This window comes from Xiphophorus maculatus, chromosome 8, assembly GCF_002775205.1.
Source record: "Xiphophorus maculatus strain JP 163 A chromosome 8, X_maculatus-5.0-male, whole genome shotgun sequence".
NCBI classification, from domain to species: domain Eukaryota; kingdom Metazoa; phylum Chordata; class Actinopteri; order Cyprinodontiformes; family Poeciliidae; genus Xiphophorus; species Xiphophorus maculatus.
Window position 1 is genome coordinate 21,812,518 of NC_036450.1, and position 71,783 is coordinate 21,884,300.

The 71,783-nt window shown below is 40.8% G+C and overlaps 2 protein-coding genes and 1 pseudogene across 4 annotated transcripts; 2 read left to right on the plus strand and 1 right to left on the minus strand.

Moving 5' to 3' along the window:
• The first annotated feature begins 720 nt into the window (after nt 1-720).
• bdp1 (B double prime 1, subunit of RNA polymerase III transcription initiation factor IIIB) lies at nt 721-16,720 on the plus strand. Of its 3 annotated transcripts, none has more exons than XM_023338151.1 (26): nt 721-834; nt 2,482-2,547; nt 2,751-2,950; nt 3,043-3,694; nt 3,818-3,921; nt 4,024-4,089; nt 4,967-5,146; nt 5,254-5,387; nt 5,487-5,581; nt 5,678-5,732; nt 5,804-5,938; nt 6,016-6,231; nt 6,526-6,583; nt 6,666-6,834; nt 6,916-7,025; nt 7,136-7,451; nt 7,621-7,755; nt 9,293-9,329; nt 9,434-9,547; nt 9,638-12,526; nt 12,614-12,789; nt 14,758-14,809; nt 14,939-15,092; nt 15,185-15,322; nt 15,404-15,611; nt 15,698-16,720. In XM_023338151.1, the coding sequence occupies exons 3-26, from the start codon at nt 2,757-2,759 to the stop codon at nt 15,800-15,802; spliced, it is 6,492 nt and encodes a 2,163-aa protein (XP_023193919.1). In that variant the 5' UTR covers nt 721-834; nt 2,482-2,547; nt 2,751-2,756; the 3' UTR covers nt 15,803-16,720. The 3 variants fall into 3 exon arrangements, with proteins under 3 accessions (XP_023193919.1, XP_023193918.1, XP_023193920.1); XM_023338150.1 differs by having other exon boundaries at nt 721-830; XM_023338152.1 differs by lacking the exon at nt 7,621-7,755 and having other exon boundaries at nt 721-830.
• Nucleotides 16,721-18,279: 1,559 nt separating this feature from the next.
• LOC102221938 lies at nt 18,280-47,670 on the plus strand (annotated as a pseudogene).
• A 2,252-nt stretch (nt 47,671-49,922) lies between these two features.
• On the minus strand, nt 49,923-53,989 carry LOC102229648. Its single transcript, XM_005816229.2, has 6 exons — nt 53,827-53,989; nt 53,095-53,252; nt 52,491-52,543; nt 52,047-52,144; nt 51,835-51,958; nt 49,923-51,666 (listed from the first exon to the last, which is right to left on the minus strand). The coding sequence occupies exons 2-6, from the start codon at nt 53,237-53,239 to the stop codon at nt 50,323-50,325; spliced, it is 1,764 nt and encodes a 587-aa protein (XP_005816286.1). The 5' UTR covers nt 53,240-53,252; nt 53,827-53,989; the 3' UTR covers nt 49,923-50,322.
• Nucleotides 53,990-71,783: the final 17,794 nt, after the last annotated feature.

The window sequence follows — 71,783 nt, forward strand, 5'->3', positions numbered from 1 at the left end:
GAACAATATATTGGGAACCTATGGTGAGAATAGGTAGCTAAGAACATGTTAATAGCTTTAATTATATTCTGTTTATTTGTTTGGGTACAAACAAATGCTTGACTAGTTTGTTTTGATAAGCTTTTTTAATAGAGCTGCAATGTAAGATAGGAATATACTGTAAGTGCAAGGTTTAAACATCTGCCCCACTAATTTTTCTTTCCAAACTGACTTTTGAAGCTATTTGAGATGATTTCCCTACGATTAAGTTTGGTTTAGCTCATTTCAGACAAAATATTATAAAAGAAAACATCGGAATCACAGTTTTTTTTTATTGGCAATGAAACAATCAAGAATTATATTATGAAATAGTAATGGCCAAACCTCATATTTTACAGTGATGTATATTGCTACAACAAACTTAGCATAATGTATACATCTCAAATCTTTATAATATCCCCCTCCTCCCTATATTCACTATATGAATTAGCAGAACGTTCTTATTGTCCACACATTGATTATTATTTTTTAATCATTATTCCTTTTTGTCATATTTTACTCAGGAAACGCTTAGAACTCCTAAAACAGCTTTAAAGACGTGTTCAAAACACTTCAGAAAAACAAGCTCGTGGTTTCTCTCATATTGCTTCAGCCAAACGGTTGTATCGCGAGACTACGTTTCCCACAAATCTTTTCACTGAGAGAATTTACGTCATAAAAAAAAAAAAAAAAAAAAAAACATGGCGGACAAGTAACCGCACGGGATCCGCTAACCGTTTCTTTTCTTCGATACATTGCGGCTAGCTTATTCAAGAAAACGGGATACTGTGGAACAACGTTGCTACGAAAATGTCGGTGAGATTATTACGGTCGTAATAATAATAATAATAATAATTATCACACTACTGTGATAGCATGAAGCTATATCCCAGACAGGCTGCCACACTGAAGCATTGTTATGGGGTGTTAACGCTGCCTTGTGCACTTTTCTACTTGCCATGAAAAAGTGCGCTTTATTTGGCGCGTTAAAGAAGAGTCGTTTTTGCACAAAGGTGTGGTCGCTCAATTATTTAGCGGACTTATGTTGACATTAACCCTAAACGCTGTCCAATGTGGCCGCGACAGTTAACAGAACAGCTGAGACTTAGCCGGGAAGAGCAGTAGATTATAGTCAAAACATTCTTAGTTTTGGTGCGGAAGTTGGACAAGTTTTGATTATTTGTTGCAATAAAAATAGTGTTTTATTGCCGTAAGCTGACTGTACAAAATATGTCTTACGAAGCTCTGCTCTTCCTGTTTTAACTGTTTCTTGGTTTCCGGGCAACAGATGTAGCGAAACTTTTAAATAATCAAACTAAATTGCGCTCACTTTTCAAAACAAATAAATCTTTTACACATAACCTTGCAAACGTATTCATAGCCGTTTGATTTCACCTTTTATTTAATTACAGCCATAGCCTTTTATTAGTAGTAGATCAACAATAAAAAAAAAGTTGTGCATAAATGTTAAGTCAAAGGAAAAACAATTAATTGCTATGAAAATTGATTGCTTTTAGACTGTAATTTTTGCCAATTCCTTTCTGCAAAATTACATAGCATTTCAGTGTAAGTGGGTAGTCTGCCTATGTGAAATAGATTTTGGTCATGCTTTAGAATTTCAGTGGGATTCAAATCCAGACTTTGAGTAGGACACTAGCATGACAAATAACTGAACGAACAGTTTTGTTGATCTGGCTGTATGTTTATTCACCCCCATATTCTCACCAACTCTCAGTAAAGCAGTGAAGAAAATCGTCTCCATAGCATGATGCTCCCACCACCATCTTTCACTCAAGGCATGGCCTGTTAAGGAAGATGTGCAATGTTAGTTTACATGGCGTTTATAGACCACAAAGCTCAGTTTTGTTGTCATCTGATCAGAACAGCACATCTTGCATATTTATTGGTTCCCCAATAAATATTCCACATGTGTTGTGGAAACTGCAGCACTCTTTCGTAAATTAAACTAATATTTAATTGATTTATGCAAAGATGTGCTGTGAATTGAAACGGTTGCTTTAAGGTTTGATTTATCAGTATCAAATGAAAGCAGTTTTTCTTTAGATTTTTATTTCTTAAATATTTTTGAAAACCGTATAAGCTGTTCTTTCCACTTCACAATTATGTGCTACATTGTGTTGACTCCATTGCATAAATTCCCAATAAAATGCACTGAAGGTTTGTGATGTAATATGACAGAATGGGGGAAAATGTTCAAGGGGATATGAATATTTTTTCAAGGCAATCTATGTACTTATGAATCCCTTCTTTATGTTACTTGATGATTATTATAGCTAGTCAATAATAAAAGTGTATGATCTTGTGGATGTTTGATTGAAATTACAATGATAAAAGGGTGAAAAGACAAAGAATAGCACGATAAACTACTTTATCACAGCTGTAGCTGAGAGTATGTGAGGATGTAGTGCTTATTAACTGATCCCGATTTTATTTTGTCATCAGGTTGGGAGAACTGATGAACATGTAACTCTGGACTTGGAATTTCCTAGCTAAGGATGTCGCTTTGTGGTAGGATATACATGTGATTCATTAAATATAAAATTGTAAATTGTGGTTGAGTGAATATATTTGAAATATGTAATCTAAGCAAATTCCTCTTTAAATGTCTGTCTTAAAGACGTTCAAAGTAGTTGTTAAATAATGACTTGCTATCTCTGGATAAGTTGGTCTTGCACGTTTAACTGCGCTGCTTCTTAATCTCTGGTCTTCAGGTTAAAATGTTTCGTCGGTCGAGATTCAGTGTTCGCCCCAATGTCGGCACGGTCGGGAGAACAGCAGCAGGAACACTTCAAGAACCCCCGGCAGCAAGCCAGGAGACAAGTCAGACCCAAAAGGAACCAAACGAGAGCAATAATGCATCTCTAGCAAGCAACTCTGACGTGACCCCATCAGAAAATGCTCCCAGTACAGGGTGAGTGGGATAGTCGACTGAAGCTACTTGAGTAGCCTTAGCTCTTTCTTTTACGTTGAACAGCCAAACTAACTCTTCAAATATTTGTTTAGCGATGGCAATGACCAGAACGGGGACGGCGCCAGCTCCTCGGCATCAGTCCAGAGACGGAAGCGCTTCTCCATCAAGCCCAAGGTGGCTCCTGGACGGCCTCTGGCCATCTCCCGGACACCAAAATCCCCCGTCAAAGCAGTCACCGCGCCTTCAGGCGACGGCGTGTGTGGGTCAGACCTAGAAAAGCCGTTGACATCTAGTCAACCGGCGAAAACGGCAGCCCCTCGAGGACTCCAGTCCCCGAGGCGAAGAAGACTCTCTGAAGATGCAAAGCAGCACAAAATACAACCAAAAGTCGGCCCCGTCTCCTCTGAGAAACCAGGACCTTCGTCTGATTCTCCGTCTGAGGACTCGCCAAAGCCAACCCATCTGCCGGCAGACCGCAGCAAACAACTGGAAAACACTTCAACCAGTCAGGCCAAGGAAGTTCATTCAAGAGCACACGACAGAGTGCCGCCTTCTATACCAGATAAGGAAGCTACAGAAATATCAGAGAAAGCAAAGACTCTCATATCATCAAAACATGTAACTTCAATGACCCCATCAGCGATGTCCCTGAGCAGACTCCTGAATGACCCGTCAGACGTACAGAGGATGTTAAAGGCTCGGAGGCTGAGAGAGCTGCTGAGACAGGAGCGCTGCAAAGAAACGGTTAGCTCAGGATTATTCATATTCTCAGCATACAAGACATTTACCTTCAGTAAATTTTTCTTATTGCTATCAACACCGGCATTACTGGATATAAATAAAATACGGCATAATTTTGTGTTGCAGAATCTCAAAAGAGCTAAAGCACGTCAAAAGGAGTACATTTTAGACCCAACAAAAATGACCATGAGAGACCTCATCCATTACCTCCCTGAGTCCAATCCCATGAGGTACGTTTCTTGACATTTTCTCCAGGTCAGCATCTCTGAGATGATATTTCGCGATTGTGAATGAAGCTGCGTTTTTAAAAACTGATTTGTCAATCTTTTCAGATCCAGTTTGGAAGAACACCATGAGGAGAACGAGACGATGATCCCACCTTCACCAAGAAGAGAAGAGTGCGTTTGTCTCATTTATACTTGATGGCCTTACCGTGGTTTTATAGATGGAGAACATTCAGCAAAAACGCTGCTTAAGATGACTCCATAAATGAGAGCTGCTTACTTAATCTTAATTTGATGTAACTTAGAATACCAATGGCAATATCAGATGTTTGCTTGACTCCTTCAGTCTAGCAAACGTCTTAGAGTTTAATTACACTTCTCGTGAAAAATTGAAATGTTAACAAGTGTTAGCTCTTTTGAGATTCAGCTTAATAAAACAATTTAAGTGTTAATTTATATTAAAAAAGAGTAAACCATTTAGAGATTTAGAATAGTCCTTTTTGAAGACTAAAATACTTGCTCTTTAGGTTGCTATGGCTTTAGCTGGCCACCAGGTGTCAGTGTGGTCTGCTAGAATTTGGCTGTATTGTTTTACACTTCAGGCTAACTGCACCTTGATGCCAACAGCAGCGAGACTTTATAGAATTATCAACACAAATTTATCTGAAGATGAGCTCTATAGGAAATGACTTTAGGTACAAAATGAATATAACTTGCGTCTAATATCATATTTTTTATGCAAAGCTAGCATGGAAATGAAAATGTGAAAGAAATGACTTGTGAGCATACTCTGGTGGTGCTTATTGTGCATGAAATCTGGTAAGTTTGAACTTTGACCGCCTGTAATACCCTTCATCCAGAAATGCTCTGAGCGCACCGTCTCAAGTTTGCTTTTCACTTCAAGCTAAATGACACTAAATGAAGGAATATTTTGGATAAGGTTGCACATTTCTGCCTGAAATCCACATCTGCAGGTCATAGCAGTGGGCTGCACACTGTCTCTTAAATGTTGTTTTATTCCAACGCACATTATGTTTCCCAACTCCTAAAGACCAACGGAGCGACCTCCGGTACCTGAGGTCACCCCTGCCAAAGTGAATACCAGAGAAGAAGAGGAGGAGGAGGAGGAGGAGGAAGAAGACGCTGCGGCAGAGGAAGACCAAGAAGAATCTCTCATGGTTCCTCAGCTCAAAGTAGCAGAAGACGGCTCGCTGATCATTGATGAAGAGAGGTAAGCCGAATTCCTCACAGTGCGTTATGATCCCTCTTTATTTTGCAATCAAGTGATGTTTGATTGTTTGTTTTTTTTCTTTTGTGATTTATCAAACCTCCTCTCAGCTTAACGGTGGAAGTCCAGCGAGCCAAAGGGCCGAACCCAGCGTCCGACAGAGACCCCATCTTTGAAAGAGGCTCCACGACAACTTATGCAAGCTTCAGGAAGTCAAATTACTCCAAACCCTGGTCGATTGAAGGTTCAACCGACACAGATTGTTGTCTAAATTCTTTTTGCATGGCTGTAATGTGCTTTCCTTCATTTTTGACATATCTCTGTTGTGTTTGGTTTTCCTCAGAAACTGACATGTTCTACCTGGCAGTCAGCATGGTGGGGACAGACTTCTCCATGATTTGCCAACTGTTTCCACACAGAACTCGATCAGAAATAAAAGTGGGATTATTGACTACTTGTAATATGTGTATTTACAAGACATAAAGAGGCAATTCACAGGTGATCTAAATGTACAAACATATATATATTTTTCAGAACAAGTTCAAAAAAGAAGAGCGACAAAACTCCTGGAGGATCGACAAAGCTTTTAGTAAGTGCTTATAGTGACAGTAGGTAAGTCATGATTGGTGAATGTAATTTAATGGGATGTTTGCTTCTTAGGAGAGAGGCGAAAACTGGATATAGAATACTTTTCTAAGCTGCTGGAGAAAATTATGGAGTTTCAGAGAGAGAAGAAGAAACTCAAGTCACTCGTTGGGAAGAACAACAAAAGGAAAGCCAGAACGAGGCCAAGGGGTAATATACTCCTCAGACTTTTTAAAGAAGTGTTTCATAGGTTTGTCTCATTTCTAAATCTTTGCTTTTATTTGCAGGCAAGAAATCGGCAAAGAGTCTGAGTGACATGGAGGAAGAGGAGCAGGAGGAGAAGGAGGAGGACGACGAAATTCCCGACTTGGAGAAAGAGGAGAAAGAGAACGAGGACCAGTGTAACGAAGGGGAAACTCCTGCTTCTGAGCCGAAGAAAAAACGCAAAAGGAAAAACGGGGAGGCCTCGCCTGAGGAAACGAATGAGAAGAAAAACAAAACAGGTCTTAAAAGGAAAAATCTGACTCTTGTTTTTCTATGTTTGTTCCATTATGACCAATTAATATTAGAGATGGACCAGTCGGAGATTTTGTAGTTGAAAAAGGATTTCACTTCAGAATTAAGAGTATTATAAAAAAGATAATATTGTACACTGTTTTTCAAAAGTAAAACCAGCTGGTTTTGGATAACCAGCTGATTTCTTTTTGTTTTTTGCCTGTTCTCTTGTACTCAAAAGGTGTATTTAAATGTTCGAAATGTCCCTTTAATGTTTTGATTCTTCTTTTATGTTTTTTCAGGTGACGTACCCGAAGACTCGGAGCCAGCACTTCCTGAGAGCCACACCGATTCAGAAATGTAATGCTGCGCAATAGGTTTGAATGTAACACTGTTTGAAAGAAATTGAAATTGAAACTTTTTTGTTTGCTCTAACATTTAGGACTCCAAACGTAAACACAACGAAGGATCCGGTTATCCATCCAGCCAAGCTCTCACGAGCCAGAGCACCAAAACCACTCCTGCCTTTGGGCCTGACGCGAGGCAAAAAGGGGAAAAGTGAAGAAACCCAGTCAGATAAAGGGGATAAGAATGCGAGTGAAGAAGAACAGGTTATTAATTTTTATTTTGAGCCATCAAAATGTTCTTTATGTTGTAATTGTTTTCTTATTTAAAGCCTGTTTATATTTTAGGTGAATAAAAATGAATCAAATGCACGCAAAACCAGTAGGGAAAAGTTTTCTGGAGATGACATTTCTTCTGAAGAGGAAGAGGAAACGGTAAAGCATCAAGGACCCACGAGGTAAAGTAATCCATCTTTTGCCAAAATAAATGACAGAGGACCCCAACTGATTAATTTCTAATCCCCAAGTTATTTAGAGTACAACTTACTTTTGTCCATTTGATTTGTAGATATGGAAGAATCCCCAAACCCAATCTGGCCTTTGCTTATCCTAGCAAAGATGAATTACATTCCTCTGAAGCTGAAACTTCTTCAGCCTCAAAGTCCAAAGCCAAAGGTGCTCTGAAAAGAGGCAAATCACTGAAGCCGCAATCAGACCAAAAACCCAAGAAATCCAAACTGGTTACTCTCAGATCCTCCAAGCCAGACTTCAGCGACGACGAAGACGAAGAAGATGCAGGTTGCAGCTCCGGTAAAGGCATCATGTCTTCTGGCCTGCACTCGCTGAATGCTGTGATTTCAGAAGTGGATGACCCTATGGCCGAGGTAGGAAGCAGAAAATCCCCACTTAAACGCCGCCGAGACACATCATTCATTTTCATTTCTCCTCCAAACATTGTTTGTGTTTCAACTATTTTTTCCCCCTCTTTTTTTCATATTTTACTTTACATATTTTAAACCCTCCACTCTTGGCCCCTCCCCTTCCTATAATTAGCTTGATATTTTGGCCAGTATGCCCGATATGCTGGGCATCTCCCAAGATGCACTGTGTCCCGATTCATCTTGCCATCAGACACAGTATGAGACAAGCACTGCAGAAACATGTGATCATCAGTTGGACCTGCTGGTTGTAAGTCACGTACGATTAAATCGTGTGTGTTAAATCTTAATCCCCAGTTACACCTCGTGTTGAATTTATTCTTTCTCGAGTCCAACCTTAGATGTTCAGTTTAGATCAAATTTATTCCAATGTATTATTTGTTTACGCTTTAAGGTCATGGATTTGCTTTGTTTTTCATGAGTCATTACTGCAGTACTTTAGCTGTTTTGTGAAATACTTTGACCTGTAACACATTAAGTTTTAAATGATAGAAAAAAAACTGTCTTTGTATTTTGTATTTGTACCACAACATGTATTGAGGTACAAACCCGTACTAAAGAATCACAGATTCTTAGTATTTGTGACCCGATACTAAAGAACCCGTACAGATTCTTTAGTACAGGTAATACTTTTAGTCACAAAAACTAAAAGTCCATCACATCTCAAACAAAACCAGTTTGAACACCTACATTAAAATCTTCACACAGACACATTTAAAAAATGTGTTTTTTTTGCTTAACACAGACACAAGTAAGTGACTTTAACTATGCAAAACTGCTTATGCGAGTCACAAATCTTGTTTTACAAGCCATGCTGTCTTTTTATTTTTGTTCACTTGAGTTTTTCACTATTTTTCACGCTGGAGGTAGATTTGTGTCTTGTGGGTAGTGTGGATACCTGTACAGCAGGGGGCGCTGCCAAACTCAATAAACCAGAAATACTTCATGCAAATTCACTAAAAAAGACAAAAGTGTTTTTATGAATGTTTTGAAAATGGCATGAAAATACACAGCTCAAGCAGTGTTTTACATTATAATAACTAATTAAAAGAAAATACTTATGTTGAGCTAAAATAATAGAGCCAATGCACAAAGAAATAAGGACCTAATTATAATAGACTGGCAATATCCTGTTGTGGTGTTTTGGCGTTCCATAATGTGGTTCATAGAAATAAAACGCAGGGTTGCCCGATGTATCGGCACAAACATCGGTACTTGCTGATGTTTGTCACTTTTTAACATATCGTATTGTCCCATGATTAAAACCCCACCAGTATTGACAACCGATATTCATTTCCATCTTGTTGCTATTTTCTTCGGGCGAGTGAGGGGAGGAAGTCGGCCATTTGACAGTGATTGATGATATACTATCCGCCATAACAGTAATTCTAAAATCACATCTCAATATCGACCCAAAATTTTTATACAAGTGCATTCCAATTAAAACAGATAGTTTTGACATAAATTAAATGTAGTATTGTCTTGAAAGTCAAATAACATGCATATTTCGCAATGTGTTAGATTTATAGCTTACAGTTCCTTGTAGAGGTATTTGCTGCATAACTGTGAGATGGAGATGGAAATTTGTGCACAGTTTTTAAACATGTTTGTGATTGTAAAGTGACATTCTCAAGAAGATCAAAGAGCATGAGTACATTTGTAAAGGACTGTGTACTGTTGTAAAGATTATGAAGAAGTGTAACTGGGGCAATTGTGCATGTTTTGTGTGTCTTAAGTATTTCTTTTTTTTCTGTTGACATTTAAATCTTTTTGTTTTTCTGTTGCAGGATGTTATCGACATTATTACCTCAGAACAAACAGAATGTATGTTATGAGTTCATTCTTTGAAGCCTCTGGTGAATAGAAGTGCAGCATGGTTTTAGAGACTCATTTATGCTTTTGTTTGTTGTTTTCTTTAAAACACTCAGTATCTCAGGATGACAGCTATAATGAGGCCGCTCAAACCCTCTTGACCATCGGCAAGGTTAGTCACGTCTCTATGTCAACACAGGGAGAAGTGACTACACAAGCCTCCACATCAGGTAGGAGCATCAGAAACCACTAAATCCCTCATCTATGTTTGGATTTTGCTTTATTTAAGTTGAGTTAATGTATACAATGTTTAATTTCAGGAATGGCAACGGATGGGGAAAAATCAGACCACTTGGATGAACAGATTGTGGCTGATGCACAACCGCAAAGTGCTTTGTCTGCTGCATGTTCTCAGACAGGTGGAGACATTTCAGAAACTGTTGCCAGTGTGGACTCAGGAAACCTAGAAATGAGGCATAGCGACACATTTCATGTTAAAACCATTGAGCCAACATGTGACGAGCTAAAGACTGCACAGAGCTCAAATGGCAATTCTCCGTCAACCAAGGTGGCGCGCTTTTCTAAAGTGAAGCCTAAGCCAAACCTTGGGCGATCTTCAAGGACCGCACCTCCAACAATCCAAATGGAGATTTCCAAAAAAAAGGAGGCTGAAGAGAGGCACTCGGTTCTTGCTGTTGAAGCATCCCCAAAGAGAGCAGACTCTGATGAAGCATTGTTAGAAGATGGTGATTCTCCTAAGGATGTTCAGCTAACAGAAGAGAAATCTGGGAGTTCCTCGATCACACAAGGTTGCTCCATGTCTTTATCCCAGGTTGAATGTAGCGGGAATGAGGTTCCCAGAGGTACAAACTCACCCAATCGTAAAGATGTAAGTGTTGCACCTCATGACAGAACTGTCGAGTCTGATTTAAGCAGCTCTTTGGAATCTAAGTCAGAACTTACGCATATTGTACCAGAGCCATGCACGCCTTCAGACTCAATCCAAGACAGCAGCAGCAAACATCTTCCTGCTGAAAAAGATTTACCTGAAAATCGAAAGAGTATGGGTGTGTCTGCACCTAGAAGGAGTAGGTTGTCAAAAATCAAACCCAACCTTCCGCAAATGTCAAGAACTGCAATGAATAAATCTCAGATCAGTAAAGAGACTGTAAAGACAGACCCACTTACTACGTCAAACTCAGAATCCCAAAAGCAAACCATACTGGATGTGGAAACCCAGTCTACCAGTTTCTTGTCGAGAAATGTTGACGTGTCCCCTCAAGCAGAACGTCAGAATACTCTTAAGGTTCTTTCTAGTCCAGAAACACAAGCTGAATATAAATCAAATGTAGAATTAGCTGCGGCCCCAGAACATAGTTGTAGTCCTGCTACTTCAGTCTCTCCTATAGAAAACAAACCAGCTAATAAACAAGAGAGTAGTGTTACATCTGCTCAGTTGAGAAGGAGCCATTTGCAGAAGGTTAAACCCAAACCAAATCTAACTCAGACTTCAAGAGGTAAGATAACTAAACCTCAAGCCACAGAAGACACAGCAATGAAAAGTTCTATAGAGTCGACACGGATTCACTCGGAAGACACTGACTGTGCTTCAAGGTTGGACCCAATACTGGCTTCGGACTCCGTTCATGAATCGACAGCAAAGCAGGTTACAAACAAACCTGCACCTACTGAGGTTGTTATTCATGTTGACAGGGAACATCGTCCAGTTGACCAAGGTCAAAAGCAAACCAGCATCGAATCATGTTCGACTTTCAAGTCCACAGATAAAGCTTCGGATTCTCTCGATGAAACGAGTGAAATTAGTTGCAGTAGTGCGATGACATCACATGTTAGCCGAACAAACTTTGATTCTGACCAAGACCGACGCGGTCAACCTGCTGTGTCTGTAAGACCGGAGGAAGAGTCAGCCGTCTGCAAACCTGACGGGGAAAATACAACTTCTGAACAGCCGAGGAGAAATCGAATATCGAAAATCAGACTTAGACCTAACATTTCTCAAGCATCCAGAGCTTCAAAGCTGAAACCTCGAACATCAGAAAGCCAGTCAGAGAAGCACGCAAATCCTGAACCGGACCCAGACCCAACATGCGGCCCTTCTTTGGACAAACAAAGTGAAAATAATAATCTTGTGATGGAATTAACTCCACCTATTACCTCTCAATCTTTAGAAATGAAAAAGACACTTTCTGAAGCAAAGAAGCAAAACTTTGACGCCAATCCTCAGTCAACATCCAGTGAAAACCTCATGGGTGCAACATCTTCAACCTTCAGCAATAATAACCCAACAGTTAAAGAACCACAGTTTGGTCAAGGGTCAAACCTGAATTCAGGAGCAGATCTAGAAAGAAGCAACCTTTCAGCTTGCTTTGCACCCTCTAAAGAGTTACAAGTCAATCAGAAGGAGGATAAAGTGCCATCTGCTCAGCTGGTCAAAAGGAGTCGATCACAAAAGCCTAAACCAAATTTATCACAGACCTCAAGACCTGTAAGGTCCAAAGCTGATGACAAATCTGAAGTCCAACCCCAACTCGGTGTACAGCAGACAATCGCAAAAAAAGAGAAGTATTCTGAGTTCACAGATGCAAACCTGACAGCTCAAGGTGGACCAAGTGAGAGCATGAATGTTTCACAAACAGTTAAATCAGCAATAACCAGCAATTCAAAGATTTTCAGTTCAGCCCGAGATCAGACGGAACCTTGTGCTGCATCCGCCAGTGATCAAACGGGTGACAAATCAAACACAGGAAACTCAACAACTACGCAGGCTGTAAGAAGACCTCAAAGCCCAGCCTCTGAGCAAAATAGAGAAACTGAGGAAAAAGTACTAACAAATGTTGAAGTTTCAAGTTCAGCCATTACAGAAAAAACAACGCCTCAACGAAGGCAGCGCTTTTCCAAAGTCAAACCCAAACCCAATTTAGAAAAAACCTGTAGAGTTGCAGTCAGAAGTCTTCAGTCAGATGATCACAGTAGACCTCTTGAAGACCAGAGTAAAGGGATGTCGTCTGTTGCATTGGAGCAACCGCTGGAATCAACTAAGGACAAAATGTCAGATAAAGACCCAGCAAACTCTGACTGTCTTCCATCTGGAGATTGCAACTTGGCTGTTAAACCGAAACCCAGCCTGCACTGCAGCGGACGTCTTCGGCAAACCCAGCCAGCTGAAAACACAAAACCAACGGAAACAGGTTTCACGGTTCTCCTGTTCTCTAAGCAATCCTGACTGGTTTGGCTTTCATAACTAATGGGATTTAAACCATTTTTCTTTTCTACAGACTCCGACAGTACTTCGCAAGCTTTTGGTGCCTCTAGGGAAATCAAGAAATCTGTACGTGAACTTAAAGCGGATGATCCAGAAAAAGGAGTCATTGAGAAATCAAGTGAAAAAGACTCAAGTTCCATCGATTCTCGTTCTTCTCATAGTCGTGTTAAACCACAATCTTCTTATGGGGTAAATATGCTTCTTTATTAACAAGATTCTTTCGCAACAATGTTTTTTTATTTCTTTTTTTTAAATAAAGCTAAATAACTATATTACAGCAATTTCTTCTACTGGCAAATGTACCTTGCTTCTTGTAAGCTACAGTGAAAGGTGTGGTTTTTTTTGTCTTTTTAAACATTATTATTCAAAACGTCTTGTGTACAATTGTGTTTCAATCCATTTACCTTGCCAACCCTTAATATAATAGAGTGCAACTAATTTGGCTTTTTGAAGTCCTCTAATTCAGTGGTCCCCAACCGTTTTAATGCCGCGGACCGGTCAAGACTTGGCAATTTTGCTGCGGCCCGATTTTCCCTTTACGACAATCTTACAACGTCCTGCAGTGTGTGGTGTGTTACGTAGTGGTGTGTTGAATATGCCCGATCTAAAATTGGGCATATTCAACATTGTCTTGGCCCAATTATCGCAGCCTGTGGGGTTTTTCCTGACTGGGAGCGAGATCGCAGCCTGTTGAATGTGACAGGTAGCCAATCAAAAAGCTTGGTGACGTAAGAACGGAGGGGAATCCTTAACAGTTGACATGGCAACTGAGAGTCCGGTGGACATTGGAGGTGATATGTGGAAATGTTTATTACAATATGTAAAGGCCATTTTTAGACATGTTTATTATATGTGGTTATGTTTATCCAGTTAAAAATGTTAACCACGAAAAAACATAACTCACCTCCAAATCATAGTGCAGCAAATAGAGCGGCTGCTGCCGCCATCTTTTATCAAACGCCTTTTCTTTTTTATTGCTTAAAATGAGCCACAAACTATCACTGCTGCTTCTACATCGTCATCCGTGTTTGATTATTCTAAATTCCCGTATGGCATGTTGGGGGTTTTTCTGGATTTTCTTCTGGAATCGGTTTGTGTGTGGTGTGTTGCTCCTGCCGTGTGGCTGGACTCACGAACCGATCAAACCTGTTGGACTTTTATCGGCTCTGTGGTCACAGAGGTTTGGAAAATCAGCCGACAATCCTTAAATCATGTGAACCAGACCTAAAACTCACAAGCTCCACTCCTCTCCTCTCATCTCGCCGCCCTAACGCTCTGACTCTAGTCGCTATGGTAACATTTACATATCCCTTCAAAATAAGACACAGATGCGCCACAAAAACGAACATTTTACTTTTGTGAAAATTTTAAGTCACGATAAAGACTAATGGGAGCCCTGAGCTTGTTTCTCTGCAACGAGACGATCCCACCTGGGAGTGATGAGAGACAATGACACCTGAAGTGATGCACAGGGTGTTCATGGTCTCTAAGTAGCAAAGCTGTTTGAAGCTTCATTCCCTCATTAATATCCGGTCACCATATCATGCAGAGCTTGGAATGTGGGAATCACCTACCGGGATAAATCCATTCTCCTGTCTCTTCTCTGGGCCTTTTCCCTTCGTAAAGAAACTTTCCAAAGAATCTGATCTGTCTCATTCTGCTGCTTGTTGGCTCAATGTTGGCGCGCAAGACGTAACGGAGAGAATCCAGTTAAAGGATTTTCAAAATAAAAGATCCTCCAGGCTCAAATATTTCATAAAACAGAAATATTTAATTATTTCTTGTGCGGCCCGGTACCAATTGGTCCACGGACCGGTACCGGCCCAGGGTTTGGGGACCACTGATCTAATTTGTAAGCGGGTAATTGATCCCAACATAATCCAGCGGTAAAAATAAAATTTTTGTAGATCAAGAAAAGAAAAAAAAATCGCTAATAAAATAAGTTTGAGTTTTTCTTTGTTCTACTTGACAAACTCAAAATGTGGAAAGCACAAAGGGTGAGAAATATTTTCCCAAAGACTGTAGAACAACCTTTGACTAAATAAGTCTGAGAACTCGTGCTTTGTAGTGCTGAGTGTCGGCACTTTGATTGTACTACACAAAAAGACGCTGTTACTTTCCCCTCAATTTTTCTCCCTTTGATTCCTTTAATCCCAGCATGAAACATCAAGAGCCGAGGCGATTCAGAGAGATCCGCTCCTGTCTCAGAGTAAGTCGATCAGAGATTTTCTCCCACTCTTGTCATTTTGTTTGAGGTCTGCTTTCTCTTTCCTGTTTTTTGTTTTGTTTTGTGGTTTTTTGTTTTTTTTTGACTGAATTATGCCTCGCTCCCTCTCAGTACTGCCAGAGCAAGTGCCTTCAGATCCAGATGAGCCCTTTTTCATCCTCTCCCTGACGGAGATCCCGGTCCCCTCAGCAGGGGAAGTGGGAGCGAGTGGAGCCCAGAACCTCTCTTATCGTCCCGCAGCAGGTGCATCGGGACAGCAGCCGAGGTTCGTACCGGCTCTCCATCCAGGGAAGTTTGGGATGTTTAGTTTCATTTCTGATCCCCACACACACACACACATTTCTTGTCCCTTTGCAGTGTTTCTGAGGTGAGTTTGAAAGCAGAAGAAAACCATCCAGAAGTTTCTCTTGAACCTAAAGTCTTCAAGAACTCCATCGCTGGGCCGAATGAAAAAGCCGGTGATGATTCAGGCGACAAGGAAACTCTTCTCAGCAGGTGAGGAAGAAAATCGGGAGTAATTCTCCAGATTGTCAAGGTAGACACTTTTAGTTTAACTTTATTTTTTATATGTCACAGGAAAGCCAAAGTTTCCGAGGCGAGCGTTGCTGAAACGAGGAGTTCCGAGTGTAGGAAGGCAGCAAGTAAGAGAAATCAGACGAAAACTCCAACCAAAGCAGAACAGACATCTTCAAAACCTACAGCCTCCGCATCAAATTCTAATATTCCCAGTCAAACAGCAGCAGCAGCAGCAGCAGATTGTGCGCATATTGGCCTGAGGTCTACGGTAAGGAGGATACAGATTTGTGTTTGCTCATTTTTGATCTCCAACGTGAGCTTTAATAAAGCCTAAACGTTTGCTCTCTGTCGCAGGCTTTAACTTCCCCGGAAAGGGAGAGCGGCTTTGTTGACAACGAGCCTACGAGCGTGTCGCAGTACTTCCTAAGCGACATCTTCACAGAAGTTGATGAGGGATAAAAGCTGCAAAGCACTTATAGTTCCACTTTTTTTTTTTGTTTTGACGCTCTTCTATCATTTCTACAGTGGTTTATTTAAAGTTGTATTTTATTTTTACCTTTTTTTTTTTTCTCAGTTCTTTTACCAGACGTATTTCACGAACTTTAACCAGCACTTTGAATGTGTACAGATGTACCGAAATGCGATTTTTAACATTCTGTTAAATACAAATGTGAAACGGTGTAAATATGGCCGACAAAATGCTGTAGACTGAACACGTGGCAGCTGACTGACGCATCGCTATCAGATTTCATCAACCAGCTGTGAAAATGTAAATATTGTACAGTAGAAGGGATTTTTCCTCTTTTCTCCATGTTCTTACTTTTTCAGACTTTAGGCAACGTCATTGATTTTGAATAGAAACTTAACTGCATAAGAAGAAGCCGTGTCTGCATATATGCTCATACATATAGTTGATGTTTTTATTTTCTGTTCGTCGGAACTTCAAAAGATGTCATTCTGTAAAATAGGCCGGATCCAGTGTTTTCCATATGCAGCTGTGTGTGTCCTGACCTTGTACAGATGAGAAGCCGTCAAAATATTATATTTGATACCTTGAACTACTTATGTTTGCAACTTGAACATCCAGTGTGTAATATTTGTTTTTTAGGCGTGCAGATGATTGCACAATGCAACAAATTTAGAACAACCAGAAGTCAGTTGCCACAAAATATTAATTGACTGCTTTAGATTTATTAGATTTAGTGACTTATCTAAGTGCTTTATGATTTAGTATAAGCAACAAATATTTAATGGAATTAATTAATAGAAATATGCTTTTCAGTTGTAGTTGCTCTCTGCTGTCAAACTCCCTCTAATGTCGCTGAAATACTAAATATTTCTCTGTCTTAAATAAAACTATCAGCCTCTTCACTGTCAGATTTATTTATGTTATTGTCAGCCAAGGGTAATTTACATGGCAAATCTGGCTGAAATCTATAAGTTTTCTACTTCAACACTGTAATATGTTTTTCTAATCATTTTTATGCTCTTACCTTGATGTCATGTAGCTACAGGGTCCCTTAAAAATCTGGAATTTCCTGGAGTTATTTGTAAAAGTGTGAGGAGAAAACGTCAGCTTAGCCTAGTTGCCAGATTCTATTTAAATCTCTTGGAAGAAATTTAAAGTTGCAGAAATCTAACTCCAATTTACATCCACAATCCGTATGTCGCCACATCTCCACTTCAGCATTTATTGAACTTACTGATACTTTTGGTTTCCCCAGCATTTTGTTTGGTTTTGTGTTTTTTTTTCTATGCTTTTGAAAAATGTTTGCATTCAAATGGTTGGGAAATGTTTTAAATTTGCATCTAGAGAAGCATTACATTGGAAGAAACCCTGTTCATAATTCTCTATGACTTAATGAAATTAACGCTTACTACATATTTAATAAAGTTTTTCTTTTTCTAGAAGATAGTTAAACCCGCGTTCCCTCCAAGGTTTTAACTACTCCTTAAACACCTGTACAGTGTGGCGGGAGGGGGCAATATATAAAATTATATCCAACCAGCATTTTCTCTGCTTTTATTGATAAAGTATTTCTAAGTTGCTCAAAAGTACAATTTATTAAGTTGTAGAATTAAACCCTTTAATGGCCAGAAACACTTAAGAAAATTCAACACACTATTAGATCCCTTTCATGGCAGTCTGAGCTTGTTTTTGTATGTTTTTTTTAACACTGATATGTTTTAGTTTATCTTCATGTCCCACCTGCTGCTCTGAACAGTCATTTCTACACACAATTAATTTCCCTTCAAGGGATTTTTTTTTAAAACATTCTGCAAAAAGCAATTTATCAACTCCAAACACAAACATGCTTGTCATTTGTATCATCTTCTGCGGTGCAAGTGAAGACAGCAGCTGTCAGTGGAGGCCTAATGCTCTTAACTGTCCCGTCAGTTCTGCCATTTCCTTTTTTTCTTTTGTGACGAACCTTGCTGTCAGTGTTTTGAGACAAATGTCTCGGCCTTTTGTTCAGAGACTAGTTCAGAATAATGACTGCAGGCGGCTCAGGAGTTCAGCTCGTCTGTGTTTGTTTAAAAGTGAATCGAAGCTGAGCTCTGCAACGCAACACTTGCTTCCTCTGGTATTCTGACGGTTCATATTTGATGGATGAGGGATGAGCTTCAGGTGTGGAAGTCGGAAAGGCCTAACCAGGTTCAAATCAGGACTCTCCGCTCCACACAGCACTCAGATCGGGGAAAGCACATGCTGGTTAGATGAAAATATCGCTTTAAATCCAAATCTGTTGGCGTTCTGCATCATTTTGAACTTGGCTGCAATGAAGGCAGGTCTGATAAATCCTAACATCTGAATATCTTCTTTTTCTTCTCCCAGCAGCTTACAAACATTACCGGCGTCAACTGGACTCCACAAATTTTATTTACTCGTCTGAATACTTACGTTCACTAAAGATGTGTAGATGTGGCATTTGAAAATGCGTCTTCTTCTCAGGATCTTGTGCGAGTCGGAGTCTCTCCTGATTGGCTGCAGCAGAGCCACACACCTGCAGCTCATTGGATCATCAGCCCGGGGAGGATTTAAGGAGCTGCAAGGCCTCCACTCTCTGCTGGATGATTACGCAAACATGTTGGCCTCTGGTCTGTGTATGACTCTTCTGAGAAATGCTAGGATTTATGTGACTCACCTGTGTTTGTTTTTTTTTTTTTTTAGCTCCACCGTCTCTATTTGGTTCACTCTTCTCTCTCTGATTCTCAGCGGTCCTCTTGTGTTTTCGAGCCCTAACCAGGACTGTGTGCTCACCTGCAGCCGGTTCCTATACTCCCTTTCTCCCTCTGAGAAGCCTGCAAGGTACTATAAGCCCATTTAACTTGCAACATCAGATTTTTTTTTTTTCCGTTAATCTGCCTCTCCTCCTGCAGATGAACCTCAGACCTGAACCGAGGAGAACTTCTGCAATGTTCTTACCTTTTTGTACATATTTAAAATAAATGCTTAAACTCGCCTCTGTTTCCGTGTGTGATTCTGCATGTGGGTCAGACTTCCTCCCAACATGGTGCTTGTTCTTTAGGCCCTTCCCTCACAGGTCCCACCTTATGGTTACTGGATGGCAGTCGGCATTAGTGAGGGCCTTAATTTGAGTCCAGGCTCTGCTTGTGTTTTCACGGACAACATGCGAGATCCTCCGACTAGACGCAGGTGACATTTTGTTTGACTCTAACTTCACCAATGTAGGTGAAATTTTCCAGCATTTACAACAGTGGCACGGTGCATATTATGACTTAAAAGAAATTTAACACATAAAGCTTTGAACTTGGGCCGTTGTCTCTTAAAGAAATTCCTTTCTGAAACTCTACCTTCAGGAAGTTATGTCACTCTAATGTTTTTTTTATTTATTTTTTTTTTCCCAGTGTTCCACTGAGAAGTGGCTTATATGAGCTCAGCAGCTCCACTAGGTGTTTGCTAATTGCTGTTGGCTAGTCTGAAGGAGTTTTGGGGGGAGGGCAACTGCAACTCCAAGGAGGAACTTTGTTCTCTAAGGTGGCGCTAGCTCCACCCAGGTGTTTTGCACAGCTGCATGGTTGCCATGGAAGATCAAATGATTTCTTAAACACGCATGAAGGAATCAAGGCAACAGTCCAGCTATGTTTTTGAAGAGAATACCAGGATGTAAAGCTGTAATTTCAACCTTTTTTTTTTTTCCTGGTTTCAACTTGGTTAAGAACCGTCTGCATGAAAAAAACAAACATTAATAATTTGTTTCCTGACTTGAGATTCTGATGAATCTCCATTTTTGAATCTCTCTTACAGGGACAATTTTTGGAAAGTGACCAGGCAGTAAGGAAATACTCCTGCTGACTTTGCCAGTTATGCAAGGCACCATTGATCCTCTCTCGGTAATTGCTGGATACCCTGCAAATGAATCACGCAATACTTCAACTCTATTGTAAATTCACAAATGAACTGGTTGTGTTCATCTAACTCCCATTCCCCACACGGAAATCCACAGTAAGTTTTTCATATGAAGACTGTGACAAGACTGTCTTCCATATTTATTTTATTTTTTACATTCATTCATTCATAATGATTTATACAGCTAGTACTCTATACATGGGCCTGAATTATTCCCGCTATAGAGCTGCTTGAACGAGCGAGTGTAATGTTTGAGACTCTAATCCTTCGTGCGCCAGCCTCTTGTATGGAGGCTTAAGATGGTTTTGATCTCTGTTCAGTGGCTGACTGCTCCGTCTGCAGATCCAGCCCGAACGGCGGTCCAGTCAGCTGCAGGATCCTCCCGCTCCCAGAGAGCGAACATCCCGAACAGAACGGAGGCTCAGCTGAGTGGAGCCAGGTAAGCAAACGGAGGAGAAAAGGTTCCTGTGCTGAAAACCAGAGTTCTGTTGCGCAGATCAACGATTATTTCCTCTAAAAAGTAATCGATGAGAAAAAGAAAACCTTCATATGGTTTCCAAAACAAAACATTTGTCATCAGGTTTTTTAATATTAAAGGAAGAGCACTCTTTAATATTAAAAGAGTTTATATATAACTTATTGAGTGAGGTACATGTACTATTCATTATCCATCGAGATTGAATCCAGACCAGCACGGCTGAATTATGAAACATGGTTCTGATCCCCTCCCAAAGCTCAAACGCATGACTTGTTAATGAAGCGAGTCTGTTGTGAATCCACTACGTTTTATAACAATTCTGAGATTCAAAGTTATGCCGGCAATAGTTTTGTTAACAGATGGACGTTTCATCCGAGGCTCGATCAACAGGAAAATGCAAACTTCAGGCAGAATAAAGGCATCCCACTCATTTTAAATGCTGTCGATTGTTTTGGGTTGGCCGTAAATAACCCAGTGGTGGAGTCCTTCAGTGTGGAAGGCCAAAAGCTGCATTAAACACTGCAGACCACAATACGGACATGATCAATGCATTGCAACCATGAATAAAACAGCAACTGCAGCTGCATTCTTGTACGTTTGGTTAAAAAAGGAAGAAAAAAAGTTTAAGCATTTGGGAATTCTTACTACGTGGATTTCTTCCTCTGCAGTTTTCAGTGTTTGGAAAGAGGGCAAAAAATAATTACGGACACAAAGGACGCTGTGTTTTGTGCCACAAAACGTAGCATTGGTTTGTTGTTCGACAACTTCTTCCTGGATTGCAGACGTACCGTGTTCTGCCCCTGACTCCTGAGAGCTTATGCAACCTGTCTGGAGGTTCAAAGCCTCCTTTGTCTGCCGGGCGTTTCAGTCGAGGTTACTAACGGTCATGGTTCTCATTTTCACGTGTACAGTCAACATCAGAATTAATGGTATCGCACAAAACCCTTACACTCGCTTGTAAGAGGGGGGGAAAAAATCTCCACGAAGTTTGACCACCGTATTTTATCGACAAGCTGAATTGTGACAAGAAAACTGAAAAATGACGAGGCCGAAATGATCCCACGTTTTGTTGACTTCCAAAACAAATTAATTAGCACAACGCACTTTTCACACCGCTTCCGAGTAACCAATCAACACTGAAACCTGCGTAAGGAACTTTGGTTATCAGGGTCACTGACACTTGGACACTTGGATTACTCCAACACTTTTGGTAAGAAGCAAATTCGTACAGTACAGCCGATGAAAGAGAAAGGAGTCTGAATCTCAGAGGACAGTAGATGCTCATTGTGAGGTTGGAGGCTACGCTGACTATTCCAAACATTTCAGTGTTCAGTACCATTGCATGATTAACTGTACAGGGCCTTGTATTAATTTACCTTAAACTTTTTCACATTTTGCCACATTAATGTTACAAATATTTGTGTATTTCACTGGGTTCCCTTTTTATAAAAGTTCAACTCAAAATGGTGCATATTTGTGATGTGTGTGTGTTTAGGGGGGTGACGGGGAAGAAACGCTCCATGATTTGGATCTAATCTACCTGAATCAGTTCTTTCTACAACTGCATCTTTTCTCTGCGGTTACAGCTGCATGTTGTTTTGGGTGCTGCAGACCGATGATTTGCCCATTCTTTACAAAACGGCTCCAGCTCAGTCAGACCAGACGAGGCCTGGTCTGACTGGGCGGAGCGTCGTTTTCCTGCTGGAAGATGAGCCTTTCTGCCCCGGTAAGTCTAACGCAGGTTCCAACAGGTTCCCATCTATCTTGTCATCAACTCCTCTGAACAAGGAGTCGACGAAGGGATGGGTTACGTTTCTGTTTATGATCAAACACAACTACAAGAGCAGTTAGTAGGAAGAGACTGTAAAATACCATGCAGAAGAGGTTCTTTCAGCTAATCGTCATTTTGTGGTCGGGCTTCAAATTGGTGGAATACGCTACCATTGGAGCTAAAATGTTACATCATTTGGGAAATGACTTATTCAGTGGTTACGTCATCAAAACTGTACTCGTGTTTTGAATAATTTTTCAATGAACCAATGTTTACATAAGGATGTGACTTTTAATTTTTATTGATGTCTTCTGTAAATGATGCTACTTTTTGCAATCCATTGGAATCTCTCAAGAATCACAGGTCATGTATGTTTTTATGCATGTCCATTGTATTTTTATTTTGTTTTTAAAAAAAATCCCTTCCATCAACCTGACACTACAGATGAAAATTTGGATAAATCAAGCATACTTGCGTGATGCATCCATGTTTAGCATGCATTGTTCCCTTTATGAAATAAATAAAGTCCAAAACTCAAATTCAAAGGATTCTCCATGTGCATGGTTATGTGCAGCGTCGTATTTAACACACAGCTTTTGTCATTTTGGTCTCAGCTCAGCGCCCCCTTGTGGCAAACTTGGCACAGTTCTTGTTGTTCGCTCAAAAAGGTCAGACATGTGGAGAGCGGGTCAACAGTCCCACCTGAGCTGTGGACTTCTGCAGCTCCTCCAGCATCGCCATGGGAGTCTTATCTGCGGACATTTAGTTTTGTGCTTTCCAAATCTGGAACAAGCTTAGAAAACACTATTGACTAAGCAACCCAGAACAACTGGAGCCAACATTTAGTTTTATACCTAGTTAATCCAGAACAAACTTAAGATCCAGAGATCGTAGTTTCATAGTTCATAGACTATGAAGTGCTTATTCTTATTAAACACGTGGGACCAATATTCAGCTTTATTCCTACTAAGCAGCGACCCAGAACAAGAATCAAACATGGAGACACAGAAACTCCTACGAGTTTATAAATTGTGGAGCACTTGTTCTTCACCTTACTAATCGAGAACAAACTTTAGATCTAGGTAATGCCCCATGAGTTTAAATTGTGTAGTGCTTTTGTCTTTTTTTTGTTTTGTTTTTCTAGTACCTCCTTCTAATTCATGTAAAGCACTTTGAACTGCCTTATTGCTGAAAATGTCCTATATAATTAAGATTCCCTTGCCTCGCCTTTCTAATGTCTGTTTTTTTGGTTTTTTTTGTAGCGCATCCTCCGTTCTCAATGTTGTCAATGCAGACTTTCTTGGATGCGGGCGTCGCATTGCGCTGTCGTCTCGTCCCTAACAGGAGGAGAGAGAGCTGCAGCAGATTGAGAGGGAGGTGCGCATGCAGGAGAGGGAGCCTACAAAACTGCTGGCCACCTGCTCCCAGAGAGATCAGGCCCTGGAGGCCCCCAAGAGCCTGCTGACCCGCAACGCCCGCATCCTGGCTCTGCTCGGCCAGCTGCAGAGGATGAGGAGAGCACAGATCTTAGGGGGAGAGAGAGAGGGACACGGGTCGGTAGAAGCACAGGGTTTGAGTGTGTGCATGTTTTCACTGGAAGGTAATTGCTCAGGGAGACGCATGTAAATGAGGAACTTAAAAAGTCTTTTTTTTTTTTCTTAGTTAAAAAGCGAACCGAAGAAGTAATTTTTGCGAGAAAATGCGCAGCCTGTGCCAGCAGACAAGATGTCAGGCAAGGTTACTTGGAGATGTATGAGCTGTGTTTACATTACACAATGAATAGATCCAGAATTTCCATTTCTAAGTTGTATCTTCAGGTGCGAGAGTCGTGAACATGCAACCGATGTGTCAATACTGCTTAAGGGAATTGCTTCTCGATTTTAGAACAGACAAAAAACCCCGTTTTGCTTCTTTTATTTTCCATATTTCCTGGACGTGGACGGCTGACTACTGGTTATTTTGACAGCAGGATATCTGAAGATGCAGTGCCATGTACTGGGAAAGTGTCACTGTCAGGTAGCAAAATGTCTTTTGTACAAATCGTACTTAGCTGCTTGTTGCAACAAACTTCTTTTTTTTTTTTGCATCTCTGACTTATTAATTTGCACTCTGCAGACCTGCGAATCCCCCTCATGTGGAAAGACTGAGTACTTCAAAAACAAAGGATGGCAGAGATGAGGGCAAAAAACCCCCAAAACTTCATCGCCATAGAGTGATCACGCACAAATGTAAGTTTCGTGCAGCTGGTAGCACTGTCGCCTTACTCTGGCTTCCTCCCACAGTTATAAAACATTAATGCATAAATTGAAATGTGTCCAGATTTGTCAGATTAAAAAAAAGGACCCACCTTTTTATTAAATTAGTTTTGTTGTTGTTGTTGTTCTGATGTAATATTTTCATTTTAGATGTCACGTTTTCACATCAGTGGAAAAACGATCCTGTTTAATAAAAATAGTTGCATGTTTGTTTCGCTTTGTAATAGTTTTTAAAAATAATTCATTGAACTTGTCTAAATGTCTCAGGGACAAATTGTAGGTGACTAAAAAAGTGTCTCAAAACCCAGATTATTATTATTATTATTATCCATCCATCCATCCGTCCATTTTCTAACACCCTTGTCCCCAGTGGGGTCAGGAGGTGCTGGTGTCTATCTCCAGCTACGTTCCGGGTGAGAGGCAGGTTCACCCTGGACAGGTCGCCAGTCTGGCGCAGGGCAACACAGAGACAGACAGGCACACACACACTCACACTCACTCACATCTAGGGAGAATTTAGAGAGACCAATTAACCTGACAGTCATGTTGTTGGACTGTGGGGGGAAGCCGGAGAACCCTGAGAGAACCCACGCATGCACAGGGAGAACATGCAAACTCTGTGCAGAAAGACCCCCGGCCGGGATTTGAACCCAGGACCTTCTTGCTGCAAGGCAACAGTGCTACCAACTGCGTCCCTGTGCAGCCCAGCGACGAGGCGGGTCCGGGCTTCTCGCGCCGCGTCGAGATCTACAGCTGCTGCGGGGCCGAGGATTTCCCTCCGGCGGCCCCGGCTCCCAGGAGAATGATCTTCCTGGGAGGCTCGTTCAGCAACTGTTGGGATGCCCGGAAAAAGATCCGGGCCGCCGCGTTTGAGTCTGTGTCCTGCGTCCTGCTCCGTCTGCCCGAGGCCTGAACATGTTTCACCTCTTTCTGCACTGTGGGCGCGGCCCTTGGAACACGTTTAATTATTATGATTTTATTTTTTAAAGAAACTCTGATTGTATGAATTTCTTTGCATTCATAGGGGCCCAAAGTATAACCTGTTGGCCCAGACAACACTGACTATTGAACATGTCAGAGAGGGTTTCAAGACGCATGATTTAACACTTTCAGCAACTGGTAATTTCCTGTTGTTTCCCTCTTATTGTATTTTTTTAAGTATGATTTAGGCTTTTTTTTTACAGAGGATAGTCCATTCTGGTTGCCTCGGTATGGAAACATGTGCTGCTGCTTAGTCGCCCAGCCTTTATGCATGACTCGGCCAGCAAAGAGGGGCCAATTTAAGATCAAGGTGAATACATATTGTAACATTTCTTTTTGCCACCAATCACAACAACTCCCTTTGATTCCGATTTACTTGCGTGTGTCTTTGTTTCTTTATTGCTCTCACTCAGCTTGAGGACGACGCAGGTCATTGGGGAAACTTCTACTGTGGCCTCGCAGGCCAAACTCTTCTCTGCTGTCTGCTGTGGAGAAGAGCTGGAGTCGGAGGACGAGCCTCTGCTTGTGATCCCCGTCACAAAGGTTTGGGTTTGAAATATGCAAAGTCAGAATGAGGTCAATGCAAAGATGCAGACATGTTGCTTCTTGGGTCGGTTGCAGTCGCAGGACAAACCCACTAGAGAGCACCAGTGAGTAAAAACACGGAACAAAGCTGTTTAGAGAGTTTCACGGTTTAAATCCGGGGTTATTTCTCCCCACTCTCGGTCAGATATCACACTAATCTATTCAGTTATTTAATAATGTAGTTTAATAAAGATGATTTGTCAAAGATCAGAGTATGGAATGAATTCAGTCAAATGCAGCTGCAGATGCACACTTAAAACAGCAAAAATGTTTCTATGTTGCAGCATAGAAACATTTTTACACACTTATAAGATCACCTTATAAGTGTGTATAAGAATTCATGTTGTAGCCATCGATAAATGGATCATCTTCACAGTAATGTCATTCCCCACTGAAATTCACACCTTTAGAGTATTTATTGCGTGTTGTGGTAAGAAGAAACATCATCTGGTGTCACAATTATTTTCCTATTTAACAACCATAACTGAAGCATTCCTTTCAAATATACACTTTAATTTTTAAGTTATCTGCGACTTCCTGCTAGGCTGGTGATGTCAAGCAGATTGCCCAATTCTCTCACCGACTCTTAAATAAATAAGTAAACAAACGGAGAGAAAAACGGACGACACACTGAAGTAGATCAGAGGTTTGTTGAGCTGTGAGTCAGGAAGTGGCTGCGACAAAATATCTGCATGTCAAGCCCTGCTTATGAAAAAAAATAAAATAAAATAGACGGCTGTGACAAACGGTGTTGGATGAGGAGCCGAGATTTTTCTTACCAAGCAGAGGGAGGTGAAATAAAAATCTCAGATCAGCCACAAGAGCTTTTATTGTGTTTTTTCTTTCTTTTTTTTGTGGGGGGAGGTGAGGAATTAGAATTTCTTAGACTTCTACACATTTTTACTGCGGGTGGCAACAAGTGTTGCCCTTCTCTGCTTTTGACAAGTTCAGGAAGTGAGGTTGAAACGGCTACTCTTCTGCAAGTCCATTTAAGTTAACATATTCATATTATTTACACAAAGTCCATGAACATGGAAGGATCCGCATGTCATTAAGGGGAAACAAAAATATTGAGAGATTGCTCTGTTTGCAATTATTTGGAATTATTTTTAGGCATTTTATTCTAACTCCAATTCATTCAAGTGCAGCAGGTGGTAAAGAGGTGCATCTGTGTAAAGAGGGAGCGTGTGGACGAAGGAGGTCGATGCCCTTTATATCGAAATGTGTGTATATATGAGGCAACTTCTTTAATTTAGGCAAAATGGACCCAAAAAAAAGAGATTTTGTTTTTACTTTGAGTCAGTTAAAAGACCAAAAGTCTCGTTTGAAATTGCTCTGATGTAGGAACATGATCACCATCCAACGTTTTGTCGCATACAGTCCACAGGGCGGCAAGAAACGTGTTGGGAATAGAAGCAAAGTAAGTGCAGAACGTTTGACGAGAAGCGTGACGTTAGCCGTGAACTCGTCACCCTACACTGTGCCGAACCGGCTGTGGCGCAGCAGAGGGAAACGGGGAGGCAGCGGCCTGTCGACGAGGAGAATAGTCAGAGTAGCTCTTTGTGTTCATTCAGATTATCTGTCATGCCATTCTGTCGCCGACATAATAGCAAATATGTGAATGACATGTTTTTCACAGGATACATAGTGTTGCTTTCAAGAGATGAACATAAGTGTGGTGTGAAAACGTTTTTCATTTAGTTGCCTGATCGTTTTGTAAAGTAATATTTGTCCAATAGTCGTGCACAAACATATTTTTAGAAAATATGAAAGTTAAACCCCCCCTTTTACTTTCTTTAAACATTCATGGCTGAGGTCTATTAGCGTCTTGGGTTAATTGTGAGCGGTGTAGTTGATTATTAAAAATGAATCTCAAGCTCAAAAATAGGACTTGACTAATTGCACCCAGTGACATGTTCATCAAAACGCTGATCTACACAGGAACTGAGCCGTCTGTTTTTTTTATTTTGTTTTTTTTTAGCTGCTTTCATTTATTTATTTTTTAAAAAACATTTTTGATTTGTAAAGAAATGAAGTTGTTTACCTCAAACTACTCACCTGTTGCACAGTTGAGAAAAACCAGCCTGAGCTGCAGTCTACTGATTTATAGCTCATCAGCTTGCGGCGTGTCATTTGAAGCTCTGCAGTTTTTCCTCAGGCACTTCTGCAGGGTGTTTGTGACAGTATAAACTTGACAGTATAACTTGTACTATTAGTATGACGGAATAACTTCTAAATTAGCCACAGCGTGTTATAGGGACACCTATTTAAGTGACTAAATTTATCAATATTGCACCTGGATGATCACGCAGTGCAAACAATTTTTCACAAGACGAAAGGATGCAGAGCGGATCATTCACCATTCCTCTGTAGGTGATCTAGAGAGATTGTACAGTCACCATTCCTCCTTTAAACCCACAGTAGATTTTAGTTTCTGATAAATTATTCCTATAATGATTTGCCATATGCTTTGGATCATGATGTGGTTAAAGCCCCAATGATAACCCAATATTGGCTCACTAGCGGAGTTAAGATTTTCAATTACGATAGTGCGGCGCTTCAGTTTCGTGGATTTTTATTGTGTCGAAACACAAATATAGGTTTCCCAATGTGTTGCAATTTCGCATGCAGAGTTGATCTTGATGAAACGTGAGCCATGTTTCCTCTAACTTTGATCGCTGACTTTTCAGACGCAAAACAGTATTTATTTCAGATGTGCATATGTAACCACTGGGTTAAGCCAAATTTACCAAACATCCTGGAGACCTTCCTGAGAAATACCTCGAGTTTGGACAGCATGTCTGACTGTTGTTGCCTGCGGGATGACGAGGAAAGGGGGGTGGGGAGAGAAAATAATCTCATGATTAATCTGTACGGTTTAGGATAAGGCATTAACCAGTGACGTCAAAAAGGACCAGTTTAACCAAGAAACCTGCAGACAGACATGTGTTAAAAGAAAAAAAAAAGTCCACCTGACTCTTTTCTTACATAATGACAATTTATCAGATGTTCCTTGTGATACCTTTGTTTCCTCCTTTGCAGATGGATCTCTTTTTACATTTATTTTTGGTAAATGCCAGCTACCACATACCAGTGCATCAGTATAAAACAATTATGAGGAACTGAGAGTGAAGAGGAAATGTTCTTTTAATACGGTTCATTAACTTTTTGCTTATGGAACAACCACATGTATGAGGATGGGAGGTTTTGTTTTTCTTGACGTTATTTGTACATTTTATCAATGCAATGCATTCCAATGTGCAATCATATTCAATAATCATGATGATTTTCTGCTGGGGGCTGACACAAACATGATATTTAAGATTAAAATATTACACCAGAACAATAAATAAAAAAATTTAAATACCTGCTTAAAGGTCATTTTCAAATTTAACTTTTAATCTGATCAGCGGGTGGCATATCCTGATTCCTGTAAGTTTCTCACTCTTGATTCTTGAGCGTTGGATAGAAAATAAACCTTTTATGCACCGATTGCTGTCGTGCTGAATGCGAGGCCACTCATTCAACACGGGCAATCGGATCCCTCCTCATCAATCACAGACTGGCATAACCTGCTTGCTAAGCGGAAAAGCCATTGTTAAACAGGAGGGGGGGAAATAAAAGCTGTGTTTTGGCTCGTATTGTGTTTTGCGTCTACTTCTGATTCCATGTCAAATCTCTTTGACGTGTGTTTTTTTCAGTGTTTCGTTTTTCCATCATCGTTGTCACGTTAGATTTAACTGCGAATGTTGGAAAAAAGAAAATCCCAATGCAAAAAGGATGTTTTCTCTTAGCGCTTGAACATTAAACACCTTCCTGACGACGGATCTTGATAATGTTACACTTGAGATGAAGTTCAGACGAGCTAAGTACGTTTATCATTGCAATATTCAAAAGCCACGTGTACTCTTCCACCAAGCCGGTTCTTCCAACGTGGTAAAATGTGACCCGGCTCAGGAAACCAAAAGAAATGCCTATCGATCTTGTCCTGTCTCATGAGATGAAGAGGAAGTTCACTAGAATTTCCATCCCTGGTAAAGGATGCACCTGCAGTCCAAAGTGTTTATTTGTTACCTGAACTTTCCCCAATTCTTTCACAAAAAAGTCAAACTCGCATGTGGAGGAAGGTGCTCTGGTCAGGACAGACCAAATTCAACCAAAACTGGCCTAAAAATAATAATGATTAAAAAAAACAAGCACTGGGTAGAACATTGGTGCTGGCAGCGTCATGGTAACAGACTGGGGCCGACGCCCTTAAATAAAATCTATTTCAACACATTGAAGAGAAGTCCCTCAAACAGTAAACAGTCTACCTGTATGTGATTTAATCATAAATACAGCTGGTCTGTGAAGGGATTTATCAGAGAACCTTTGCCCTGAGCCTTAGCTGACCAGAATTTAGACTAGTCTAAATTTGGATATATATACCAAAATGTGTACCGTATTTCCCGCACTATAAGGCGCACCTAAAACCCTTCAATTTTCTCAAAAGCCGACAGTGCGCCTTATAATGCGGTGCGCCTTATAGTGCGGAAAATACGGTACATATATATATATACTATGTTATTATATTAATGTAGATGTTCTTGCAGAAAATTTCTGAGAAATCTAAATTAAATATCAAGCTTACACCATTTCTGTATTTTGTTTACATACCAAGGTGTGTCTGTCTGAAAGCGATACTGTCCACAGGCTACAGATTAGCATTAGCATGCGGCCTACGCAGACCTGCCAAGCTGGAACAAGGCCCTCCAGCAACATGTCTACAACCCGAGTAAGGAAATTATCTGAAGAATAAGTCTTGTTTATTTTAAGCTCTTACCTGCTATGAAAACTGCTCGGGCTATTATTAGCAAAGTGAAAGCAGGTCGTTGGTTTCAAACCGATGCAGCGCAGGGCGTTGTCGTCGCTTGCGGGAACTGAGCAGAGGGGAATTTGGAGCGAACCGACCAGCTTTGCGGAATTCACAGGTACCGAAGCAAACGTGAACCGCAACGTTTTACTCGGTAGTTTATTTATTTATTTTAGTTTTGTCTCATTTCAAGTGACTAATAAGCAACTTTTCAGCCAGATATTAAAGGAGGTGGGTTTTAGTAAGTCATTTCTCAGTATTGATAAAGTATTAGATCCACTGGCAGGTTATTTCACTTATGGGGGAAAATGTTTTATTAGAAGTGAAATAATCTCAGTTCATTTTCTTATCTATCTTATCAGTAATAAAGAATTACCGACCCAAAACAAGCTCTCATTTCTTGCTGAAAAATTACTTTTCAACTAGTTCAGTCTTATTTTGTACGGAGTCCTCCAGGGGTCATGGGGGATTTTTTTTTTCATTTGCGTTCCCTCGCAATAATCTACTGATCAGTTATGCGGCATAATTGAATATTGTAAGTCCTTCTTACGGTGGCCGCCGTTCTTCCTGCTTTAATATAAGGTTATGTGAGGATTTTCCATGTATGCTAATATCTCCTTGTGAAATATCTGACATTTTCTATGTCCTCCTCTGACAGGAGCACGCGACTTTGACACCTGGGTGGTGGGTGTGTCGATGTGGGCGTGACGTCATCAGGTATGAACGGGAAGGATACTGGTCTGCTGGCTTTGTGTGTGTGAGGAAGCGGGTGAGCGGGGCGGTCAGTCCTTGCAAAGTTTGGAGCCTGATGATCAAATAATGGAATAAATCGATAATTGTGACAGAACAAAGAAAGAAGAGGTTTGTAGTTGATTGATACAGGGACAGATGAGGTTAAACCAGTGCGGCTCTTTACCATCATCAGTTTGTCGTGTTTTTAATAATAAAACTTGTTTGTTATTATTAAGTCTGTGGTGCAAAACACTGATTGAAAATCGATGTATTTACTGCATGTTTATGTCTGTTAAGGCTGAGATGGAGCTGAACATGAAAACGGCCCTTTAGACAACCAGCACAACAGAGACACAATCAAAACTGTCAGACGACTTATTGCACCGCAGTAATAACTCAGAAATAGTCCAAATTGGGATGTATTTTTATTTCTTTCCTACTTACGGAAAGCTTCTGTTTATATCACAGGTTTGTGGTGCCTTTCTATACTAAAGAAAAAGATGGGAAAATCCTCACATAATCTTATATTAAAGCAGAAAGTATGGCGGCCACCGTAAAAAAGGCTTAGAGTGTTCAATTACGCCGCATGAACTGATCAGTACAGTATTGCGAGGGAACACAAAATACATTTTTTTCAACATGTCCTCTTGAGGGGCTCCATAATTTTAAGTTTACCAAGACTTTTGCACAAAAGAACTACTAAAAATACTTGATAAGATTTTGTGTTTCGGCTGCATGGTGCATAGTTTTCAAAAGGTTTTACGAAGAAAAGCCTGATTGGTGTTTGTTTACTTCTACAGAGTCGATACTTTGTAGAACCACCTAACACTTTTGCACATCTAGAGTCTTCTAGAGTTTTCTCACATGAAGCAGATCACTGTTTGGACTTTTGCTAGGCCACTAACACCTTAAAACCAGTTCATTTCTCATCTGGCATCATCCTGCCAGAAGGTAAACAATTGCCCCAGTGTTAAATCTTTTAAAGTTTCTGTCTTTCTACCCTCCCAACTCGACAATGCGCCGCCGTTTTCAGGGGGATGTAAAGTGTTGGCAGGTTCACTTTTAACGCTCGTTGTACAAAATCTAGAAACCTACCATATTGTTTCCTTTATTGCAATGTTTTTGATTTTTCTTTGCCATTAGTAGTGATGATTAAACGTCTCCTTTATGTCAGGAGGGTTTTACTGTTTTCTGCGTTGTTGGTTCAATGAAAGCATCAAAAGCCAACAAATTTGCAATTGGTCACAGTGTGACTGGAGTCCTAAAGAAAAGTATTTCCAATGGGAATGATCCTCCAGGGCAGCATTTGTTTGTGGGACTGTTATTGCTGTGACGCAGTCTGAGCCGTAGAGTTACCTTAAAAATAAATTTTAAAAAAGGCGTAACAAATAGTTATTATCACTTTTGTCATTATTACAACAGCACCGCAAAATATTGTGCTAAAACCTTGAGTTCATATCTTCCACACCTAGAAACTGGACACTTTTCTTTTCACGTGCCAATTATGCTGTTGCCTTCATTATTTAGGGCAGGTCTAAATAATTAGGATGTTGCTGAAATGGCAAAACAAAAGACTTTGATGCATTTTTATCAACCAAAAAAGGTCTTTACTCTTAACAAAGTGGCTGAAAATGCTTCTGATTGGTTTTCCTGACTATAGCAGACTACTACTGCATTCCTCTTGCAGAACATTAGACTTAGACTTTTGTTAGTTGACATAAAATAAGCTGCTTTGTGGTCAGCACAAATTTGCTGAAGCCTCAAAAAAAAGAAAAAACAATTGCTGTTGGTAACCTGTCACTACAATGAATGATGAAAATGTAAAGACGGAACAACTGAAAAAATCACACGTGTGTGTAATGGTGTGTGTGCGTTTTCACCCTCTGGGCCTCCTGACTGACATGTGGTACAGCAGGTATAACGAAAACCTGAACTTGACTAGACGTCATGATAGCATAATTACGAAAATCTGTTAATGAATACTTCTTTGTTCGTATTGCGGCGTGTGTAATTGCCGACTTGGGCTGTTTCAGGTCAGAGGAAACGGTGTTGCGACGAGGTGATGGCGATTGAGGCGCCGCGGTCCAGGAAACCCAAAACGGCCAAGCAGGGATCTCTGTTTCATGAAACGGGTAACGTCTCTAAACACACAGCGGCGCCGTTGCATTCAAGCATTTCTGGGATGACACACCACGTCTCTGATTTCAGGGGTTTTTCTTGGAGGTGTTTTTTTTTTCCTCCTCTTTCAAAACGATTAGTTAACACATTCTTTTTCAATTCAGTTAATTTCCTCTTGCTTTGTCCTTTTGTTTGAGACGTCCCTCTGAACCGATGCCAGTGCAGAAAACGAGACTTGAAAAGATGCCATGAAAGGGATCCTTGATTTAAATTGACAGCAATGCAGCGTTTTGTTTTCTGTGTGTGTGTGTGTGTGTGTGGGGGGGGGGGGGGGTGTGGGTGTGTGTGTGTGTGTGTGTATTTTACGGCTGTGCGGTTGTTTACGTTACTGTTATGGAGACGAGCTGAAACGGCAGTCGCTGCCATCGCCCTCAGTTTGAAGTGTTGGCAGACAAACGTCTCATCTGACAAAGAAAATATCAACATTTACAGAGCATTTCAAAACTGTTCTTACCTCTAGAAGTTAACTCTTGTGCTACAGCCACATATGTCAATATATTTTCTATATTTTTAATGTATGGTTTTAAAGATTTTATTTGTGTGTGTGTGGTACAAAGTTTCTGTCTGCCCCTTTTACTGATATCCTAAATGAGACTTTGCTTTACCATTTTCCTTCAGACATGAATTAAATTAAATTAAAATAACTCCAACTCTGTCTGAAGTAATCTCAGCATAAATGCAGCAGTTCTGAGAGAACTGAGCTCAGTGATGGCCGCTCCAAGACATTGACTTTGTTGTGGATAAGACACTTTGCAATTATTGTGGTGATGTGATACGGGGCATCCACAATATAAGCCTTACTTGTGCTCAAGCTTTAACTTCCTGACTGATGTTGCTTCTATATTTCCACATAACGTTTTTCCGCACTATGCCGATTTAATTCTTGAAGTACACCAGTCCCTCCTTCACCAAAACACGATGCTGCCACCCCGATGCTTCAGGTTCCCAGGCTTTTCATATTTTATTTAAATTATAACTATGCTAATGAAGGCCAAACAATTCATAGTTACAGTACAGAAAACGAGACCTGAAAAGATGCCATGAAAGGCATCCTCGATTTAAATCGACATATCTGTCGTTCTTCTCTCCGTGGCCTTTCAGCCCATGTAGGCACAGGATTTTGGTCTTTTACGTGTACTTGACGTGGGGGTGATGCGTACAGTTTTGTGCGAAAGTACATGCATTCCTGGTAAGCAGACCCCGACTATTTCCTGAATCATGTGAAAGCTGAACACCCACATTGTGTTTTTGCAGTGTATGCCGGTATGAACCCCATCTTACCAAGTGTTTATGGACTAGTCTCTGGTGCAAATGTCTAAGTACGCTTGAAATAAGACAAAACTAATGTATGAACGTAACTTTTCACAGAGATGTATGTAGGTGCTCGTTTTAACGCAAATCCTTAGTAATTTTGAAAAAGTACTCGTTCCAATGGCAAATTCTTTCACTTGTAACATGAGAAAAGTGTTCAAGTGAATTTATCTGCCAGTGGAACAGGAACTTTTTCATCAATATTAAGGAATTATCAATTTGGAGCATGCTCCTATATCTAGCTAAAAAGTACTTGTATGTTAGATTTCTTATTCAAAGAATACTAAGATATTTGCACTAGAAGCTGGACCAAAATGTCTTGGTAAGATTTTGTTTTTGGACAGATGAATGTGACACTCAGACATCTGAAAAACGATACTAAAAGGTGAACCAGACATAATTATTTTCCTGATATCTTGGATAATTTGTCTTGGATTTCCATGACGTCACACAGCGATGTGTTATCTTAAAATGTATCCACATTTGTGCGCAAGTAACCTTAGAAAGGCATAAAACGATGAGATCAGTGGATGTAAACTTCTGAATTTTAAGAAGGTAAATAAGATTTACCTTCTTAAAGATGATTTTAAACAGTTGGATAATACAGAGATTCACTTTCTCTGATGTCCAACAGCAGCGTAAAAAAATATTAGTCACATTCACACTTTAAATGTTTGGTTGCCACTTTGATAAGTGTCTTACTCCTCCAGCCCATGGAGGAGAAAATAAGATTTTCTCCTCCATGGGCTGCCACCTTATCGTGGTGGAGGGGTTTGAGTGTCCCAATGATCCTAGGAGCTATGCTGTCTGGGGCTTCATGCCCCTGGTAGGGTCACCCAAGGCAGACAGGTCCTAGGTGAAGGACCAGACAAAGAGCAGCCCGAAGACCCCAATGACGGATAAAAACTTTGGACTTGGTGTTCCCTCGCCCGGACGCGGGTCACCGGGGCCCCACTCTGGAGCCAGGCCTGGAGGGGGGGCACGATGGCGAGCGTCTGGTGGCCGGGCTTTTACCCATAGAGCCCGGCCGGGCTCAGCCCGAAGAGGAAACATGGGCCCCCCCTCCCATGGGCCCACCACCCGTGGGAGGGGCCAAAGGGGTCGGGTGCAGTGTGGGATGGGTGGCAGCAGAGGGAGGGGACCCTGGCGGTCCGATCCTCGGTTGCAGAAACTGGCTCTTGGGACGTGGAATGTCACCTCTCTGGTGGGGAAGGAGCCGGAGCTAGTGCGTGAGGTCGAGAGGTTCCGGCTAGAAATAGTCGGTCTCACCTCGACGCACGGCTCTGGTTCTGGAACCAGTCTCCTTGAGAGGGGCTGGACATACTTCCACTCTGGAGTTGCCCAAGGTGAGAGGCGTCGGGCAGGAGTGGGCATACTTGTTGCTCCCCATCTCGGCGCCTGTACGTTGGGGTTTACCCCGGTGAACGAGAGGGTAGCATCCCTCCGCCTACGGGTGGGGGGACGGGTTCTGACTGTCGTTTGTGCTTACGGGCCGAACGACAGTTCAGATTACCCACCCTTTTTGGAGTCCTTAGAGGGGGTACTGGAGAGTGCTCCTCCTGGGGACTCCCTTGTTCTGCTGGGGGACTTCAACGCTCACGTGGGTAATGACAGTGAGACCTGGAGGGGCGTGGTTGGGAGGAACGGCCCGCCCGACCTGAACTCGAGCGGTGTTCTGTTGCTGGACTTCTGTGCTCGCCATGGATTGTCCATAACAAACACCATGTTCAAGCATAAGGGTGTCCATATGTGCACTTGGCACCAGGACACCCTAGGCCGCAGTTCGATGATCGACTTTGTCATCGTTTCATCGGATCTGCGGCCGTATGTCTTGGACACTCGGGTGAAGAGAGGTGCGGAGCTGTCCACTGACCACTACCTGGTGGTGAGTTGGCTCCGGTGGTGGGGGCGAAAGCCGGTCAGACCTGGCAGGCCCAAACGTGTTGTGAGGGTCTGCTGGGAACGTCTGGCGGAATCCCCTGTGAGACGGAGCTTTAACTCCCATCTCCGGCAAAGCTTCGAACACGTCCCGGGGGAGGTGGGGGACATGGAGTCTGAGTGGACCATGTTCCGTGCCTCCATTGTCGAGGCGGCCGATCGGAGCTGTGGCCGCAAGGTTGTCGGTGCCTGTCGCGGCGGCAACCCTCGAACCCGCTGGTGGACACCTTCGGTGAGGGATGCCGTCAGGTTGAAGAAGGAGTCCTATCGGGCCTTTTTGGCCTGTGGGACTCCGGAAGCAGCTGATGGGTACCGGCGGGCGAAGCGGCATGCGGCTCGGGCGGTTGCTGAGGCAAAAACTCGGGCGTGGGAGGAGTTTGGAGAGGCCATGGAGAAAGACTTCCGTACGGCTTCGAGGCGATTCTGGTCCACCATCCGGCGTCTCAGGGGGGGGAAGCGGTGCAGCACCAACACTGTTTATAGTGGGGATGGTGTGCTGCTGACCTCTACTCGGGACGTTGTGGGCCGGTGGGCAGAGTACTTCGAAGACCTCCTCAATCCCACCAACATGCCTTCCACTGAGGAAGCGGAGCCTGGGGACTCTGGGTTGGGCTCTCCAATCTCTGGGGGCGAGGTCGCCGAGGTGGTTAAAAAGCTCTTCGGTGGCAAGGCCCCGGGGGTGGATGAGATCCGCCCGGAGTTCCTTAAGGCTCTGGATGTTGTAGGGTTGTGTTGGTTGACGCGACTCTGCAATATCGCATGGACATCGGGGGCAGTTCCCCTGGATTGGCAGACTGGGGTGGTGGTCCCCCTGTTCAAAAAGGGGGACCGGAGGGTGTGCTCCAATTATAGAGGGGTCACACTCTTAAGCCTCCCTGGCAAGGTCTATTCAGGGGTCCTGGAGAGGAGGGTCCGTCGGATAGTCGAACCTCGGATTCAGGAAGAGCAGTGTGGTTTTCGTCCTGGTCGTGGAACACTGGACCAGCTCTACACCCTCGGCAGGATCCTGGAGGGTGCATGGGAGTTCGCCCAACCAGTCTACATGTGTTTTGTGGACTTGGAGAAGGCGTTCGACCGTGTCCCTCGGGGAGCCCTGTGGGGGGTTCTCCGGGAGTATGGGGTACCGGGCCCTTTGATACGGGCTGTCAGGTCCCTGTATGACCGGTGTCAGAGTCTGGTCCGCATTGCCGGCAGTAAGTCGGGCTCGTTTCCGGTGAGAGTTGGACTCCGCCAGGGCTGCCCTTTGTCACCGATTCTGTTCATCACTTTCATGGACAGAATTTCTAGGCGCAGCCAAGGTGTTGAGGGGATCCGATTTGGTGGCCTTAGGATCTCATCTCTGCTTTTCGCAGACGATGTGGTCCTTTTGGCTTCATCAGATCGTGATCTGCAGCTCTCGCTGGAGCGGTTCGCAGCCGAGTGTGAAGCGGCCGGGATGGGGATCAGTGCCTCCAAATCCGAGGCCATGGTCTTGAGCCGGAAAAGGGTAGAGTGCCTTCTCCGGGTCAGGGGGGGTGTCCTGCCCCAAGTGGAGGAGTTTAAGTATCTCGGGATCTTGTTCACGAATGGGGGAAGAAGGGAGCGGGAGGTCGACAGGCGGATTGGCGCAGCATCTGCTGTCAAGCGGGCGCTGTACCGGTCCGTCGTGGTGAAGAGAGAGCTGAGCCAAAAAGCGAAGCTCTCGATTTACTGGTCGATCTACGTTCCCACCCTCATCTATGGTCATGAGCTTTGGGTCATGACCGAAAGAACGAGATCGCGGATACAAGCGGCCGAAATGGGTTTTCTCCGTAGGGTGGCTGGGCTCTCCCTTAGAGATAGGGTGAGAAGCTCAGTCATCCGGGAGGGACTCAGAGTAGAGCCGCTGCTCCTTCACATCGAGAGGAGCCAGTTGAGGTGGCTTGGGCATCTGGTCAGGATGCCTCCTGGACGCCTCCCTGGTGAGGTGTTCCGGGCACGTCCCACCGGGAGGAGGCCCCGGGGAAGACCCAGGACACGCTGGAGGGACTATGTCTCTCGGCTGGCCTGGGAACGCCTCGGGATTCCCCCGGAAGAGCTAGAAGAAGTGGCCGGGGAGAGGGAAGTCTGGGCCTCCCTTCTGAAGCTGCTACCCCCGCGACCCGACCTCGGATAAGCGGAAGAAGATGGATGGATGGATGGATGGATAAATAAGATTTTTTTTTTTCCATTCAGGCATTTAGCAAATACGTTGGTAATGATTCAAAACCAAGAACAAGAATCGCCTGGCTTGATTTAATGTCAGTGAGAGAGAAACTGTCGTTTATATTAAATCAATTCGGTTCATTCAGAAAGCTTAATAACTGAAGAAGAAAAAAAACTATAAATCTTCAAGACGTGAAAGTCATAAATCAACTACTTTACAGGCTTTTCTATTTGACAAACTGGGACCAGAGCAAGAGGTTTTTCTTCATATAATAATCATACAGCACTGGACTTACTGCTTTGTCAGACATACTCAACAATCCAAGATTATGGTTTTGTGCAGTTGACACAAATCTTAATTTTCTGTTTCCACATTAATTTGAAATATTGATTTCTGGTTCCAACGTTTGCAGCTCAAAGACCCAGTGAATTAGTTATCAGCTTTTCTTGTTTCCAATTCAGTACTAATATTTAAATACAGTTTTTTTTTTTTTTTAGGTGCAAACTAAATGAAAGCAGCTGTTAAAATGATTTAAAACACAAGTATGGCAAAAAATTATTGCAAAATTGTGTCGAAATTTCAGCTAAAACGTGTGAGAATATTTAATATCTGTATTTGCAACACTTTTGAATTAAGGTTGTTTTTTTTTACAATATGATTTTTGAATAGATTTCTCCATTATTGATAAGAAATATTAAATCTATGCAGACTCGATAGCCGCACAGATCAAGTAGAGACGAGCAGAATTTGTAAAAACCAGATTGCGCGTAACGCCAGTTCAAAACCCACTTCATTGTGGAAGACTTAAATCTTCACATCAATACACACATTGATATTTCAGCAATTGTGCCTGTTCTTTCATGCTAGAAATTCAGACAAAAAGCAACAAAAAAACACACACACAGAGGTTCAGTGTTTATCACCAACAAGTTGGGGAGAAACCAGACCTTGAAGCGGACAAACGAGTCTGAGTGATTAACAGTGGAACCCATAAATGAGCCGGGACAGAATGTCAGACGCTGTCGTCAGGACCGACCGCGTTATCTCTCACACCTGCTGACAAAAACGTCAGTCATGCCGATGAAAATATATGCAAGATGTTTGCGGTTAAGAGATGTTTCAGAGTTTTAATGCGAGAGGGAGGAAGGGGCGGGAAGCCGGAAAAAAAACTTCCTCATATCCAATCGTCATAACATCGCCTTGGGATGTTTACTGGCTCTGCGAGCCATACTTGAAATATTTGAGTTTGATAGTTGGATTTATTATCTCCATCTTCCTCTTCCTTTACAGCAGGGGTGGGCAATCCTGGTCCTCGAGGGCCGGTGTCCTGCAACTCTTGCAAGTCTCCCTGGTCCAACACACTTGAATCCAGCAGCTGAATCACCTCCCAAGTGCAGTCAGGTTCTCCAGAGTCCTGCTAATGACCTCATTATTTGACTCAGGTGTGTTGAAGTGGAGATGCATCTAAAAGTTGCAGGAGTCCGGCCCTCGAGGCCTGGAGTTGCCCACCCCTGCTTTACAGGAACTCCCTCCTCTCCGAGAAAAGGTCCTGGAATTCCAGATCTGTCTCGTGAAATACGAACGTTGCTGTCCTCTTACTGCAGTGAAAGGTGTGCTTGGTTGCAGCAGTCAAACTGCTGCTTCTGTTTCTGCTCTCAGGATAAATCGCAGAAAGTCCTCTCAATGCTCAGCTGACGTGCACAATCACTTGAGTTGCTGCGACAGCTGGACGGACACGGCTCACGCTAAACGTTGAAACTTTTCCCTGCTTGCACTTTCAGTAAATTTAGGAAGAAAATCGGTTCCCTAGCTAAATACCCAATGTTAAATTTTGCATTTATGCAAAATGTCAACAAAAGATGCTAAGAGATTAATTCCCAATGTGCTCATTTCATTTCAAATTTATAAACTTGAGGTGCTTCACACGTTAATCAAATTTGTGAGCTGCTCTTTGTCCCACTTTAAAACTTAAAAGAAAATTTTCTCCTAAAAGTAGAAATTTCCACTTATCATCTGACGTTACTGAAGTCTGGAAGAGATCGTTACGCTTAGGATTTACGGGAGTCGACAGTGAACCAAAGCCTGAGTGATTAACAACAACAAAAAACCACACAGGAGGAATCTAAACAAGATACTCTGGATTGAATTTGGATGTGGATAGGGAATAAGCCACACCCTATTTTTAGTTTCTTCCTTGATTGGAAAATTCATTAAAAGTGATAAAGCAGGTTTTTTTTTATAACCTTCTGCATGCATTGTTTCTGTTTCTCTTTTGTTGGATTTGAGGCTTTAACCACTGCAGCAGATGTAATCAGTGGTTCCACGCAGTTTGAAATCTCCACATTAGTGTTGATTCCAAGGCTGAACGGGTTTCATGAGTCCAAAGACGGCCGAAAGCAAAAAGAAAACGTATCGGCGACTCCGCAGAGCACCTAATCATACGACACGAGTCGATTGGTGCCAGTAATGCACATCGAAGGCGTGCATTACTGGCACGTGCATTACTCTCTTTATCACATCTCAGAGATGTCTCAGAGATCGCTTTACCACATCTCAGGGGTGTGGTAAAGCAAATTAAAAAAGTCACTTAAGAAGCGGCGATGTTGAACAAACGAGTAGAGAATGATCACCCGACACCAGCTTGTCCTTTCCTCATATTTCATCTGAAAATTTCCCTCCAAAGATGCAGTTTGCATTTCCTCTTGGAAAAAAAAACAAAACAGACAACAAAAATAAACTTCCTTGCTGCCTACGATACATACAGTAGTTGATCAACTGCAATGCAGTGTAATGTAATCGCCTGGCATCCAGAAGAAAGTGATCCACACCGCCTAGAAAAACCAAACGTCATTCCAAAAGAAATGCAGGAGCCAAATTCACCGTATTTAGTAGCTAAATCCTCAGCTGAAGAGCCTAACTTTGCATAAATATGTATATATATTTTTAAATACTCCATAGTTGCCGTGAAATAAGCCGTACAAGTAGCTGCAGAAGGACGATCAATCATTCTACATGGTACAATCCTGTAACATGATCCACAACACAGTTTGCGTCATTTTTCTCGTAACTTGGTAAAAACACTTCCAAGAACAATCTGTTCAACATTCCAGCACCGAGCAGAATTGATTCTATCTAATCTAAGATTTCAAAGAACTGATAAAGACTTAAATGGCCAATGGTTTAAATACAGTATGTTTTAAGAGCCAATTTATTATTAATCTTAAATGTAATTTGCGCTTTGCTAATGCAGTCATGCGCTTTTAACGTTTTTGACACAACCACAAATCTCTATCTGTTATGGGTATTTTGATTTTTTTTTTTACAAATAAAAATCAGTGTCAGGTATTTGAGTCTGCACACAACTATTCTTCGCTCCACTGGCAGCTGCATTTCCTTAAGGTTTTGCCTTAAAGAAATGCACAAAACAGTCCTTTTTTTCTTCTTCTTCTTCCCCAAAAGAAGAAAAAACAATTTGAATTTGAATTCACTGAATTCAGATTTGAATTCGCTGAATTTGATTTGATGAATTCAGAGATTTGATGAATTACATCCATGAACGTCAAACTGTCATCCAGCAAATTTCAACACCAGACAATAATGACTTCAGGAAGCAGTTTTCAAGCGATGGTGTCATGCAAGTTGACCCTATGTGTGCTCATTTTTATACCCATAATTTTTGGACAGCAAAGTTCAATTTTACAAGACACACCCGGGCCTGGAAAAATCTTATTCAGTTTACCATTATTCTATGACGAAGAAACTCCAAAACAAAACACCAAAAAACAAATTCTCAATTTTCTGGAGTGTTTCTTGGTCCTCGTTAATTTGTTATTAATACCGTCTTTAAAAAAAAAATGGAGGCCTGTGATTAAAAAAGGAAAGCACAGGAAAAAAATAAATATTGAAATTAAACCAACCTAATTTAATTATTATTGAGTATTCAGTGAGTGAAGGCAATTTGTCTGTTTTCCTTTAGCTGTGTGATTTAAAGATGCTTCATGCCAGCTCTGAACTCTCGTCACTGCAGGTGTTTGCCACGTTTTACTGCCTCCAGGTAACTTGGTTTTGTATTATATTAAGCATTTTCATTATATATATATAAAAGAATATCTATATTTAACCGTCGCTACTTAGGCTGACAATAGTCTGATTGAAGCAGCGTTCTTGGAGAACATTCCGTTCCTATTGTAAACTGCGAGACCTATTCATCAGAATGATTAGCAGGAAAGGAAAAAGCGCTGAACAGCTGCAGTCTGAATATCAGGTATTTATTTTTATTTCAACTCTGAGCCGGCCCGTCTCCACCTTATCGCTTCTTCGTCTCAAAGAAGGGAGCCTGTCGAAGCCAAACTTTTCAAAAATGTCAGAGGCCGTGACTCTGCGCAGCTCTGATTCAATTCAGGATGAAATGCTTTTTTCTAATTTTAACTGGAACAACTGGTGGCTTCAAGACACTTTAACAGTTGAATAAGACGAGGAACAAGTCTTTAGATAACGATCGGTTTCAAAGCACAACATCATCTCCATGCACAGGGAGATAACGTCACCACAAATACCCACGAGGTTACAAAACCCTAGAGGATTTTATAACATAAACCTCGCCTAGACCTTTCTACTAGTACATACCGAAACTTTCTGGTATGTTAATTTGTTCACTAATGTTGTCAAAAAAAAAAAAAGAATATATATATACATTTGTGCCTTCCCAGAACTGGTGTATTAATACCTAGTCGGTTTACAAATGGCGTCTTCTGAAGGCAGTTTTATTTTGGGGTTTATTAACGTAAAGTGTGACCAACTAGAAATGCATGCCGCACTTTTCAGAATTTCATACACCAAAATTGGAAGACGTTATACAATTTTCTGTCCACTGCACGAAATCGTGTTGCTGAGTCACAACGAGTACCGATAAGATCCACTGAATTGTGACGCGACAAACAAACAAACAGCTCAACGGACGTGAATGCTTCTCCGAGCCGCAGCAGAAAGATAATTTGCCATCTTTGTGACGATGGACAAAGCTTGACAATATTTGTGTTCTGCCATTTATAGCAATTAAGATGCCATCCCAATAAATATACAAATACTTTTATGCCATGTATCGCAGCTTATTTAAGTCGTTCGCAATAACGACATAAGTAGACGTTGATGAAGATGATGGACTTTTTCAGGTCAGCGCCGGCATTCCTTCACTGGTGTCACTGGGCAAGACAAACGCCTTCTGAGCTGAAACACAATGGCACTTTGTAACACAACGTAGTCCAAGTCAACAAAATAAAACCAGACCTATAATTTAAGTTGTTAGACAGGCCGGCAAACAAAAGTCGTAAGTTCAGGTCTGGAAAGAAAAGACGGCTGTTGTTCGACTGTGAGATGTACTGAGAGAAATCCAGCCTTTGGTCACAGAACAGGTTGTACCGCAAAGTTTGATATTTGATATATGCCAGGTGACAATGGGACACGGCAACAAAGTTCGGCTTTTACAACAATGGCCTCTCTTTGCCTTGAATACACTCATTTCCACCAGAGTGCTTTCTGATGTGAGTCATTTCAGCAAAATAAGTTTTAAACAAACGGTAAGAGGCAGAGAGAGCACAAGGGAGACTTGTGTTGTCTGTATTCCTTTTAAACCTCTTTTCCCTTGTGTGTGTGTGTGTGTGTGTGTGTGTCCATTACATTTCTAATAGTTGTATATCTTGGCAAAGGCTTTAATGCTCTACTTGTGAGAGTAAACCTGTTGGGCCTGGCGTTGGCACTTTGAATGTCATGCTGCCAGTCAGAAAAAAAAAAATAATTACAATTTGTATGTTTTGTTTGGCTTTTTATTTGGTAGCTTTGAATTTCTCTCTGACGGAAAAACAAATATCGTATTGTCGAAACCATTTCCAAGAAGATGTGACATAATCTGGGCCCCAAACTCGGATTTGAAATGCCTTGCTGCTGAAAAGTGCTTTACGAATAAATACAATAAATTTAAGAAAAACAAAAATCAACATGGCTTCAAAGTTGGGATTAAACAAAACATTGGGGTATATTAAATCAAAAAAATATATTTCTAATTCTGCGAGGTTACAACGCGACAGCGCAGCGTTCTGATCTTATCAAGGAATAACCAGATGATGATGATAGAAATGTCCTGCGTGAAACAAAGCAAGACACTTCATTAAACTGATAAACAGAAGCTGACATCTTGGTCAGAATGATTCATCAGGTTTTGTGTTATCGTGCCATTAGAAAAAAAAAAAAAAAAAGCTGCTTTATATCCTCATTCTTACAAATCCCCACATGAGAGCAAATTGTGGTTTTTGAGAAGTGCCTGTCTGAATAGCTTCAACTGTCAGAGGGGTGTGATTTTCTTTTTAATAGGAGGATTGTTAGGATTGATAGGATTGTTAAATGGGGTGTGTGCAAACCACAAGGAAAAAAGAAAGTTCCTGCGTCTACACAGTCCTCCTTCGAGTTGCATGGACTGTTGAATATCTGTAAATAAAACATGGACCTTGGCCCCCGCCCGTCCCGTACCATCCGTCACTCGTTTGTGAAGAAGTCACCTTTGTGTCAACACACATTCACCAACACATCACATATTTCAGGTCATAAAGGAAAAAAGTTAATATCAGACAACCTCAAGTTAATACAACATGGAGTCTTGAGAGTAGATTCTATTTATTGTGGAGAAAAAAAATGGCTACTCGAGTCGACCGTGTCATTCCAGGTAGTCTTAGCTACTAGTCTTGCCACTAACTCTGGCAAAAAAAATAAAATAAAATAATGAAAGTATGTATAATTACTCTGGCCTGTGTTCCTTACTGCATGACCCAGTTGCAGAGTGAAATTAAATACGCAAAAAATATTCCCTTTCCTCCCTTACATTGTACGGCAAATCCTCCACTAGCAACACAAACACAAAGCTGCCAAATCCACCGTCCTGATTGGCTAAGCAGCCAGGACAGGAATTGGACATTTAAAAAGCCTGAAATAAATCAGGATGGCCTCAGCAAGGCCTCTGTAGTGTCAATTCAGGACACCAATTCATTGTTTAGCGCTCAACTTCAGTGACCATTTTTCTTTTCTTCTTCTCTTTTCCAGCTATTAATCATCCTGACAGGGATACAGCGGTGGGCAGACGATTGCTCCCATTCTCCTCGTTTCAAACCTGGTCGAAATGGACAAGAACATGATGAATGCGGCTCGTTCAAATTCTTTAAGGACGCCAGGCGCACCGTACGGCTCCTACGGCTGTTTTTTCTACCCGTACGCAAATCCAGGACTTCATTGAATGTTGGTTTGCAAATTTAAAAAGGAAAAAAAAATAAAAGAAAGTCACAAAAAGATACTAGCTAAGTTTCAGAAAATGGTACACTTGTCTACAAATATGTTAGCATTTGCGTTGGTGAACCGGAGCGAATAAACTAATCAAAATCCAGTCAATTTCTTTTTGTTGTTGTGCATATAGACCATCCTTCTGATTTATTTATTTCTGTCTAAATAAATTTTACGAATAGCTATAAGTAAAGTGTTCTGTCAGCTCTCAGACTCTCTTCCTGAAACCAAAGGCCCAGTCTGGCTGCTTTCGGGCTGACTCACCAGACAAACATTTTTTTAATATTTTTTCCCGTAAGCTGACATCACCCCACCCTTTGGCAAGCGCTGCATGGCAGCTGTTTAGCTGCATAGCTTTTTGATGCATTGTTTATTCTGTATTCCATGTGTGACCTTGCGGAATGCAAACACGCTGCATGGAAATAAAAATAAAAGCAACAAAGAAACGGCGAATAAAGTTCAAACCGTATCTCGGTAGCAGCCCAGTTAATCCGCACACCAAAAGAAATCAAAACAAAATTCCACGGATCAAATTATGTGCAGTGAAGTTGAAAGATAAAGGGATTAATTATTACACACTTTTACTGAAATGTTTTTAATACCTCATACTGGGTGTGGGTTTGATCCATTCTCTTTAAATCGTCTATGGCCTCTGATCCGACTCTGTTCTCTCTATAGATTACCTAATGGAGTCGTGTCAGGTGACTGACTGGGCCGTCGTGGCCGTGTGTTGAAGTCAGCTGAAGGTTTTCTTGGCCTTTGAGTTTCAAAATCCATCTTTTTTTTTTTTTTCATCTTCGAACTCTGGTCAAGAAAGTCCCGGTAAATTTCTACATCCATCTTTCCTTCAAATACACGAAGTCTGCCAGTGCTGGAAAACAGTCCCACATTGTAATGCTCCCACTTCCAAACTGCAGGTTTGAAATGATGTTTTGTGGGTGATGCCCAGTGTCTAAGCAAGTCTAAGCAGCAGCTGCGTTTCCATTACAAATGTGCGCAAAACTTTGCCAACGCGCAATTTTGCCATTGCGGCGTTTCCACTGCAACGGCTGAGTTTGCGGCAGTGGCATCCAGGTATTGATCATGTGACTTGTGTGATGTGAAAAAATAGTGTTTCTGTTGCAGTTTTGGAAAATAAACCAATTTAGATGACGGCCAATAAAATAAACGGCACCTTATCCCACTGCCAAAACAGAACCTTTGTTTTTTTTGTTTAAAATTGGCGTCTCCTTTGTGAAGATTTAGATTTAAAATGTTAAATTGTGCAATTATATGGTCAATTGAAACATAGTTAATGTGTGTTGAATGAGTGTGTGTGTGTGGAGGTCAATACGGCTGAGTGCACTGCTTCTCGTTAACCGTTCGTCCTCATTCCAGGTGTCTCTGACGCTTTTACTAGTGACCACTGGGTCTTCACAACTGTCTGTGACTTCGTTTAAAATCAAACCTGTTGAGCATCTGGTTTTTACCAAACTCTAGCAGAAATGATCTTCAATAATAAGGTTGTGAAGGTTTTGTTTAAGGTTTTTCCTTTATCCATAAAGACATTCTTCTCTTGGTAATGATGTTCTTAAGCATTATAGCGCTTACGGAGGTATCTGGTTATACATGTGGATTTTTAGGTTTATCATATTTTCCCATATGTCAGGAACCTCTTGAGAAAATATATGAATAAAAAATATCTACACTGCAAAAAAAATCCTGAGTATTTTTGTTCGTTCTAGATTGTAATGCAAATATGTTAGTTTTGTTTTAAATCAAGTGTACTAAGTTTCAAGTAACATTCCAGCAAGATATAGGAACGTGTTTTAAGTAGAAAATTCCTCAATATTGATAAAAGTAGTAGCTCCACAGGTGGATTATTTCACTTATCACAAGACGCTGCAAAAATAGTCTATCACTTTTCATCAAAATTCAGGAATTGACTTAAAACAAACTCCTACATCTTGCAGAAACGTTCCTATGTTTTGTTTGGGGTTTTTTTGTCTTAATTCAAGTGTGCTAACATTTGCACTCAGAAACTAGATCAAAAATACTTGGTAAGAAGTGTGTTTACAGTGTAGCATGTATGAAATTAAAAAAATGAGCAAAAACTCTCATTGCAATACTGATGTACAATAGAATTTGGGAGTGAAGCATCAAAAACACCATCTAGTCAGATTACTTTTATAGCTCTGGAATTAAGCATTCAATAAGATCCATATAGGATATCAGGGTTTAATAGATTGTTGGTGTAACATATCTTCCTTGAACCATTTGTGTTCTTAAGCTTGCAGCTCGGGTTTCAAATCAAGAAACTCGATGGAATTGAATGCAACAGAACTGACACCTGAAGTTCCTTTGCCGATCATCAGCAAAGGAACAACTTAATTGAAGTGACGGTACAACGCCTGTCCGGACCTGCATCTCGTTGACTATCGGGTTCCTTCCGAACACGTCACCAAATCTACCAGGAGAAGTGTCTAGTAGCTCGCACAGTAAAAGTTTTCTCCTCGTCGCTTCTGCTGCTAATAATTTTAAAGCTCAATTCGCCTGACAGAGATTCTGAAGCGCAGATCGTAATGGAGTGTGATAAAAACAATACGTCTGTCACGTCAGCAAACGATGTGCACGCGATAGTCGGTGCGGTTGGAGTCCAGGGCGTGTCGCCTCTGCCCGCATGTTATTGTCTCGCCGCAGATCTGTGCACGTATTTGTGGATGAGACAGTTGTATCCGAGGCCCGGACAGTAACGGAACAGGTTGCACGTGTCCTGCCAGTGTTCAGAAAAATAAACAGAGATAATAAAACTAAAAAAGGTTTGCTTGATGCAGGGGAATTTCTTCTGAAATATGTCATAAAATAAAAATAAAAAAAGGTTCAGAGATGCTTCCAAGGAATGGGAGAAATTAGATTCTTTAAGGTGTATATGATGTATTATGTTGCTATAGCTAGCTAGCATTGTTGCACCAATTCAAACTTTTTATACTGCAATTGTTTTGTTGGTAATGCTTTCCAAACAAAAAGCTGTTCTGAACATTTCGTCTCAATCTGATACGCCACCGAGATCTTAATCCAGATATTTGTTTTCTTGCATAAAAACCTTTTTTTTTTCTCACTGTTGCTAAATTAAGTGTTGATTTCTAATCAAAGCAACTTCCCAAGCTGAAACTGCTCCCAAAGGTAAAAAAAAAGAAAAAAGAAGAAGAAGTACCCCTGAGCAGTCGTGTGGCAAAACCACTGGCAGAAAAATATGCAGCTACGTTTTGCTTTCGTTATTGCTTTCTGTGGGCACACACTTCGCACAGCCGTCAAACAAATATGCAAAGCAAATCAAAAGAGACAAACGGAAAATAAAAACTTTAGTAGCAAGTTCTTCATTCCAAGAGCAAGCCAATCAGATTGTTTAATGGAATTTATTTTATTTTCACAATCAAATGTATGTACAAGTCACGTCTATTTACAGGACGACTTAATGTCGATGACGACATTTTCTTCAAATCACGTTCTGCTACATTGTGCCTTTAACTTCCTCACTGTTGAATTACGTTCATGTTTGTTTTTTTATTTCAGACATTTCAACAGCAAGACAGAAAGTTTAATAATAAAAAAATAGTATTAGGGAAAAATAAAAAACTTAGTTTAAAAAAAATAAGACAAAAATTAATTTGCATCTTTACAGTAAATTCCAAATGTAAAAAAAAGAATAAACTTAATTTTAAGCAGAATAAAAGACAGTGAAAATCTTTTATTTTTGAACGTGCATGACTTCAATCTCCATCTTCTGATATTTGTTATGACACTGGGTTAATTAAGTATATTAGGCATGATTTACAATGTTTATGCCTATACGTTTTCCCTCATGTTTGTGCCATTGATACTGAAAATCATGCAAATTACTTTAATATGTCCATTCAAACTGCTGAGTTTGCCATCCTGCTGTTCTTTGTTAATGACGCATAGACGTCATCCGGATGCGCAACGACGCTAATAAGGCGCTTTGAGTTGAGTTAATAATGGGAGGCAGTTGAATGTGCTGTTGGAGGTCCTTCCCTGATCGTCACGATGAACTTGAGATGATGTTCTGCAGCTTCATCATCTCGTCGGTGGTCAGAGGAAACCTGGACGTGGGGCTGGAGTTCAGCATCAGCACAGCTGAAGGCTCCACTTCCAACCTCTGCCTCCCTCTCTGCAGCAGGTCTTCCATGTAGAACTTGGAAGACCTTCTCGGGGGACTGCATTCGGGTTTCACCGGACTGCGGGGAGCCGTCGTCTCTTTGGAACAGGCATCCCAGAAATCTGTTGAGTTGAGCTTGTATGGCTTATTAATATCCAGCTGGTCGAGTGGCCAGACGTTCCGGCCACCTCCGACTTTTCTCAGAAGACCACCGGAAGTCTTGCAGCTGGTGAGGTGGCTCTCCTGGTGGTGATCTGCCTGAGCGTTTGGCATGAGTCCTGGTTTGTTCCTTAGCCTCAGGTCCTCAGCTGAGCTCTGGCATTGAGGACTACGAGTTGTTTCGTAGTCTGTCGGGAGAAAGTCCACATCCGACACGCGTTTTTTCCCCATGGAGACGTCGTAATCTGGGACAGGAAGCTCTTTCGCTTCGGGAAGCTTTGCCGAAGGACCGTAAAACCTGAGCCAGTTACGAACCACGGACAGCGGGACCTCGATTTCCATCTTGCCTTCCTCGTCTTTGGGTGTCCTATGTAGAACGTGACTGAGATCGAAACCCTCTGCTTCCGTCCTGGCCTCTCTGTCCTCTGGCAGCTGGACTGGAAAGTCTGCTTTCAGAGAGCCGGGTTTCGGTGTCATCTCGAGGACGCCTTTGTTTGGCTCCGGCGTCAAAGCAGAAATGAATAGGGGGCTGTCTGAGGGCGTCGGGGCTTGGACGTCGGCGTCGCTACTCTCTTTCTTCTCAAACTCGGAGAGGGTCGGGACACCTTTGCCAGACTCCTGCGTCTCGGTTCCGTCGCTTCTTATTGTGCCTGCACTAAGGGGGGCGTAGAGCGTGGAGGGCTTGTTCAGAAACTTTGGGGTCTTGCTGGACGAGGGTGGGCCAAATGACGAGGGAGGGTCAGTATCGGTGTCGGGCTCTCGAGCTGGAGCTTTCGTGCTCAGGTTCAGGGGTTCAGAGGCTGACAATCCAGTTGAGTGCTTGTACTCCTTCGCCCGCCTACGCAGGTCACCTACATGCCCTTTTACCATGTTCACCATGTCCTGATGAGTCGGGTGGGAGGAGAGACATGGGATCTTGGGAGGAGGGGGGATATGTGGTGGTATTACAGCGGACGGAATAGACACAAAATGTGGCAGAACTGGGTGAGCTGACCACCCAGTTGGGTAGTAATGGAAAGGTAGAGAGTAGATATTCCCATGTGGGTCCGGTTGGAAGTAGTGGTTTACCTGAGGGGAAATCAGAGATTATCTCAGTGAGACTCATTTCTCTTGTCTGTAAATTAAAAAGTAAGCCTTCCTACATAGTTCAGTGAATTATTCCTTGCATTAGAACGACTTTATTCACATCATTAGGTTATGAAATACAGCTCAAAATGAGTTTGAAATGAAACCAACCATGCCACGTTTGGACGGCCTCTGGCCTTCATTGTCTTTGGGGTCGCGGTAGGGCCTCGACTGATGCTGCGACATGGAGCTCATCAATATGCCTTTCAGCTGACACTCATAAGGCAGAAGCAACCTAAAGAAATGGGGACGGAGTCAGACAAAAGCTTCCAGCGAAGATAAAACCACCCGGTCGCGCTGCTCTCGCAGATAACCCCACTCACTTTTCGTAGTGTCTGCGTGTGCAGGTGGCTGCACTTGTGCTTCGGGGGTTTCCTCCCAGCGTGTTGTAAACCCGTTTCCACAGCTGATGAGATGTCACCTGGAGTGTAGAGGAGAGATTAGTTCATGTTTGTTTGTCTGGAAACGGCATTGAAAACACAGAGACGCACCATGACAGTTTGACTAAAAAAAATGAAGGGTTTACTGCCCAATCAATATCAACCACTAAAAATAACTAAGAAAATTCAGTTGCTTTCCATTCAGACATCTATAATAAATGTGTCTTCATATGCTGTAAGGCAAAAATAAATAAATAAAAAGGCTAGTTTTTGGTTATATAATTCAGCAATACCATCAATAAACATAGCTTAACCTCATAGACTATTTAATCTACTGTTATAAAAATACTGATTATACCATGTATGACATAGAAAAAAAAGAATTACCTGATGGTAGCCACCCAAGTCATTGACAGTCTTGAACATCAAAAATAAATCAACTGGAAAGCAAAAACAAACAAACAAAAACATGAATATATGTTAATATAATTATTACTCAAAAGTAAAATCAATGTATTTGTCATTTATTGCAAATCAGTTCTTTTTTTCATATTTGGTTGCCTTTTTAGACAATTTTTTCCCGCTCTTTCTTGATTTTGAGATCATACAAAGTATTCACAGGGAGAAAAAAATACACCACATAAAACGCTCAGTAGGATTACTTTTTAGAAAACATTTCTTAATTCATAGAGGTATGCAAAGGTTTTTAGCTAAAAAAATTAGCAATATAATATATACTGTATATATTGATCTAAATTCCTCTAATAACCATTTCAACACCAAATCTCACATCTTGATGTGTAGGACGTTTCCTAAGATCATTTTTAATCGATCCGACATTTGATATGTTTGTTGACGCAGCTGGAATGCGATGCACATGAATTGCGTAAAGATGTTACAACGGACAACGGTATGTAAACATTTTTTTTTTGTAAAACACAAAGTGAGGGCATATTGACATTCCTCTCAAAGCGTTTATGCAGATAATTACTTTGCTTGAAGCCCAGATTGGGGATCCTCTCTATCGGGGTGTCTCGCTTCTTCATGAAAAGATAAAGATTTTTCAGGAACTGCTCCTCCGTGATCTCCTCCATCAGCTTTTTGGTGCTCTCCTCTCGGACTTCCACCTGCGCCATTTTCACTTGCAACCTGAAAACAACAACAAACAAGAATTTTTAGGAGAGCAAATTTAAGATTTTTTTTTTCTTCCCCACTTTATTTCAAGATGTTATCCCAATGAACTTTCTCCCGCTGTTCTCAAATGTATCGGGAGCCTTGCTGCAACACCTCGATGAATCGATGCAACTCGGCCACATCGTGTGATACTGAAACCTTTTGACTAATGTCAACAGTGTTAGCGACTCACAGCATCGGCATGAGGCGTAAAAACAGCATGCTTTCAATGCGTCTTTTATCCACTTAGTAAAATCTGTTTCCTTACATGTCAATTATAGCACCATAATATTAGGTAGAGTAGATATTAAAATATTAGAATTCACATTATTTCAGGTATTTAAAGATTATGCTGTCCCATTTTCATCCATAATGCAAAAAAAAAAAAATTTCAAAGAGTTTTTTTATGGCATCCAAACGACATCACTCAATGACAAAGATGAACAGGGACCAGAAAAATCGACCAACATGATTAAAAAAAAAAAAAAAAAAATCAAGATTAGATATCATGAGATAATTACATCTGGATTTTAACCAATGTATCTCTTACCTTTTGTTCTCCAGAAGACGATAAATTTGGAAGGGCGGTGAGGAAACACGCCGAGAAAACTGTGTGGGTTAATGATCCCCGCAGGAAGTTTAAAAGACAACTTTCGATCACGGCAGCAGCTTATTAAGGCCCCGTCACGTCAGTCGCACATTTGTCCCTTGAGTCTTGGTGACAAAGTGATAAAGTAGCAGAAAGGAGGTGTTTACTTTAACAACTTCCTGCTGAGATTCTTATTGTCCGACCAGTTCGACTCGTTCCTGAGTTATGTGACCAGAAAAGAAAACAAAACATCGTATAAATTAATCATGACTCGGAACGGTGAAAAATTGCTCCCATCATATTCTCTATTCGGACATATCTTATTCTGTAATTATAATTATTTTTTATTTAAACACATATGAGAGATTGCATAACCTTTCAGAGACATTCCAGTGTGTTTGGTCTTTAACAGGAAAGCAGTCCAGCAAAGGGAATAGCACCAAAAATGGTCTAATCAGGACATCAAATCAATGTTTTGCATTTCTCAGAAACACAACTTTCTAAATGTGCGAAGCTGTTGAAGCATATTGTGCAAATCTACTGACATGTCCGTCGCTTGAGTTAATTTTGCACCACAGCAGGTTCCTCATGTTGAATTAGGCTGCTAAAATTGATCCACACTCTGCTGCACCAGTTTCTTCCTGCTCAAATAAATACCTACTATAACCATGCAGAACATTATCTCTGAACGCACAAGAAGTCGAGCTTCGAAGCAGATGGGCTACAGCAGCAGAAGACCCCACCGGGTGTCACTCCTGTCAACCAGGAAACAGGAAATTAAGGCCCCCGGCTTTATAGACTCATTAAAACTGGGTGTTGACAGATTGGAAAGACTTTGCCTGAAACACTGAAATCTGATATCATGTGTAGATAGCAGGTCAAAACCTCCTCCAAGAAATCACGTGTGCATGCTGACTGGCAGCAAACGTTTTGGCTGGTAATGGACGCTAATGGTGTGGAGGGTATTTGTATAGCACACTAAAGTAACAACTGATCCAGAACTATGTCACACCAAATCACAAGAAGCTCAAATAATCTCAAACTGGTTTCTTAAGCATGACTTCGCCCCATGACCACCAGGCCTCAATCCAAACAAGACCATTTGCGATGTAGTGAGATGGGAGATTGGAATTGACGTTAGCATATTTTGCAAAATTGCAATGGAAGCGCTTTTTACATCCTGAGTCAGATGATCAAAAAACGCCTTCTTCGGGAAAGACGAAGGTCACAGGAAGTGGCAGAAGGACGGTGGCACTGCATGGTTTTCTTTAACGACTTATCGCGTGAGCAGCCGTATTCACGTGTCTGTTTAATTGTGTTTCTTATATGGCGGAAACATTGCAATTGCGAGATTGTGTTTTCTGAACATTAGCGGAATACGGTCAATTTTTCACAGCACATTTGGAATGGAAACGCAGCTGGTGCCGTGCAGCGAACAGCTCTGCAACAACGGTGTGATGCCATGACGTCACTTTGGACCAAAACCGCCGAATGTTTCTGACATCTTGTTGAATAATGAAAGATCTCTAAAGAGCAAAACAGAGACCAACCTAGTAGTAGCTGTTGTGTGTCTAAAAAAGTGGTTCATACGCTGCAGCTGTATGTAGAATTTCTGCCAAAGAAGTTTGGATTAAGATTTCACTCTATTGACCTTGACATATGACCAAAGTAGAAAAAAATGAACTCAAACTAAAATAAGCTCTCGAAATAACTGACCTTTCTAGCTGATGAAAAATGTTGATGATTATCAATAAGGAAGAAGGAAGTATGAAGTTGGCAAAAAGTATTTCTGGAGTGTTTTTTTTTTTTTTTTTTATAACCCCAGGAGTTTGTGCTGTTTACTTTGTCACAACTAGAACAATCAAATAGTGTTTTTACAGCATGTAGTTTAGGGTTTGGGAATCTTTTTAACTTTCATACACAAAGCAGAAAAAGAGAACATATTTATCATTTAGAAAATAAATAAGGTCAGGATTTAGTCTACCATGTACGCAATATGCATCTGTAGTCAATGTTTCAGGATAATAGATAAATAAAATGTTCCTTACAACTAAATAACTATGTTGTCACAGTAAATGATTGTAAAAAAAAAATCTTAAAAATCATATTGTATTTTGATTATTTCACAAATCAACACAAACTAATTAGTGCAGAAATGTGATGTAGATGGAAAATAATGGAATATCAAAATCTGAAAAGTGTACCGTGAATTTACAGCCCATTCTATAACTTAGAATTTTGCTTTAAAAAGCTTAACATTTATTTCAGAAATTTTATTACTGAATGCAACACGTTATATAGAATAGTTTTACACAGGTGGATGCTTGAAAACCTTTTACTGTTATACAAATTTTTCACTTACAGGTAACAAAAACATGATATTTCAAAATTAAAATCTAACATCGGCCTAATAAAAAAACATTTAATACAGAAAAGCATGGTTAATATCTTTTTAAAGATAGTTTTCAAAAGGAACCTTTTGACTGATAAATGGACACGTGTTCTAATTTATTTAATATAACTTCATATTTAACCCCCTATAACTATGACGTTCTTAGTCTTTTGACTGAAGCCAGTCAAGCGTCCATTAAACTTTTCTGAAAGCAAACAGGATCATGAAAACGTTCCAAATGTCGCAAAGTGTTTCACTTTTAAAAACAACCAGCAGCCCGGCTTAATGGGAACCAGAAAACCGAAAGCGGTAAATTCAAGGTTGGTGTTAAAACATTTCCACAGATGTCCGGAGCGAAGGCTTCTACCAGGAAGTTCAATCGGTGTTTGGCCTCCTCAGAATAAACTCTTGCATTTATCCGGCACCGTGGCATCTGTCGGGGTGTGTGTGTGTGTGTGTGTGTGTGTGGTTCTCAGGCTATCATAGGAATCCGAAGGGTGGGGCGCCGTCCCTGTCAAAACTCCGCTGCTGCACCGAGCTGAACCTGCGACGATACAAATATAGAAACCAGAAACCCGGATGAGTCAAACGGGTGAAATCCATTTACTTAAATCCTCTAAAGCTTCTCTGTCAAATCAGCATTGTGAAAGCATTCTTTGGTAATTAGCGTTGTGTTTTGTTTTTTTTTTGTTCTGACTTTGTATTATGCAATTTGTATACTGTAACATCAGTGATATCTGTGGATAAACTAGACGCATTGGGGGAAGGAGGGAAGGACGTTTCTCAGAGATCTGAAGAAAATCTGTCGGTTTTATGTTTGGAGCCTGTCGGCCATGCCAAATAGAGGAAGTTCATGTCTCACTGAATTCTGGCGACATGTTCACCACTGAATTTATTTATGAGATTTCTGCAGAACTAGAGTAAGTAGCTCAGTCTTAAACCCTATCAGAGACCTTCTGATTGGTTTCAGCGGGTGTTACGGTAAAGTTGCTGCTTCATTTGTCTGGCGGCAACAGAATAAGTATTCAGGCGAAAACACGAACTGTGCCCCAAATTGAAGTGAACAGAGTAAAATTGGATGGACTAATGGATCAGAATCAAAATACACAAATTTACTGGGGGAAAAAAGAAAACTTGATTGCTGCATGCAGAAGAAAGATTTGATGAAATGCTTTTAAAATATGTTTTTGCCCTAGTCGGTGTCAGCGGATGGTAACTTTGAGTGAAAATACTACAAATGCACTACAGCAACATTTACAAAATAATTTAAGCAAAGAAAAAAGTCATATATTCCATGCATCGCTGGTGCTGAATTTTGCAGCAATTTTCAAGTAGTTACAATATTAACATACTTTACTCTGGTAATGTTACAACTTTATTCTGGTAATACTTTGTTCTTGTAATATTGACTTCATTCAAAAAATATTATTTTATGCGTATATTATTTCGACTGTCAAAATGTTATGACTTTATTTTTGTATTATTATTATTATTTACTTTATTCATGTACGAGTTCATTCTTGTAACGCTGTGGCTTTATTCTCGTAATTTTGAGACTTCAGTTTTATGACTTTAGTTTTTTAATGTTATTTTTTCTTAGCATGGCCATATTTTTAAGCAACTAAAGTTTTGAAAATACATCCCCAGCTCCCGTTTGTGATTTATTCGCAGGCTTAGTGTTTAATCTGGCCCGAACACCGACTCGGTTTGTTACTCTAAACTTTGTAAAGCGAAAACAAACCCCAGTCACGGCTGCACAGCCTGTCACAGTAAAGCTAAAATGACTTTAAACTGGAAAAATTATGTAAGAGAAATATTGTGGTTTTGAAATCTCAACTTTTTTTTTTTTTTAGACATGCCAACAACCAGCCTAGGGGCCTAATCACTACCAATAGCACAGGAAAGTCCTACGTGTGAAAACAAATATGTGAAGATTAAATCTTATACTTTATTTCCTCATTCTTTTTTTTTAAAGTCTTCATCTCTATTTGGAAAGGAATTGAGTGGAATTTTCCAGCAGCCACGTTTATAAAATTCTTGCACCGCCGGAGTTAATGCCGAGTTAAAGGGTTGGACATTCCTTGCACCATTTCAACAGGACGGTTCTATACAATGGTACCTTTTTATATGGGCTGTTGCCACAACTCACTCTGTTAGACTGGAAAGGGGGCAGCTTGCAGATATCCATCGCGTAAGCCTATTGCAATCACACAACAAACACAACATCGACAGGAACATTTTTTAAATATGCATCTTCTTTGTGTTGCAGAATGAGACACAATGGCTCCCTGTTAAAATACGGCATTCCGCGTTGATGTTTACACATCAAGGGTGAATGTGAGTCTACCTTAGAAAATGTGATGTTTGTATATCAATAAATCACAGCCAACACGTCGGTCACGCTACGTCAACCGTGACAAAAAATTTTGTCTTGTCACAGCAAAGCTTCTGGGTGACAAATGAAGGACTCAATGAAACTGGAGCACGTTAATGCAACGTATTCTTTGCTGCCTATATTGTAGCAAAGTTATCTTAAGCTACAAAAAAGATGCACACGCCCAGGACAACACATCGAAGTAGGTTACGACCTGACGTTTTGACACGGTCCCCTTAGAAATTCAAAAGAAGACAGATTCTTTTTTAAAACATTTGTCAACAGGAGTTTTTCCCCTTTCGCTTGACCTAAATTGTTCCAAGTCTAGCTTAGAAATAACTGAGCAGTTGTGCAAAGCTGGAATTCATTGTCCAACATTCATTTTTATTCTTTTTGTTTCATAAAAGTCTAGGATAAAGCTTGGAAAGGGATTTTAAATGGGGTATTATGTATTTTCCAGTCACATGGTGCCATTTTATACCGCAATCAAGCAAATATGTTAACTTAAGTCGTCATAAAAAAAAATTCAGTTTATATCAAAAACAACTTTTAAAGAAACATAATTTTGCATCTGATTGCTTCGAAACTGGACTCCGTCTCTTTTGGAACCTCCAAACAAAAAGTCATGGAAAAGTGCAAATGTGTTTGTGACCTTCAGTTCAGAAAATGAAATTCACACATTATATGGACTCTGACACATGAAGCTAAATATGTCAAGTGTTTATTTCTTGTTAGCTTAATGATTACAGATAATGAAAAACCCCAAAAGTCAATGTCTTGGAAAATTAGAACAGTATTGTGAAAAAGTGAAACTTGCGGCGGCATGCCCTAATTAGCTAAATAAGTCAAAACACCTGCAAGGGTTTCCTGAGCCTCTGAATCACAGGTGTCAAACTCTAGTCCTTGAGGGCTGCTGTCTTACAACTTTGAGGTCTGTCTTTCTGTTAACACCTGATTACGAAAGTTAAGAGGTTTTATGAGGTAATCTGTTTACTTTAAAATAACTTTTTCCCTGCCGCTATTTTTTTTCCATTATTACCTAGAACTTGAATGTTGGGGTTTTTGATGAGCTCTATGCCACTATTGTCAAATTAAAATGTGAATAATCTTCATACTATACACATTTTACTGTCTGGAATGAGTGAAAATAATGTTGCATTTTTAAAAATATTGACCTTTGTTCTCTTTTGTCCTCCTTGGTGCTCTTTTCAGCGGAGGAAAGTTTCGTGTTCTTCCAGGATTTCAGCCTCGCAGAACTCCTCAGACTTGGAAATGTCATTCTGGTGGTAAGTCGTTGTTTTAATAGTTCATCATAGACCTGATGTAAACTTTTTATTGAAATTTATGGTTTGAAAATGAACCTAGTGAGTAACACAAACTGGCAAAGTTTTGAGAGTCCTGGTGAACAGACTGATTTTATGTCCCTAAAGCGTTTCCACGTACAGCAGCGAGAGCAGCTGATGTCAGCAAAACACACTTTTTGCTAAGTGCAATCTGCAGTTTCCATCATCATTGCTCCATCTGTTCTTCTCTAAAGTTTACAGTTGTTCTTGTGAATTTTCTGCCACACATGGGATCATATTATTATTGTCCAGTTTGTGCTGAAATGACTGCAGCAGAAGCAGGTCTTCAACGTTTGAGTAGCAAGGTGTGTCCCTTTAACTGTTCCAGACTTCAACAGTCTCGGATCACATCGAGCCCCGACTCAAAACGAGTCAGGTTCATTTTACAGGAACTTTAGAAAAGAATTTACGATTACATTAAACAATAATTTTACAGCTAATATTGTTTGTGTTATCATTATACTCAGTTGACTAATAAGTAAGTGCTTGCACACATAACAGGGATGACAAGCGGTTTTTTTACGTTTTGTTTCTGACAGATTGCATTTCTGCATTCCTTAAATGACTTCTCTTGGTATGTCTTCCATTTTGACCGTCTTCTCTTGATGCACCACTCTGCCTGTCTTTGTTTACAATGAAAACAACGAAGCCATTTAGGGACCAAGTCATGCTTCTGGTTATAAAACGGATGAACTGACAGACGGTGCAACGTTTGGATCAGAGACTGGCGAGGTCTTAAAGTGAGAATAATTGGGGATTTTTCATTGAGTTATTGTTGCAGGAACATAATCAATACGCCAGTCCAAACATCCGTCTATTATCTTCTACTTTGGTCATCCTTCGTCCCCTCAGACGTCTTCCTAAATCGGCTATTCACGCCTTCTGGTTCCCTTCCCCATGGGTAGTGGGTCAAAGTCATTGATATTCTGACTTTTGACCTGTGCCTCATTTTTTGACTACCTTTCTAAATTGTGGATTATCTGTTTCATTTGATTTTCTTCCTTAATAAAGATCCGGTCTTCTTCTTGGACTCTGAATGTTCGTCACGTAGTCCCCCCAGCGTGTTCTGGGGCCTGGTTTGTGATTTTTTTTTTTTCCCCCTGCAATCAGTGGGTCGCCGGTTTGGATCCTGGCTCCGTCATCTTGCCACTATCGGCGTGTGAGCAAATGACTGAAACACTGTGAGGTCTTTTTACCAGGATGCGTCCAGTGAGATGCGTCCTAATCTTAGGGCATAATCTCTTTTATGCATTAGGTTATTGTAGAACAGGTTTGTGCGTGGGTACGAATATTGTTATGTAAGATTATTAGTAATATGTGGGTGGAGATTTACCGTCATGAGCTGTTTCCTCATTTTTTGTTTCCTCAATTTATTGGTATTCACTGTTGGTGTATTTCTTGTCATTTGTACCTTTTAGGTGTGGCTCCCTTTACTCCTCCCAACCTGCTAATTGCTTAACTCTATCAGCTGGCATAAGCACTGCAGTGCTTCATTCTGCTTCCTTATCTATCTATTACTTGTTCCAAACCAAAAGAGCCTGCCTCTGGTGTTGAGTGAGATGATTTACCAGTTATACACGGAGCAAACGCATACCAATGCTAGTCTCTCTGGTCAATCTCTCTGGTAAACTTAAATTCATTTAAACCCGTATGCATAGTGGAGACCGCTTTACATAAATGCTTCATTATTTCTAACCTGCTATTTTTCAGAAAGCCAGCTGGCTTTCTGCTAGCTGCTAAAAGTTGGGTTGGAAGAAGCCTTGGATCCAAAATGAATTAATCTGCTGTTTGTGTATCCAGTAACTGTCTCCTGGTTCCAAAATAATCCTGAAACAGGCTCATCTTGGCTCCCCACAGAAAAGAATGTTAAAGAACTATAGCTTTCCCAAGAGAAAATATTGTCCCTGATTACATCGACAAACTGTTTACTTGTCCTGAGAGAAGGTTGCATTTGAAACCGCAGTTCTGCATGCTGCACGCATTTGCCAGCCCAAAGTTAACAAAACCGAGAGTGGTCCTTTGTTCATCGGACTTACCCATTGGACATCCTCCTGTTCCCAAGAATGGTTCAAGTAAGGAGTTGTGTTTGGGCAGAGAAAGTTGGTTTAAGATGAAACAATTGGAACATTGTTTGCTTCATTTTGTGGTGCTGAATCGTTTGAGTGCAAACAGGCCAGTGAGTCAGAGTTTTAAAAAGTGGCGCAAAAAGTGGGTATGCACGGTATGCCACGCATAGACTGAGTTAGAGGAGGCGCCAAAACGATGTGGGGGATTTTTTTCTAGCCCTCCTGTTGTCCTCAGGCCAAAATGACCCGCCACTGTGTTAAAAGCCCCCCAAAAATCCACTAAATGTTATTTTTTTAACTTGAGATTTTAAGACTTTTCCTAGATTGGCCAAAACAATAGAAAAAGTTAAATGTTGCTTTTATTCACATTTCCATGTAAGCTGTACAAAAAGAAGGTACAAAGATGGTCTTCGGGTCAAAATGACCCATGAGGCAAATAGAGTTGAAATCAAGGTCACAGAGTTATTTACAAACCACAGAATGTTACAAAGTTTTAGATGTGTCTCAGATCAATCAGTAGCAGAAGTAAACAAGGCAAATCAGGTGGTGTTCTCGCAGACTTCAGAAGACCACCTGTTATTTCCAGAGGTTATAAAGGTCCTGCATAACAGGACCCTGAATTGTGTCTGTGCTGAAGCCATGAGTGTGCGTTACAACGCTGAAGAGGCTTTACAGGTGATTTTCTCACATGTCCAGCAGGACAACTCTGATTCAGAAGAGGAAGTAGAGGATGTATCCGAAGAAGAAGATGGAGAGAAATACAACCCAGAGCATGATGAATCATCTTCAGAAGAAGAAGAAAACCCTGAAGCTGAAAGTGAGACTTTCCTTTCAAAAAATGGCAAAATAACATGGTCCTCAGCGGCATATGACCAACACGGCAGGCATGCAGAACACAACATTATAAAGATGACATTATAAAGGTCTTCTCCTCAAAGTTTGCCTTCATGCCCACCACCACTCTAGTTTCCTACCTCCCAAAGAAAAACAAGAATGTAGTTCTTCTGAGCACACTGCACAAAGACGGCGACATTAGTGATCGTGAGGACAGGAAGCCAATCATCATCCTGGAATACAACCACAACAAAGGAGATGTGGACAACCTAGATAAGGTGATTGGAACATATAGCTGCAGAAGAATGACTGCCCGCTGGCCCCTGGTCATCTTCCACAACATCATTGATGTGTCCTCCTACAATGCCTTTGTGATTTGGAGAGAGATCAACCCAACCTGGATGCCTCATAAGCATAACAAAAGGAGAGTGTTCCTGGAGCACTTAGGAAAGGCAATCGGAACTCCACTCATTGAAAGAAGGAAGCATATTCCCCGCACAGAAGCCTCAGCAGCAGTTGTGAAAGCTATTCAGAGTGCAGCAGCTCCTGATCAACCTGAGGATCCATCTACCACAGCCACTTCCCCAGCTAGGGCAAGTAAGATGTCAGTTCTGCCCTCAAAAGAAGGACTGTAAAACACGTACTGTGTGCTGCAGGTGTAAGAAATATATCTGCAAAGGCTGTGCGCTTGCATACTGCCCTACATGTGCTAATTAGTTGAATGGGTTATTTTTCAAATTTTTGTATTGTACATTCTCTTAAATTGTTCACTGGAGAAAAGTAAAAGAAAATGAGTCATTGAGATTAATAAAAATGCATTCGAAACTCCTTTTTGCACATTTTTTTCTTAAGCTATAGAAATTCAAGTGGAGAGGGAAAACTCAAGTATTCACACATTTTGTGGTGAATTACAATATACAAGATGAAATTTGGTGTTTAAAATTCAATTAAGCTGCTTATATTGGGGGTTTAGCGAAGATGGGTCATTTTGACCCAGAGGACACAGGGTGTATACAGAAAATGAGGTCAACACGAGGGCTAGTCAGCATTTTCTGTATTTAACAGCTGTTTGTGCATGCATGAAATGATCAGAAATAGAGAAACGGTACTGATTGACTCAGGTGTGTTGAAGTAGAGACACATCTAAAATTTGCAGGAGACCGGCCCTCGAGGCCTAGAGTTGCCCACCCCTGGTCTAATCATTAGGCGCACCCCCACCCAATCGTCCTGCCGCCCCTCCAGGTAGATTGAGCGCGCGCCCCTTCCAGATCTCGCTGAGGCGTTTTTTTTTTCTTTTAAATTTGAATGGCAGTTCATTCCACAACATGGAGCTAAAGATGGGGCGGCAGAAAAAAAACAACAACCTCCGGGCGTAAAGTAGAATAATGAAGAGGGGAAGGAATAAAGATGTTGGAGAGACGAAGAAAAGCTTTTCAAAGTGGTTGAAAGACAGAAGGTAAGTAATGTCAGCGTATCAACAGGAGGCGTGTAAATATTCAGGTTAGCTTAAGCTAGGCTAAAATGACAGGTGGCTGTTGTTGTCTTGTTAGGGTTGACTGTTAATTGCTATGTGCCTTATTGAACCGATACCGGGCGCAATTTGTTTGGTATTTCTATATATGTCTGACCTGTCACACAAATCTCAATAATAATGACCAAAACAAAACATGGTAAATATTAAGGTCAGCTAAATTATCCTGGCGGGAGCTAAATAGGACCCCTGGACACTGTTGTCATGGTTGCCTAGAGACGGACACTACGCAGCCGCAGTGAGCTGCTATCAACCCGCGTCTTTTTAAAATGGCCACCCGATAAAACACCGTCCTTAGAAGTAAAACCTCTGGCAAAAAATACAGACGGTAGTGGGAAGACGGACATTCCGGGCTGAATAATTTCGCTAACCTCAGAACCTGAAGAACCAGACATCAGAGTCTTCATCTCTCAATCATTTCCTGAGACCGAAAAATAATATAAATGGCAATTTAAAGAACAAATCATACAAATAGATTAATAAATAAATATTCTGAAGAGAAATCGTTTTTTGCTACTTTAGTTTGTTAGGGCTTTCTGTGTAGGAAAAACGTTGATATCTTTTATAAATACAGTGTTTTGTGGTCAATATCATTTCACCATTTTATTAATGTGGGTTGCCAGTTTGGATCAGGCTTCCTATCAAGCTATAAAAATGTTAGAAAACATGATGACAAAAAGCCTCAGACCTGCAGCCCACAGGCGGTTCTAGACACAGGCTAACAGAAGTGGCTCTTTGGCTCACTTTTATATTAGGTTATGAAATATTGCCCTGTTTTTTGTTTCATTCTTTTTTTTGTTTTCTAGGCTGAAATTTATTAACACATTTATTATTATTTATACTTTAATTAAAGACGAGTTGTACAAGTTTATGTGTGTATCAAACAAATTAATCTTCAGTGTCACTATAGCCCTTAGACTCAAAAAGGTTGGTGGCCCTTGTCCTAGGACTTGGCAGGGAGACACTTGAGTTTAAATGTCTTTACTCAATATTACTATTGTTGTTGTGATGATGTTGTTGTTGTGTTGTGATGTATCTGATAAGTCAGATCAGATGCAGTGTCCAGTCAGTAACTGTTATCCGACAAGGACATCATTTAAATAATAAAAAAAGAAAAATCATTTTTATGTGCTTTGACTGCTGTAATTTTAAACCTACTTAACACAAAATTAATGTCATTCGGCTGTGAGGATGGAGAGAAAGAAAAGATGAATCAGGACAGACAGGGGAAGGCAACAGGTTGGTCTAATATTGGGTGGAAATGAGGGAACAAGCATTATTTTTAAAAACTATAGTAAGATCTGTAATTCTTTACAATTAATATATAATACTTTTTTGACCATATGATTTAGTGGAGAACACTAAAGACGAGGGGTGAAGGAGTGAAGTCAGTGATGGAGGAAACAAGTGATGACATCTGGAAGGAATAATAGCATTAGGGAGGTAACAAAAACCTAAATACCGTGATGGTTTGAATTCAATTACTGTATTTTATAAGTGCAGGAATAAGGGAGAGCTATAGGGACATATTACACCTGGGGAAGGAGAGGCGTGACGTGTTCGCATACACGTCAGAAAGTATGTAGTTGCGCCCCTGGTTTTAAAAAGTGGTTTTGTAAAGTTAATGACTGGTAAAGACTTACCAATTGTATCTTTGTGCTAAAGCTAAAAACTGTTTTAATGGTAACATGCTACTCACTATTTGTGCTGCTGTCATCACAACTTTTTCTATTCATGCAACAAATGGGCGAAACACACTTTCAGGATTGTTAATATTGGTATCAATTGTACTGCAATGGTACCTTAAGCACTAAATAATTATTAGTTATTCATAGACTATGAATCACGGCCAACCAAGCCTGTTACTTAACAGATACTAAAAAAATCTGTGGCACCCTGACCTATGTGGTAATTGAATTGTGTTTCTTGCAGACAAAAGGCAATGTGGGATTGTTAATTTACTATGACATGATATCTTCTGATATACTAAGCCACGATTATCGACAAAACGTGGGATAAGAGTGAAAACAGCTGGTTTGTTCCAGAAATCTGGCATCAACCAAATCTGGAATCATGTTCCAGCTGTCTGGTGGTAATTACACAAAACAGAAATTAGAGGCTTATGTTTAAGAAAATATAATCTTGTGTAGGTGTGACCAAATCCCTTTGTTTACCCTGAAATCTCCACTTTTGACTTTAATACGTTTTTTTTAGGGTACTAAATTGTGACGTCTTCCCCGACCTGCTGCCTAGTCGCTCGCAGATGATGATGACGACAAAGTAGAAAACAAATTTCTTTCATACCTTCCCGGTTGCAGCAAATGGGGGGAGGAGTGCAGCTTTTACATAACAGGCATACGTGTTTCTGTGTGTGACAAAGGTGCTAAATTTCCCCTTAGGTCAAATTGACACTAAAACTATAAAAAGGTGGTGCAGAGTGAGAGTTTGTCTATTAAATTCACTGAGGAAGATGAAGATGTAACCCAAGACTGGTGTGTAAAATCTTGTTGACTTGTGAAAGCCTACCAAAGGTTTATTTGATTATTCTTCCTAAGCACATAGGGAAGTGTCCTCTTTTACTTTATATTTGGAAATCTAAATAAGATCACTCCAACCTTGCATCAAAGTGAGGCGCCATAGCCACTGCAGATCAAATAAACCAACAGATCAAGAGCAGAAGAAAATAAGAATCACACTTTGTTTTTAGCAGAACGAGAGCTGCTATTTCCCTAACTAGATAATGTATCTCAGCTAACAAAAGCGACATTGATTTGCTTTATCAAGTTATTTCATTTTCTTCTGTGGCAGACTGTTCACAAAACCGCACGCACACCTACCACCCACCGAATCCATAACAACACACAGGAGAGCAACTGACCTGCTGCATTTTCAGGCCAGGGTAGTCGGGGAACTCAATTTGACTGGACCTGAGACGACCAAAAATATCAAGCTGTTATTTGGTCTGGCCCACTTTCACATCCAGTAAAAGCGAACCAAGCTGGTGTAAACTGGCAGACCAGTGGGCAGCGCCTCTGGTCCATTGTCCAGAGGCTAGTCCTCCACTAAGCTGTCCTGGGTCGCAAGTTTTCTTTTCCACTCTCTGGACCCTTTTCCTGTCTACAAAGCTGTTGAATGAAGACCACTAGTGCCACAGAAAACCTTAAAATGAAAAAGAAAAAATTTAAAAAATTGACTGTGTAACTGACTGAGAGCAACGCAGCCGTACAGAAGCATGACGGAAAGCAGAACGATTTGATGGGCTCTTAAAGTTGACCAGGGTTGACATGAAGGTTTACATGTGCTTTCACACCTGCCTAAGTGAGCTGTTCAAGGAAAACAACTTTTGCTCCCTCTAAAGCACTCCGTAGAGTCAAGAAGTGGCATTGGCTAATCTGAAATCTTAAAAATGCATTCAGGCATAATTGCTTTAAAGTTATTTTATGGTACTTTAAGTCTGACAAATGAGCTACAACGTATGACTACACTGGCAAAACACGAGGCTAACGTAAATACAGGTCTCATTTGATTATCCGAGTTTAACCGTGGATAATCTCGGCTCTTAGTTTCTGCATCATAACTAACATTTCCGTCTATTTCGAGAGGCCCGCAAGGTATTCGTTACGACGATTTAGTCATCTCTGTCACATCTGCGCACTTTCAAAGGTTTCTTTGCATTTGCGGAATGAATGAGTGAAGCTTCTGAATCAGAACCGTATTTCACTCGTCTCCAGGTGTGTGCCGAGAGCCGCGCGACGCCGTTCACCCCGTTCTTTCAGACATAGCTCCGTCAGGTGTGGCGGCATCCAATGCATCCGATCCAGCACCGACCAGTCTTCCCATTGTGTCAAAGAAAACGTGTTAAAACAGCTGGCTACAATTCAGACATGCAAACATTCGGGAGTGAATAGGGATTTGGAAAACGGAGCCGAGACACACAAAGCACATTCCAGATAGACGAAGATTAAATTGAATTAAATTACACAGGCTTTTCAATGGAAAGAAAATATAATGATGGCCTGTTTTGTTTGACTATTTTGCAGTTGCATTCACCTCTCCACCCCCTCTTTTTTAAAACCACATTTATGAAGCACCTTTTTCACAGTTTTGACATAATGCAGTTTAATTCTTGCCACATTAAAAGCAAAGACCAGAACATTTTTTGACTGTGTGTTTACTTTACACCGTTCCAAATGGCAGACAACCAAAGGCTGTTGAGCAACGGCAAAACTGCTTGGAATGTTGCGAAGAAATTGTCAGTCATTTGTTATTAAAATGATAAGATATGCCTTAGGCTGTGTCATTCAGAACCGGTTTCAGGAGTGTTTTTTTAGTTCAGGACTCAGAAGTGTTAAGTACGCTATGATTGTGAGGTTGGTATATGTGTACCTTTTAAACAAAGAGATCTCTTAGGGGTTGATTTTGTTTTTCGCAGTTTCTAAACCTAAAGCAAATATGAACCAAGATGTTTTTTTAATTACATTTTTGGCACTCGTGGCCTTTATTGAACAATTACTTGACAGGAAAGAGGGTGGTGAAAGAACGTGTAACAAATGGCTCAAGCCTGGGAACAAAACCCAGGACAACAAAGCCAATGACTGCAGCCTGATCTACCGGCTAAGATTCCCAACGCCCCTGGAAGAAATTTCAAATCAATGTTTGCTACTGAATCGGTATTTATTACTTGGAAAGAAATAAGTGGTGTGAAAGTAATGCTTCTGAAATAGTTTATTTTCTAGTTTTCTTTATGGGTTCTTTTCTTTTAAAACATAATCCCACTTTATTTGATGAGCCACAGGCAATTTATTATTATTTTCAACTGGAAACATATAATCGCACTGAGAAAGTGACTCAGTGCAATTGTCTGACTTTCAGACAGTCAAACAAAAAATTTATATCAGATTTTGTTTTTCCATAAATAACGCAATCTCATTGTGAAGCCTCACTGCACTAATGACACTCTTCCATGTAGCTCCTCTTTACTTTTGTTCTTCTAAATTCCTAAAAAAGGGACCAGAATTTCAAAGTTTTACAAAAAAGAGATCAGAAATCAGAACTTTTGCTAAAAATGTGTAAAGTGTAGCAAGAGGTGGGTGGTGGAGAAATAAAACCCTTAAAGTTTAAACTACTTGTTGGAACATTGCTGTATCATCAACTATAAATGAAACTGGTTAGGAATGTGTTATTTGGACACTTCGCATATCTGAATAAATACAGTAATTGGACACAAAAGACGGACAACCCCAACACGGTTCCCAAATGGCGTCTGTAAATATTCCTGTGCTCTATTTTAACATAGCACGACCTTGGATGGTATACATTTTTACTTTATAGTGCTTGGATTGTGTTTTGACATCTTTTACTAACCACCTGAGTTTAATTCCAAACCTTTGCTGTTTTGACCTATAAAATTAAGTACAAATTAAAAAATGGAGTTCAACGAGTGCAAAACACCTCCAGCAAGATTCCAGACTCCAGATGTTAATCAGAACCATTACATCATTGTATCAGGACACGCAAAACTGAAAATTCTCGTCCAGGGCCATTTTGAACAAGTGTGAAATAAAGAAACGTGCACTCGCAACCCACCGAGAAACACCCCAGGTTTTGTGGAAAGCAAAACAAAGGAGATGACCCTACTTGATACTGAAAAAAGAAAATAACAGGATGAACCCTTTTTTGTTTTGTTTTGTTTTGTTTTCATCGTTCCATGAAACGATGAAGGAAACTTGTGCGGCCAGTTTCTGGAATGACACAAAAGAAGAAGATAAGATGTGTTGTGCTAACAGAGCGTGTCGCCCTGAGCTGTGATTATTATTATTATTTTTTTTTTTATCAGCATACAACTTCTGTCTCCATTATGGCTGATATGACGAGCTGTTAAGTTGACCAATACAAAACACTGATTCTACCTTTTTTAACAATCATCCACTCGTTGCCATTGCATCTGTTCTTTTCTTTCTCTTTAAGGGGCAGTAGTTTGTACTTTCCAGACACATAGTGCCGTTTTATAGAGCAAACTATGAACAGTTGTTTTAAAAAAGCTAAGTATATCAAACATGGCGCTGCAATATAATTCCTTGAACTTGGGCCTGAATTTTCTACTCTTTCAGACACTTCAGCACGTCATCACAACTATACATGCCACCTTCGCTCCATTTATAGGGCTTCTGAACCCCAGTTTCTACAAGATGACACTTATTAAACTTGATCAAATCTAAATAAATAATTGATCTTAGTTTTGTGGGTTATGTGTTATTGTCAGAGAACCACGTTTCCTTTCAGTAAACCTTAACGGGTTTCCATGGGAGCTCACTGAAGTGGGTATGAAACCCGGAAACTGTCCCAAACTGCAGAAATACAAAATGGAGAAGGTTTGAATTACAGCACCAGAAAAGGCATCGAAACCTCTGTAACTTCAAGTTTAAAGCTCCAAGGAATCTTGAATATATTTAGGGCCTTGGCGATGAAGTGCCCCGACCATCAGGACTAATATTTTAAACTGTGTTCCATAATATACAGGGAGCTTGGTGCAAGGAGGCTGGAAGAGGTGTAACGTCTTCTCTTTTGTCCTCATTGGGAGTCTTTCTGCTCCATTTTGTAAAGTCTGAAGGTGATACAAACAGAGAAACTGTGTGGCTGACAGGGTCCAGGGCCCTGTGCTAAAGTGATAGCACTAAATCAGTTTCCTACTTTGATATGTGTTGGTACAGAAGACATCGCTAATTGTTCCCTTCAATCAATTTAATTTTTCACCTTCAGAGTTAGTAATTACTAATAATTACATTCCCAACACATTCATTGTTTTAAGTTCTGCTGATCAACCCATTTCTCAAGTTGGATGGAAAATGGAGGATGATATGAGGTCTCCATTCGTTGTAGGTCGGCGGACTGAAGAGCTGCGAATCACAACATCACACTTGTCTTGCAAATCCACTTTCTCTTTGCAGTTCATAGCTGTTGAAACAGGTTTTTAAATACCTTCCGAGGTTGAACAATGGTGTAATATTAGTGGATTCCACCCCCACCCGCCGTTCTGCGTCGGGACATTTCAGCAGATTGTGAGGCATAATAGACACGAAACAAAAGGACTTTTTGAGAGAGGCTTTGGAAACTCCAGAGGTGTGTTAAATCTGCTAAAACATCCGGTTCAAATGTTGTATTTTGCATTTCATAAGCATTTCAAATTCAATAAGTCTAAGGTCAGAGAGTGAATTAGCTTAGGTTTTACTTAAAAAAAAAAAAAAAAAAAAATTAAAAAGCTCATGATCTGCCTCTGGAGGGGAAAATTGCAGCAAGAACACTCTCATCTGGAATTAAACAGAAGAAGCCGTCCATCCTGTTAAATCGGCTGGTTCACTGGAAATAATTTGAGAGTGTT

Coding starts and splice junctions, on each gene's coding strand:
- bdp1 (XM_023338151.1), top strand. CDS start 2,757: ATGTTTCGTCGGTCGAGATTCAGTGTTCGCCCCAATGTCGGCACGGTC. Junction 2,951..3,042: donor GAAAATGCTCCCAGTACAGG/GTGAGTGGGATA, acceptor ATATTTGTTTAG/CGATGGCAATGACCAGAACG. Junction 12,527..12,613: donor CACAAAACCAACGGAAACAG/GTTTCACGGTTC, acceptor TCTTTTCTACAG/ACTCCGACAGTACTTCGCAA.
- LOC102229648 (XM_005816229.2), bottom strand. CDS start 53,239: ATGGCGCAGGTGGAAGTCCGAGAGGAGAGCACCAAAAAGCTGATGGAG. Junction 52,145..52,490: donor ACTTGGGTGGCTACCATCAG/GTAATTCTTTTT, acceptor TCTACACTCCAG/GTGACATCTCATCAGCTGTG. Junction 51,667..51,834: donor GGCCGTCCAAACGTGGCATG/GTTGGTTTCATT, acceptor ATTTCCCCTCAG/GTAAACCACTACTTCCAACC.